At 39.1% G+C, this 69,179-nt stretch overlaps 8 protein-coding genes across 10 annotated transcripts; 4 read left to right on the top strand and 4 right to left on the bottom strand.

Moving 5' to 3' along the window:
* The first annotated feature begins 2,718 nt into the window (after window positions 1–2,718).
* On the top strand, window positions 2,719–17,649 carry stra6 (signaling receptor and transporter of retinol STRA6). The gene is made up of 18 exons (XM_026365936.1): window positions 2,719–2,837; window positions 5,453–5,834; window positions 7,037–7,103; window positions 7,910–7,992; window positions 8,770–8,903; window positions 9,295–9,461; window positions 10,366–10,491; window positions 11,124–11,194; window positions 12,005–12,084; window positions 12,182–12,243; window positions 12,543–12,705; window positions 12,939–13,014; window positions 13,404–13,537; window positions 13,681–13,798; window positions 14,050–14,151; window positions 14,278–14,441; window positions 15,138–15,275; window positions 16,654–17,649. Exons 2-18 carry the CDS (start codon window positions 5,764–5,766, stop codon window positions 16,890–16,892), a joined length of 1,995 nt encoding a protein of 664 aa, XP_026221721.1. The 5' UTR covers window positions 2,719–2,837; window positions 5,453–5,763; the 3' UTR covers window positions 16,893–17,649.
* A 339-nt stretch (window positions 17,650–17,988) lies between these two features.
* islr2 (immunoglobulin superfamily containing leucine-rich repeat 2) lies at window positions 17,989–22,285 on the bottom strand. The gene is made up of 2 exons (XM_026364679.1): window positions 22,074–22,285; window positions 17,989–21,376 (listed from the first exon to the last, which is right to left on the bottom strand). Exon 2 carries the CDS (start codon window positions 21,365–21,367, stop codon window positions 19,226–19,228), a length of 2,142 nt encoding a protein of 713 aa, XP_026220464.1. The 5' UTR covers window positions 21,368–21,376; window positions 22,074–22,285; the 3' UTR covers window positions 17,989–19,225.
* Window positions 22,286–27,654: 5,369 nt separating this feature from the next.
* On the bottom strand, window positions 27,655–37,797 carry sema7a (semaphorin 7A). Its single transcript, XM_026365915.1, has 14 exons — window positions 37,611–37,797; window positions 37,231–37,370; window positions 36,458–36,499; window positions 36,281–36,376; window positions 35,967–36,069; window positions 35,662–35,772; window positions 35,224–35,366; window positions 34,472–34,650; window positions 31,171–31,279; window positions 30,421–30,616; window positions 30,119–30,231; window positions 29,751–29,896; window positions 29,619–29,671; window positions 27,655–29,530 (listed from the first exon to the last, which is right to left on the bottom strand). Exons 1-14 carry the CDS (start codon window positions 37,729–37,731, stop codon window positions 29,115–29,117), a joined length of 1,968 nt encoding a protein of 655 aa, XP_026221700.1. The 5' UTR covers window positions 37,732–37,797; the 3' UTR covers window positions 27,655–29,114.
* Window positions 37,798–38,704: 907 nt separating this feature from the next.
* commd4 (COMM domain containing 4) lies at window positions 38,705–41,371 on the top strand. The gene is made up of 8 exons (XM_026365575.1): window positions 38,705–38,760; window positions 39,046–39,117; window positions 39,234–39,299; window positions 39,385–39,424; window positions 39,828–39,947; window positions 40,644–40,724; window positions 40,846–41,022; window positions 41,109–41,371. Exons 1-8 carry the CDS (start codon window positions 38,758–38,760, stop codon window positions 41,144–41,146), a joined length of 597 nt encoding a protein of 198 aa, XP_026221360.1. The 5' UTR covers window positions 38,705–38,757; the 3' UTR covers window positions 41,147–41,371.
* A 165-nt stretch (window positions 41,372–41,536) lies between these two features.
* Window positions 41,537–44,720, top strand: neil1 (nei-like DNA glycosylase 1). Of its 2 annotated transcripts, none has more exons than XR_003299128.1 (10): window positions 41,537–41,783; window positions 42,319–42,812; window positions 42,893–43,012; window positions 43,400–43,508; window positions 43,598–43,682; window positions 43,790–43,911; window positions 43,984–44,011; window positions 44,119–44,189; window positions 44,270–44,448; window positions 44,555–44,720. XR_003299128.1 is itself a non-coding variant. In XM_026365574.1 (10 exons), exons 2-10 carry the CDS (start codon window positions 42,358–42,360, stop codon window positions 44,599–44,601), a joined length of 1,200 nt encoding a protein of 399 aa, XP_026221359.1. In that variant the 5' UTR covers window positions 41,537–41,783; window positions 42,319–42,357; the 3' UTR covers window positions 44,602–44,720. The 2 variants fall into 2 exon arrangements, 1 of the variants encoding a protein (XP_026221359.1); XM_026365574.1 differs by having other exon boundaries at window positions 44,119–44,196; window positions 44,293–44,448.
* Window positions 44,721–45,425: 705 nt separating this feature from the next.
* man2c1 (mannosidase, alpha, class 2C, member 1) lies at window positions 45,426–52,305 on the bottom strand. 2 transcript variants are annotated; one of them, XM_026365572.1, is made up of 26 exons: window positions 52,121–52,305; window positions 51,545–51,670; window positions 51,335–51,458; window positions 51,185–51,255; window positions 50,933–51,110; window positions 50,654–50,843; window positions 50,287–50,393; window positions 50,093–50,203; window positions 49,868–49,960; window positions 49,667–49,783; window positions 49,488–49,583; window positions 49,254–49,399; window positions 48,846–48,969; window positions 48,398–48,519; window positions 48,230–48,315; window positions 47,979–48,125; window positions 47,765–47,844; window positions 47,585–47,679; window positions 47,394–47,498; window positions 47,107–47,263; window positions 46,800–46,943; window positions 46,542–46,651; window positions 46,362–46,441; window positions 46,107–46,249; window positions 45,919–46,022; window positions 45,426–45,827 (listed from the first exon to the last, which is right to left on the bottom strand). In XM_026365572.1, the coding sequence occupies exons 1-26, from the start codon at window positions 52,225–52,227 to the stop codon at window positions 45,716–45,718; spliced, it is 3,075 nt and encodes a 1,024-aa protein (XP_026221357.1). In that variant the 5' UTR covers window positions 52,228–52,305; the 3' UTR covers window positions 45,426–45,715. The 2 variants fall into 2 exon arrangements, with proteins under 2 accessions (XP_026221357.1, XP_026221358.1); XM_026365573.1 differs by having other exon boundaries at window positions 47,994–48,125.
* A 1,829-nt stretch (window positions 52,306–54,134) lies between these two features.
* On the bottom strand, window positions 54,135–64,898 carry ca12 (carbonic anhydrase XII). The gene is made up of 10 exons (XM_026365385.1): window positions 64,853–64,898; window positions 62,173–62,352; window positions 60,897–61,039; window positions 58,840–58,935; window positions 58,690–58,753; window positions 58,369–58,526; window positions 58,093–58,219; window positions 55,392–55,415; window positions 54,915–54,999; window positions 54,135–54,213 (listed from the first exon to the last, which is right to left on the bottom strand). Exons 1-10 carry the CDS (start codon window positions 64,896–64,898, stop codon window positions 54,135–54,137), a joined length of 1,002 nt encoding a protein of 333 aa, XP_026221170.1.
* Window positions 64,899–66,132: 1,234 nt separating this feature from the next.
* Window positions 66,133–68,871, top strand: si:dkeyp-73b11.8 (boophilin-G2). The gene is made up of 6 exons (XM_026365384.1): window positions 66,133–66,199; window positions 67,168–67,359; window positions 67,991–68,167; window positions 68,313–68,357; window positions 68,589–68,667; window positions 68,781–68,871. Exons 1-6 carry the CDS (start codon window positions 66,133–66,135, stop codon window positions 68,869–68,871), a joined length of 651 nt encoding a protein of 216 aa, XP_026221169.1.
* Window positions 68,872–69,179: the final 308 nt, after the last annotated feature.

Below are 69,179 nucleotides of genomic sequence, written 5' to 3'. Positions count from 1 at the left end.
GGCAAGTCAGAGTGAATGTACCTACACACAGCTATGAAGTCTGTAAAGCATCTCTTCACTAAAACATCAAGAGTAATCTGCCGTTTAAGAGAAACAGATCATGAAGATCAAATCAAATTCTTGAGTGTGTGTTTTGCCTCCAAGCGCTTATATAAAGATGATTATTACACAGCGACACAAACATGACCATGCCTCCTTGCCATAAATTCAAGGAGCTTGTTAAGGATTCGTGGCAGGAACGTGACAGATTGAGCATTGCACACCAGTGTGTCTGTGGCACAGTCATCACGGCCTCTTTAATAACCATCAGGAAGATTTGTACTTGTCACAGGATCCTTAGATGTAACATCCCATTCTTGGCACTCATAAACTGGGAAATAAATCTTTAACTCCTGCTCTACTGCAGTGACAATGATATATCAAAACAGAAATTACCTATGTGACTGAAATTGATTTTTTTACTGTCTGTTTAGTTTGACTCAACGTTTAAGAATTGCCTCCAGAGGGGATCAGTGCTAATGTTGGCAAGCTAGGCGAGGCTAGCCAGTGTCCACTTTACCAGACTAAGGTAATTTGCTTTGGATAATTAGTCTAAATTTAAATATCTGTATATGGTGCCCATAAACAACATACTGTATAGAAATTATTATATTACTTCTATGTAATTTTACTAAACCTGTGAAAAAACAAACAATGTTTTTGTTGTGTTACTCATATTTATTTAACTAGGGCTATGTACCCAAGCATAATTTATTAATTAAACATTATAATGTAAATCCAAGTACTTCTTGCTAAACCAAATGTGAAGCGTCTGAGCATAGACTCGCAGGCTAACCCAATTCAGCTTCATTACGCCTGTCAACAGAGATAAGCAGTTCTTTTATGTCGGCTCGAATGTACATGTTTTTCCACCTCGAACACACACACAAATCCAATTATGTTCTAATTGAGTGTTACAAGGCTCATTGATTATGATGGAGGCAATGCAGCAGACTGAGCGGGAAAATATATCCCCAGTAATTAGACCCCTGCACCCATGAGGCCTTCAGGAGGCATGATTTAATACTGAGGTAATAATTCTCAGTATTACTCAATTTGAATTGACTTTGCCAACAATGCAATGTTAATATTTATGGAACACAAAATAAAAAATGAAAGAATAAATTTAAAGGCAGATACAATTTAATTTTGTTTTATCTGAGGAATCTTACATCAATATTAGTCTGGCTTGGAAAAAGTGCAAAAATCACCAGACCATAAAAGCTGAATTCAAATAATTTGTTAGAGTCTAATTTACTTATATGACAGGCTCCTCTCTCTGTAAGGCCAACTCGTGAGCAGCTGGAATTACTGCATGCGAAAAACTGCATAGAGTCAGCTAGTTAATAACTATGATGCATGATTTTCCTCGTGCTATAATTACTTTGCTTTGCTCAAGAGTTCTTTGAGTCAATGTTCACTTTGAACAAAATAGACAGTTGGGGGGAAACAACAGTCAGAGGAGGATGTGCTCACTTGCTCTCATGGAACGGTCATAAGAAGGTCAGCTTTGCCTGGCCTGAACTCTTTACATGACTCTTTACATAAAGAGATTCAATTCCCACTTCAGTATCAGAAATCTCTTCAAAAAAACAAAAATCTTTATATCTTTATAAAGATTAGAGTGTGTGACAGTGACAGTGCCCACAGAGCGCACACTTCTAATATATCAATGCTGTAACCACAAGAAGCTGCTTTTAGTGTAACTTTTCCAGTTCTCAGTAGGTGAGATTTTAGGGCATTACATTTTCTGTTCTGAAAAAGAAGAAGTGTGGTATTCATTGAGCCACATCTTAACTTTCACCATCTACATAAAAAAAAGAAAAGAGTTCATGATGTTATTCACAGGGTCTGACTTCACGAAGGGGGGCATTGTACATGTCTGACCACAGTGCAGCTCCATAATATGTGTGTATTCATAGGGATTCACCTCCTTCATCAACTAAGAAGAACTGATATGCCAAAGAATCACCCTCAGTTCAGCTATCAGATAACACTGTGGTTCTTCTTCATACAGAAGGATGAGAAACAGAATGAAACATCAAAGCAGGGCATACTAACTGAAGCAGATCGCTTTAATGCTACGAGTGCATCCAGAACTGGTCTGAAGGATAATGGACGTCACAGCTATTTGAACGTCACAGTTATTTGAATGTCACAGTTATTTGAACGTCACCACCTCAGTTTCATTTCTTTCCAAGCTGATGGGACTCTCCTGCATTGAGTCAACACTTCTGGAAAATTGACAATATGTGTCAGAACAGATACAGAACAGTTCCCTATTGATGTAACTATGGCAGAAACAGTCCTATGTTTGACCTGAAATATCAACACAGCAAAAAAAATAAAAAATAAAAAACAATCCAGCAGGTTGTCACATTACATCAACACAAACGGGTGACTCTGGATAAAAGTAAATATTAAAATATCAAATTAACATGAAAAGGCACACCGAATCCATTGTAAGCATTGTTTTCTTGTCAGTTTTATTAATGAATATATTGCAAAAGGTCATCCTTCTGCAGTCTTGACCTCATGAGTAACCCCTATATGTTTCACAACAACGTCTCCTGAGTTTGCATGCAGCAGCACTTTTATGATGTCCCCACTACAACACAGGATCAAACAGTTCAAAGTCCCAGCTAGGCACTATATGAGCTGCCCAGAAAAAAAAAAAAAAAAAAAGAAAAGTTGCTCTTTAGATTGTTGTTTGTGCAATCAGTGAACTCCTCAGGCAGGTGTATCCTACAGCACGGTGGCACAGGGATGAAGTGATTTGAATATCAGACTAAGGCAAGGTAAGATCCTAATTTTAAATTGAATTTCAAATGATTTTATATTGAATGCTGTTTTAGAATGTTGGACTTGCCAATCATGGTCAGGTGATACACGCAATTCGGCTTATTTCTCATGTATTCATTTGTGAGGTTTGACGTTAATAGACCTTCCATGCCTACAGGGCGCAGCGACGCGCCTGCATGCGCTCGGTAAGTAGCCTGGCATCAAAGTTTATAAAACAGATTAGCCATTGCCATTAGAAAATACAATCACTATAAAACTCCTGTTGTAAAGTCGCCAGTCACATTTTACTACTGAATAAACGTTGAGAGGCGCATGGAGGTCGAAATGTACCCAAAATACAAACGTCATTCTCAGTGGATGAGTGCAGCACAGAGCGAACAGAGGCACAGGTGACTAAGTTACCTGTTGTGGCTCTCACGGGCTGAAAGTCTCTTTTGTCGTCAGAAGATCAAGCTCAACTTCAAAGCCACGAAATATGTCCGTGACGTTTGCTTGTAACCAAATCCAGAGAAGCAGGCTGCTGCAGCTGCACCTGAGCCTGAACGACTCGAGCATGCGCCTTTGTAGGGAGTAGGGCAACGATATATATACATATATGTACTGCTCCACTGTTATAGACAGTGCAAAATGCAACAGACGTGTCATTTAATCTACAGGATAAATGCCTAACTTACAAAAACAAACACACAGTGGATTCAGAGTCGTTGCATCAGTTGAATGTTTTGCAGTGTGGATACATCAGTGCTCCTGGGAGCCACACTGAGGGATGAAAAAGTCAATATGAAATTCTTAAAAATATCTTCATGAGCACTATTTTAGCACTTATGCAGATATCTGCCAAAATCCGGGTGAGCCTGAGGCCAGCATGACACTGCTGCTCAGATGAGTTAATTATGTGTGTTTTTACAAGGCTCCAGATTAACGTATTTCCTACTAAAGGCTTTTTGAGTCAACTTCCTAAACCTGATGAAGTGAACTGTCTGCCTCAATCAGACTGACTCTCTGTGATGTAATTAAAACTGTTCAAAGCATTCTTTGTTCACTGACCCTTTTATTTTCTGGGGTACTTTTTTTTTTTTTCAGGAGCACATTTGATTTGGTGGCTTACTGTGCTTGAGAAACCATGTTTTCTCAGGAGTGTTGGAGGGGAAGTGCTGTTGCTTTTTAAAGTTGTGTGACTGTAATCCCGGCATAATGAGTGTGTGCAGACGTGGAGGCACTGTTGCAAATCTGACTTAGTCTCAGCCAGCTGCAGTTCAATGCAGGAATACGGTAGATCACTGCAGACATGTTGCACAAGATCTATACAACACTTGAGGTATGAAGTGGTACACATAAACAAAAATGATCTGTTGTAGCTTCATTCAACATGTTGCTGAGATAAAATAATGGAAAGTAGTGTTGCCGTGACCCTTGACCTAAGTCTGCCTTTGCTGCACTCACATGCTTGTGCTTTTGTTAAGTTAAGGGATCTTTGCACTCATTAAGCATCTCTTTATACAGCTGCTGCTGTTATACATGGACTTGAATTGAATGAAAAACCTGCATCTCAATTTGACTATGTCACCCAGGAAATACATGACATCCCTATTTTGAATATTTTCATGAAGAATGAAACAGTTAAAACTGTGATGCCTGATGTGATGGACAGCTGCTATACTCTGAGAGGATTTAATATGTAACAGAGATTTGCCATTACAGAGGGGTCAGGCCAGCACTGAGGACAAGATCCAACATGGGCTAATGAGATGAGCTATATTGCACTGTCATGTGAAATATGAGGCTGAGAAACAAACGCATATATTGTAGTTATGCATTATGTAGTTATTGTTAGCACATGATAATCTGTAAATAAATAAAATATATTCATTTGGTTTTCAACAAAATATGTTTATTGACCCCCAACTTTTAAAATAGTAACTCTCCCTCTGCATTTTGTGTTTAATCTTAATCACTAGTTTACATTATGTCTTTTCTCACTATTTGGAAACTGCCTATGATCTCGTTTCTGATAAACATTTGTTTCCCTGAGACTTTTTAAAAACAACACAGTAAAGTTGACAGCACTGTAGCAGACTACAGATTAAGATATGTGCTTTAGAAAAAGATTTCAGTGTGAATATGCCCTTGAAATCTTTATCTTGATTTATCTGCTGAAGACAAAGTTCTGGGTTGAATGAACTCTGCTTTGATCTTAATCAAGCTGAAGGTGCAGAATTACTCTATGAAGTAAGGTGAGGTGTTTCCTGTAGTGACAGCTTCCATCCTGCTTTATTTGGTTCCATGTTGTGATGGTGATTTACCTGGACTTATTTTTGTGACCTTTCGTGAATGGAAGTGAACCATGACAGAAGGAAACAACATGGGAATTTACCTGTTATCAAAGTGGAACTCTATGCTGATAGAAAAGGCTCGTTGCTACGCACTCAGTGTGGGTAGATGAGTTTTATAACTCTAGATCTTTTCAGCCACCAGCCCACAGGCCCAATACCACAACTCCAAAAGTAGATATAATCCCAGTAAGCTGCAGGTGGCCTTCCAGATTGGCTGCCAGGATCTCCACATTTTTCTCTCTTTTCATGCACTGCCTCTATCTCGCTCTCTTCCCCAGGCTCCCAGTGTGGTGGTAACCCTCAGCTGAAATAGGGCCCTTGTAGGGTGGAGGCAGCAAGCCACAGCCAGGACCTGTCAAATTACTCTCAGCTCCACAGTGGGACCAGGGCACCTGAATACAAGCTGTGAGGGAGGGTAAGAGAGTGTGAGTGAGAGTAGACGAAACACAGGGAAAAGGACAACTCTGCAGCTGACTTGGGAGACACTTATTCCTCTTGAGTGAAGGAGATTACAGTTGTGTGTTGCTAGAGATTGTGCTTGAATACTTTGGATCTGTAAAAAAAAAAAAAAAAAAAAAAAAAAAGCACAATGGATAAGGATGCTTTCCAGGAATACGAGTACCCAGATCTGGATCCTGTGCCACCAAAGGTTGAACCAGAGTAAGTACATTATTATTGTATACCTAGGCCTCCACATACTGTAGTTTAGTTTTTCTATATGTTATTGTCTAAAGACACATTCTCACGAAGAAACTCTAATAGGCCCATGGTTTATGTTGTCGTCCAAGTTTTGTAAGCCTGAATAACTTTGCTGTGAGATACAGCTCTCATTGAGATATTAGGTGACACTTGGCATACTTCTCCAGCGCCACTGTTAGTGTGTGGTCTTGTTTCTCTTTCTGTTATTTCTCATATTATAGTAGAGGCTGTATCATTTTCATGTTGTGAATGTAGGTTGTTCTGGAAATTGATAGATTTATCCATAGAACCCTTTGGAAACAACATCAACAAAACACAAGTGAATTCAACCCTGAATAACAAACCTAAACTCATACTAACACTGGCTAAATATGGGGTTTGGTGATAAATGAGACTTGTTCCATTGTACGTCTGTCATATTGTTCATTTTTTTGTTTCGTTGTTCATCTGTTTTTGTTTTCACTGTGTGGAATCTGCCATATTTCCATTGGTACAGAGTAATTAAAAGAAGAAATGTTGATATTTAAGCTGGCCTAACATCAACAATATGACAAAAGTACAATGGAGCAAGCCTCATTTATTACTAAACCCTATGTTTAGCTATTGGTTGTCATGTAAATTAATAGACTGTGTTGAGTTGTAATATGAAAAGCTTTTGTGTGTCACTACTGTTAACTATTAAGTCCTATTTTTCTGCTTTTGTAAACATTTTACTGTCAGGTAAGAGACAAGTTACACATTTACACATTGTTTAAAATAGTAAGAGACTGTTGTGAAAAATATCAAAGCATTTAAACTACAAGCCTCCATCTCTGCGCTCATAGGCAGTACATGCAGTATTTTTAAAGTTATATTTAATAGGAGGCCTTTTCTGTATATCATAGTTGTAATTACTACCCCATGATCAGGCATTCCTGCTCCTTTAATGAACGTGAACATAGGCCGTTTGTTGTTTTCCTGTGTCACGCTGATACCAATCCGTTTTAATGCAAATCTCTGCTGCAGGATTTCAGTCTCAAACTTTCCAGCCCCAAATGGCCCTGACAGTGATGTGTGAAAGGTTTAGTGGGGTATACTGTAGGTCAGATCAGTGACTTAAAACCTTAAGTTTTAAGATTTAAACTGATTGTTTTACTCGTGTGTGCATTTTCTTCCTGTTTTAGAATTATCCCTCCATGTGACCCCACTGCTGATGACAGGCTCTACCATATATGCATCACTGCAATATCTGTAAGTCTTGTCATTCACTGTTGTCATTTATTTTTTTCAGACTTCGCTGTGAGATAAGTCATGTTTTATGATGTTCTAAATTGAGATATGAGAGTTCTCTTTTCCTTGATGAAATTATGCTAAATATATGTGTCAGCATCAGTGATTGTTAATTACCAGGGAAATTACTGCATGTTTACCAAAAAAAGGACATTAGATGGAACACTGGGCCATGTTCCAAATAGGTTTTTGAGTGAGATCCAGGTGTAGATCCAAGGCAAATGAAGGACTTATGTCACAAAACCATTTACATCTCAAGTAAGTGCAGTAAAAACTGCAGTAGTGCAGCCTTGTCAGTTACTCTCTAAGTTATTTCTCTAAGTTATATCACACAAATGAAGTAATCCAAACACAAAACTCCTATATAACTGAGGACAGAGGATAAAATCTTGTCACTCAAACAACATTATGTACTGCACATAAATATTGTGTTTGAATGTCTTCTGCCATGTTTACATAATGATCTTAAAGAAGCTGGTCTACACCGGTCCAGTTTAGAGTAAGCCATTCTTCCCAGCCTTGCGTTTCCTAAATGTGTCAGAGGTCGTGACAGGTCATTGAACTCTCACTGGTCAGTGATCCTGACTGATGACAGTATATTCAGTCCACATCCATGGGGAGCCCTAATGAGAAACTTGAGTTTAGTCTTTTGTGGCATGGACTCCCCTCATGTTTAGAATCAGTGTGATGTCTGAACCCTGGGGAATCCACAGCTGCTGAGGGCACGCTGTTCTGTGAAAGATAGTAACTGAGGTTTGCTCCTCTAGCTTGTTGTCATGCTGATCTTAGCAGCCCTAGCCAGACGCACAAAGGTGGGCGAGAGGCAGAAAGGACTCCCGGGATTACTCAGGTAAGGCTGTTTTGTCTTATAATTTCTTTAATGTAAAAAGGGTCATGTTGTTATTTTTGAATTCATTTGCATTGTTTTGCACCATTTTCCAAAGATTCTTATATTGATTTCCGACCTAAGAGGCAGTTATGGCTTGATGATTAATGTGCCAACGTTATGATTGAGACAGGAAAACCCTTCACAGTGAACATTTGAAATGAGTTTTGTAGCTCAAAAGATGAAACTAGGTCAAACTGATGTTGACAAGGTATGTATGTGGAAGTGAAGGATGTCACAGTTTCCCAAAAGCACTGGAATACAACATGAACAGAGGGTTTTTAAAAAACTTGCAACTTCATTTTGACACATTATCACCTCTAATTTCAGCTTGGGACTGGCTGATGTACCCTTGAGTAATTAACCCCTGAACCCGCTCTATTGCCCAGTGGCCAGCAGTTAAAGCTAATCATGGTGGGGGACTTCTTTCTGTGAATGCATGTTTTCACGCTGAATGAACCTTCCCTGGATTAATAGGGCTGTAGTGGATTTGCCTAAATGAAGCAAGTCTCAAGAGCTGATTTTTATATCACATTGTGATGAATGGAAACCAAAGGAAGTAGGAAATTGCCCTAAAATGTCTCTTCAGCTTTAAGGCACTTGTGATTAGTTTGTGGGCAAAAACCTTAAAAATATTTATATGACCTTCTGAAGTTAGATCATTTCTGCTCAATAACTGCTTCATCTCAATGTGGGACTCATAACATGTGGGCTCTAAATACCTGTTGCTTGATTTCACAGTCCGGTCAACTTCCTGGACCATACGCAACACAAGGGCCTGGCAGTGGCTGTGTTTGGAGTGCTCTTGTGCAAACTTTGGGGCCTGGTCTTAATGCCAAACCCCCTCCCCTTCACTACAGACTCCCAGAACAAACGTAAGGAGGTCACCTCTTCCTGAACTAACATCAGCCTGCAATATATATTCACTTTTCTCAAAGATTGTCAATCTTAGTCAGCCTATAAATCTTTAGATGTACAGTATTTTGGCTTTTTACTTATGCCACTCTTTTGAATAACTGGGCATAGGGTTCTTTTAGAAGATTAATCAGGATCCATGTGAAAGAATAATATTTTGTGTTACCTATCTCTTGTGTAGTAGGATAATTATTATTTTAATGTCTCTTTTTTAACTTACAAGCAGCTTTTCTTACTGAAATAAAATTTCCTAAACATAAGAATTGTCTGGAGTCAGTTTCTTAAAAAAAACAAGTGAAGCCAACTTTCTTTTTGGTGCAGTGGTTCTTCACACACTTCTTGTATTTGCAGAGAACTGGGTGATTCTGGGAATCTTCTACTACCCTGCACTGTACTACCCTCTCCTGGCATGTGGCACCTTACATAATAAAGTTGGCTATGTGCTCGGTAGCCTTTTGTCATGGACACACTTTGGAGTTCTGGTCTGGCAGAAGATAGACTGTCCTAAAACACCTCTGGTAAGGAACAATCACTTTTAAGTTCCAAGTCATGTATAAATAATAATTTTTAAGAGCAACAGATTTTTGAAGAACCCAGTGTTTTGCTCGTTTTAATTTGCATTTGTTCTGATGTTTATCATCTGTCTGAGTTTTAAGGATTATTTTAACAACTAAGCTGATTTGTTCTGGTCTCAAAACCCTTTGATTACCAAACAAAGCTAGTTTGTAGTATACAGTCTGTAGGTGATGTGATTGGAAAGATAAATATCAGGCATTTCAGCTGAATTCATGGACACATGGTTGGAGCTCCCAATTTGAACTCCCAATCCCCAGATTTAGTGTCACCTCCATCTTGTTTGGGTTTTCTGTGAGATGAATGGCTGTGCCTCAAAACAATTAGTTCCACTGTCTGTTGGTCTTAATCAAGACGCTTTGTCACAGTTAATCAGTTTAGTGTGTGTTTAGTTTTTTTTAAATAGCGATGATGGCTATCTGTTTATCCCTCCAGGAGCTGGCATATACCAAAAACTGCTGGGAGCATTTGAGTTGAACTGCAAGACTGAGCTTAGCCATGTACAGACAAAAGAATAAAAAAAATGAAAATTATATTTAGTAAAGTTTTTTTTACTAGTTTTTTTAAATTACACTTTAATTTCCAGTATTTGGTGTATGACTTAGCAGTGTTTCCTATGTGCTAAATGTGAGTAATTTTGGCTTCTGGTTTCTCTAATCTCTTTTTGTGCTGCTGTAGGACCCCATTTGGACAATATTCAGATTCCTGTTACAATGCACAAAGCCATTTTTGTTTGCTCTTTGTGTCAGTACAGTGCAGTATAAGGGGGTATTCTTAGTGAGCCACTGAAGTGCTCACAAACAAAATGCTACTGTAGGTGATTTAACGTCCTATTTTATTTTTTTGCAGATACAGAAACACTTCTCCCTTTTCTCCAGCCTGCCCCAGATAGCTTGCTTGGCATTCCTCAGTTTCCAGTATCCACTTCTTTTATTCAAAGGCCTAAAGGGCACTGAAAAGAACAATGCTACAGAGGTAAGTTTTTGATCTGGGTGCAGTTCCTGCCTATTTGCTTCAGGATGGTTGTACAGCTCTTACTAATTGTTTGGCCTAGTTACATAACAAACTCTATAACAGCTTCTGTGTTGATTAGTAGTCTGCATTCTTGTAAGCTTGAACTATTAAAAGCGAAAAATCTCCCCAAGACTCGCATTTCTTCTCAATCTGTTAACGCAAGGAGCCTTTATAAGCCGCATACTAATCAAAGGGCTTATTTGTGCTCATAGGCTGAGGGACAATGTGAAGTTCCACGCAGCATGGCAGTGGCCTAATAATTTTAAGTAGATTTGACATAATTGGTTTATGTTATGTTCTTGATCAGATTATGAAAAGGTTACCTTGTTTTTTACTCAGAGGACACAATGCTGGGTTTATTTCATGCTAATCTCAGCGTGGATATGACAAGGCTGGAGTGAAGCAATTGTCTGGAGTTTCACTGACAAGTTCAAATTTAAACAGTGCCTATTACTACACACTTAATAATCATATGAAGAATATATATATATATATATATTATTTATAATATATATATATAATAATAATTCATTCAGCTCTCTATACTAGCCTGTCTACTATCTATTTACTTGACACATTTACTGTTCTTTTAGGATCTGAGCAGCAGCTACTACAAAGACTATGTGAAGAAAATACTCAAGAAGAAGAAACCCAACAAAATCAGGTGAGAACTGCAGCCTGCACATTGTTACAAAGCTGTTTGTTTTTCTCACATTTCTCCAGCTTTGATTTTCTTTTTGTAGTATTGCCATTGTGCCTTGTTCATGGGGGAAGCCTTTTTGTAAAAACTTTGATTTATGTAACCTGGTTTTTATTTTAAGGAATCATTTTGGGCTTTTTAAAATGTTGCTATATACAACAGATGTCAAAACTGACAGAAAGACACAACAGAGCTCTGTGCTCACGTTGCGGTTCACAGTGAGCGTCTTAATCCCTAAGCTACACGTTGGCCTGGATGTCTTATTTATAAGCTTTGAGTCCAAACTTACAGAAAGAGTCTGATTGTAAAATCACACCAGTGACTCCAGTAGCTCCCCCCCAGTCATGAGGGATAAAAATATCCACCTATTTTTATGTTAATCTCATAAGTTACAAGAATACTATTACAAGCAAAAGTTTAACGATCAATTATGAATAAAGGGAAAACAATGAGAGGAAACATGTTGCTGCTCTTCGTGTATTTTTGCAGACAACTTAATTCCACTATATCTGCTGGTGAAACAGTTCCCCATATAATCTATGCAGTCCAACATGTCAAGCAGAGGTCAACACATTAGATGAATGCTGGTGCACTAATGCATTCCCTTTTTCTCTTGTGGTGCATGTTTGACTCCTACCTACATACCAACACCTTTTCTTTGTTTGATGCTTTCAGTGGTGACGGCACAAATAGCTCTTACACTTACATTTGTCCTGATCTTGTAAATTGAATTGATGTGTTTAAATGTGTGACTCTGTTTACCATTCATCTCAGCCCATCAAGCACAGAGACACCCAGGCTCCATCAAAGAATAATTGATGCCATAAAGCTATACATTTATACACCAGAGGACGGTAAATATCTGATATTGGCCTCCTTTTATGTCTGGCCATGCTCTCATGTTTTATCTGCAGTTGAACTTTTATAACATCGCTTTTCTTTTTCAAACAGCTTTCCGTTTTCCACTGAAGCTGGCTATATCTGGTGTAGTGTCGTTCATAGCCATGTATCAGGTAACTCCTGGATATTACAGCATGTAAACTATTGCATAACGTGATACATATGAACAATGTGATAATCAAAAACTGAATGGAATATGTCTACCTTTGCTTCATATAAAACCTCCATACAACTGTGTGATTTAAAACAGTAAATAAAAATGGATTACATATTAAATCTTAATGAATACCTTTAATTACCAGTTTATAATCACAACTAATTATAAGTTCTAATTAGCAGAAAACACTACGTTGCTATGGAAACAGGGTTGAGTTCTCTAGTAATGAATACATTTCCTGTCATTTTTTTTTAGATGGGTCTCCTACTGATCTTGATGGTGGTACCGACTCTCCAGACTGCCCGTATGGGAGTCGATGAAGATATTGTCAAACTTTTAGCTAGCATTAAGATCATGCTGTCTCCTGACAAACAAGAAGTAATCAGAATTGTGATGTATTACATCTGGTGTGTGGAAGGTGAGTGAAATTATAAATTCATAGAGCAGCCATTTAGTGATATGAAAGATTAGATTATACAGTAGGTGAGTTTAATTCAGTTGAATCACATTAGACTCTTATTGCAAACCTCATTAATATTAACATGGCTTCCTCTTATGCTTTTTGCACATACACGTTTTCATAAAATGGCAAATAAAATTTAAATCTAAAGAACATAATTTGAGGTTATATTATAATTTCATTTTTTTCAGTGTGCTACATCTCAGCAATGACCCTCTCAGGCTTGATCAACCTGGCTATGCTCATGCGGTCCATGGTTCTGCATCGGTAGGCTTCTTATATTTTCTCTTATATTGTTATTCTCTTCACAAAGTTTCCAAGAATTGTGAATGTGCATGGCATTCTGCCTGCTTTATTATAGTGTAATCGTTCACATGGGAGTTATTATAACATAATAGAGTCCTAATCATCCAGACAGACAGAACTGCAGCATTCACTCTGGGTTAACTGCTGCTTGAATTGAAAATGGCTATTAAGATAAGACATGAAATACTGTGCCATTACCATAAATTATGTTGTAAGTTCAGTATTGAATTGCATTTGATGCCTTGGTAAATTACCACTTTAATTGTCTACATAATTTAAACATTCAGTGACGAATTGGTTTATGTGTTGTATTGTCTCGTGTTGTCTTGATTGTGTTTTTCTTTCTGTAGGTCAAACCTGAAGGGACTGTACAGAGGAGATATCTATAATGTTTACAATTGCCAGAGAAATATTAGAGCTTCCCGACCTGCACTGGTCTGCTGGATGGGATACACCAGCTTCACAGCTGCTCACATCTGTATTGGTATAGTTTATTTTAGTAGAAGATACTTTTTTTTTTTTTTACCAATTTTTCACTGTGATCGGGAAGAAAGTTGAATGTGTAGTCTAGCTTTACTGGATGCTGGACAGGGTGTAATCCTTGCAGCTCTGATCTGTCCCCCACAGGTATGATGATCCAGACCCTGGTGTTCTTCCTCTTCCTTCTCATCACTGTCTTCCTCATTATCATGCCTGTCCTGCACGGACAGAATCTGATCCTCTTTCAGGTTCTGTGGCACATGTGGTGAGCGTCCTCACACCGCTCACTCATTACATTGCTGTAACGCGCATCAGATTCTTCTGACACAGATTTTAATAGTGAAGAACTGAGAATACTTTCTTAGGTTTTCCTTTCAGTTAAAAACGTGACATGTTCCATGTATGTTGTCTGGAAATGGCTTTGGCTCACATCATTTACAGTGGAGTGTTTTTTCTGCCCTCTGTCTGTTTCCTGTATCACCACAGATGTTTGATTGTTGATTTTTTTCCCTTCAGGCCCTTCTGGCTCATGATTGTCTTGGCTGTGTTGATTCAACATATCACCGCCAGGTTTTGCTTCATCAAAAAAACAGCAGGCACACGAGATCTAGACAACAGGTGAGTCACTATACTGTAGTTGCTGCCATGTATTGTCTGTATTGTGCTCAAGTGTTCATGCTTACTTTGTGTTGTATAGTCTGATAATTGTCCTGTATGTTTGATGCGTTCTGTACTATCTAACAGGGGTAATCTCTTCTTGCTGACGTACCTGCTGTTTCCAGTCAATGTTCTGATCGGGGTACTACTTGCATTCTGGCGAATGATCATCACTGCTCTGTTTAACATTGTTCACATGGGACGTATGGATATCAGTCTCCTTAACCGCAATGTGGAGGCATTTGATCCGGGTAAGTCAGATAGTCTGCCTACTGTATAGATGGTGTCTGGTACACTGACCATGCCAAAGCATCAACTCATCTCAGTGTCATATGTATTAAAATATTGTCTCTATATAATAGACAGTTTCTGTGCTGGTGTGTCTGCTAGAAAAGAAATGTTCTGACTCCATTATATGTGTGTTGAAATAAAAAAACAACAACACACATTTACATTGCCAAAGAGCCAATTATATTTTACATTTTAGTATAGCTTTTTTTGTTTGTGGTCTCTGCGCCCAGCGTTAACATATTCATTGGTATTAACATACTGCTTTTACTGTAGATGACTCTGTGGGTTTTTTTTCCACTCTCTCCAGAGGCTTAAAAAGAAGCAATTTTCCATGAGCAAATGCACTTTTACTGATCCCACTTAAAGGCCAGAAAATGCGTATCCTGCCCACTTTACCCTGCCAGCAGCTCACAGCAACTCATATGATATCTGTATTCTGTGTAGTGCAAGGGACACTAATTGCACACCGATCTGGAAAGCGGGCTGCAGATTTAAGACATCTGTTGTCAAGAAAAGCAGGTGGTTTAAAAAAAGAAAGACGTGTGATTGTACAGCCATTATGTGTGATTGCCTCAAAGCCAACATGGGGTGCAGTCCTATGTGTTTATTGCTTTTGCCCAGTCAGAGTGATCCCCCCTCCCTGTGTCTGTCTGCAGCCTACCGCTGCTATGCTCATTATCTGAAGATTGAGGTGAACCAGTCTCACCCTGTTATGAAGGCCTTCTGTGGGATGCTGCTGCAGTCTGTGGGCCAGGAAAGCAATGCTGGACAGAGGTCACGGGATGCTGAAGAGGGTCTGTAGGACAAAGCATACAAAAAACTCTACATTATAGACTACACATGAATTAATTTACCAGTTCACACAAGTGCACAGTGACTTGGTACTGTGGATGCTGTTATTGTGATACAATTTTAAGTATAAGGCTGCTGTTTTTCTGTGTTCTTCCAAAATCAACAGCACATGATTACTTCCCCTCAGACTGTCCTTTCCTGTGTAAGACACTAACCCCAAGTACTTTGTTCTACTAATGTAAAGTGATCATGTGTAGGTAGGTTCTTTTTGGACACTCCAAAATAGGAAGCAGTGCATTTGCAAGGAATTTCAATATTTTCAATCACATATTAATTAACATGTCACAGTGCCCAATGTGACTGACTGACATCCTTTCAGTGGTTTCTGTACAACAATGGAGCACAGGGGACCGGGCTATGACAATAAGAAAAATATGGACTATTTCCAGCCTTGTCCTTTGAAGATATATACAATAGACACATATCTGCACTAAAGACAGTATGGCATCTTTAATTTCTCAAGAGAGGTTTGGAATCCAGTAGCAGGTCATTGTAACATATAATCACATCATAACACTGTCTTACATGCACAGAAAAAATAAAAGATTAGTGGTTCTGATTTAATATGTCAACAGCAAATTGAATTTCACTGTGGAATAATTTACAGCCCTGCTGCTGGTCTCAATCAAATCTGTCATAAATTAATCAGCTGTCCTTATGGCATGCTCACACTCTCCTGAGCCGCCAGTCTCTGTTAGCAACAGACTATGTGGTCACACAGGTTAACATTATGCATACTATTTAAGAAATATGAATAAAACCAGTGTAACATTATATACAGCCAAAATATGAACAGTCCCTTTAGAGCTGATTGTTAATCTACATTGATATTGACTCCAACGTCAGTTATAAGAAGAAATGAACAGGAAACTGCACTACTGGTTGTTGTTTCATGCTTTATCTGGCATCTAGTCGCAGCCCAGTCCAATTACAAATGCGCAGGGCAGATGTTGCTTGCTCGCGTCTAGAGAACAATGCATTATCAGTAATAATCTACTGTTTTACAAAGATTAGTTTTGACTAGCTGATTACACAGATGAGCTACACTAATTACCTGTTTTATATTCATGTAGCCCAAGGGGTTTAAGATTTCAGTGTGTTAATGGCAAGTCCAATATGCTCCCACCATGCTTAGAGGATTAGAATATGATTACTTTCTATTATTATTCTTTCTGTAGTATCTAGTTGGTCCTAGGTGGCCTTGAGAAGAGTATTTTCCCATCTTGGCTAAGATTAAAAGAGGACTATTCTTTTCTTTATTTCTTCTTCGTGTATAAATGACATACCTTCAGTGCTATCATGATGTCTGAATGTCCTCAGGGATCCAGCTGGTCCAGCAGGAGAAAAAACAGCATAAAGTGTCCAGTGCCAAGAGGGCCTATGGGCACTGGCAGCTCCTCTACACCCTGGTCAACAACCCGTCCCTCATGGGCACCAGGAAGCACTTCCAGCGTCAGACTGCTGAGAGCTTTGTGAACGGAAGCCTCAACCGCAGAACCAAGGAGGGGAGCAAAAAGGAGGCAGCAAGCAAGGAGGCAGAGGCGGCTGCCAGCAACTGAAAATGAATGTGACCCTGATTGAGCATTGACTGCAAAGTCTCTCCTGGTCATGGGCAAATTTTACGCTCGTATTATTTGTCCACACCTACTGTAGTACTGTGTCTGCATTTGGTGAAATATGTTCACTCATAGGTCTGCGCCTCGTGTAGAGATATTCAGCAGTTCTTTTCTGTTTGTCTTATGATTGTGCGTTTGTGATCTTTGTGTTCCTCTGTTTTTATATGTGTGAAAGCTACAGTCTAGTCTGCTGGGAACGCTTGTGTGGCACCGATCTCCCATCAAAACATGGATGTGCTTATTTTGGGATACCACTGGTTTGCCTTGAGATTCAAGCTGTAGGTTAATCGCATATGTTTTGAACTATGTTATTACTAGATAGTGCAGATAATGCAAAATTTGAGCCCAAACAAAACACATGGTTTTGAAATTCACTGCAGCATCCTTTGAACAAGGGTATTTATATGTAGAGGTATTTATGAACTGACAAAATGAACTGTCCGGGTAAAAAAGAAACATGTTTTTTCTCAGTGGCATTCCTGTAATTATCAATAACCAATAGAATAGGAACTAACAGACAATTTAAACATTATTTTATGTAAGTCCAAAACCACTTGCTGCTACAAGCATCTTCTTATGAATGTCTCAAATCTTCTGTGGTTTCTAATATTCCAACATTTGTCTTTGCATTGACATTTAAAATATCAACTTTTAAGTGAAAATATAAACATCAGAGTTTATCTTCCGATCACTGTGAAAATAAAACAGAAGCAAACATTTTTCCCCCTTTTTTTTATCATTTACATTATTTTGTACGAGGCCTGTGTTATTTTAGAATATAGCCCATTGGCCAAATAGGCGATGTTGTCCTGTTGTTTTCAGTAAGACAAAAGATGCGCATGATCCATACTAGAGTCTATCTAAATCGATCTAATACCTACTTAAACCTGTTTGCATTTTTTATTCCTTTCTTTTTATTATTTCTGAATAATTTAAAAAATATATGTATTTCTTTTTACCTGTATCCACGTATTCTAGGGTCGGTGACAAAACCGGGAGAATAGTCTGTATAGTTTCATATGTTTTATTAATTCCACTTACATAAAATTATATCAAAAAATCTTGAAAGGTCATTGGGTATCTTGTTTCGTTTTACAACATAGTTCACAAAAACTCACTATGCATCAAATTACAAGACAGGTGAAGCCGTCAGACGCTCACATGCGCCCTTGTTTGTCGAGGCTCCATTTAAATTTACCGTCGTAAAAAAAAAAAAAAAAAAACTTTCATTTCACATGGCTTTACATCACAGGTTGACAGTAACACCTAAAGTCCTATAGACTACACTAATAAAAACCACACAAGGAAACACGTGTGACATGCCATGGACAATTTCATTGTAAAAAGCGAGATTAAACAGCAAGCACCCGTTGAATAAGAGGTTAAAGTCGCACATTTTTAAAGCCTTACATAACGTGAAATAACATTTTGTTGGTAAACAACCGAAGATCCACAACACAGCTGAAAGTGAATTTCCCCTCCTGGACTCACAGGACAGCGGGCAGGGCGCTGCTGTGTGCGCTCCCCGGCGCGACGACGCCGAAACCGGATTCAGTAGCTACGCGTCTAATTCATTTCATCAAATACCAACATCCAAATCTGCGACTACGGTTTCGTGGACGAGTCAAATGTTTACACCTGAGAAAATAATAATTGGTCTGTGTGAGATCTCTATCAGACAAGGCTCATCCACAGCCTTGCACATACGCATACGGCTACAGAAAAGCAATTGTTCCCTGATGCCAGTTTACTTCAAATGGCTTTAGAAAATATGGCACTTTTATTTGCTTTGTTGTTTTTTGTGCTCTCAGTTGTTAAATGTTTAACTTTTTATTTTTTTATTTTTTGCCTTTAATTCTGTTTCACTTTACGCGTCTCACCGCTTTCACACTTTGCGCCCGTGCCCATCTGCCTCTGTCCGGCAGAAAGGGAACATGTTGTCGCTTTTCCCGTCAGTGTTGAGGTCTGATGAGCTGCAGAAGTCCGTGTTTGCATTGTAAACGCATGTTGCTTGTTTTACCCTTACAGCAGACTACAAATGTCACACGAATCAATTCACAATCTCAGTGACTGGCGGAGTACTTTCTGAGGTAAAAAAAAAAAAAAAAAAGAAAACGAAGAATAAAAAGGAAAGCCACCTTTGTCTTTTTTTTTTTTTTTTTTTTACCAGGCGACCCCGTTTTTTCACGTGTAGTAATGGTGAGCGAGTTACCTGCTTGGATGTAGGCTACTTAAAAGTAAAATATTTTACAGTATATTCGCAGACATCAGCGGGGTCAGCGGCTTGGCTGCTTGTAGTTGCCGTTGATCTCCTCCGAGATGTTCACTGCCTCTGCGCCCAGTGGTAACTTGTCACTGTACTCCGAGCCCACTTCATACTCCTCCTGGTTGGTTTTGGATGAGGATCCTGGGATGGACTCTGTCACCACGCTCCCCTCAGCCTCTCCCTCCGCGTCTCCTTCCTCTCCCTCTGCCTCTCCCTCCCCCTCCTCTCCCTCGCCTAACTCGCTGGGGTTGAAGGTTTTCTCAGAACCCACAAAAGACGCCCTGGGATCAAAATCTCCAGCCATTTGTTTCTCCATCTGATCCGGATTCTGAGCCTTCATGATCAGCTTGTAGGTCTTTCCTTGGTACTTATATAACAAATGGCAGCAGGTGGCCCCCAGTAGGGGAACTGTGGCCAGGCCCAGTAGGAAAATGCTGACAACCACGATGATAAGCAGGGAGGGGATCTTTTTCCTAGTTGTGAAGACTACCTGGACTTGGCAGTCCTGCCCTCCATAGGTGAGACAAAGTGTGTAATTAGTGCCAGGCTTCAAACCATGGAAGCGATAGGAATTAATCCCCTCCTGAATGTTGGACCACTGAACCACTGAGTGTCCATTTCCCGTATTTACACAGAGGTAGAGCATGTCCAGTGAGGTTTTGCTGGACGACGACTGGTACAGACCCACAGGCTCTTTATTCACAGTTTCCTGGTTTTCAGTGTGACTGACATGAAGGTTAGATTTGCTGCTGGGAAGCTGCAGTGGATTCAGCTGCACTTTGGCCTCCGTCTCCGACACCTCTAGCGCAATAACGCCAAAATCAAAAGTATACTGCTTCAGGTCATCCAAGCTGATGTTGAAAGCGTGATTGGAGATGTACTCACTGCTGTCTCTCACGCCGCACTTGCTCGCAAAGGTGGGATCCTTTGAAACGTCCCCACTCTGCTCCGTGGCATCATTTTTGTCCGATGAAATTCCAGGACTTTTCTTTGTTTTGTCTTCCGGCTTGGACCAGTTGATCACATTGTTTTTGGAGGTTTTGGGTTCTGCAGGCTTTTTAACAGGACGTGTGTCCAGTGCAGAATCAGGCACAGAGTTGCTGGTGGGTTTTTTGGTGCCTGACAGAGCCACCCTAATACTGCTCTCCGCCCTGCCTAATTCATTCACAGCCGAACAGCTGTAATTTCCATCTTCCTTTTTACTCAAATGAGGGATGATGAGAGAGCCATTTCTGAAAACGAGGAATCGATTGTTGGTTGTTTTATCATTAATTGGCACATCATTTATCTCTCCAGTAGAAGGCAAGGGAAACAGATAATTCTGATTTCCTGCAATCACCTCCCAGCTGATTTGTGGTTTAGGGCTCCCAGTTGTCTCACAGTTTAAGATCACCATGATACCATCAACGAGCTCTGTGTTCTCAGGCTGGATGGTTATAGTGACAGTAGGGGCCTCACAAATCAGTTTAGGAATATTTGTAACCAGTGTGCCTTTCAGGTGCTCAGGAGCCTCACATACGATTGAATTTGGCTCAGGGACTGAAATCTTAGTGGTTGTGATCCAATCTCTCAGCCACTCCAGGTTGCAGGAGCAGATGAAGGGGTTGTTAAAAATCTGGAGGTGAGACATAGAGGTGAGCGCAGTGAAGGTATCCTGCACAATGGTGGTGAACTTGTTGTTGTTAATGCGCAAGGACCTCAGGTCCTTCAGGGTGGAAAAGGCATCCTTTGGAAGGTTCACCATTTCATTATTGTTAATTTTCAGGAGCTGCAGGGCGGTGAGGTTGTGCAGATCCTCCCATGGAAAGTTCACAATTTTGTTGTAGCTGATGTCCAGGTTGCGAAGCTGAATCAGGGGGGCCAAGGTGTCCGTCTCTATAGTAACTATCTCATTGTGAGCCAGCCAGAGAGAGGTGACCTGAGTGATGTTGACGAAGCTTTTACTTTTCAGATATTTGATCTTATTGGCAGAAAGGCTCACGGTGGTCACATTGGAGGGAAGACCCACAGGTACCACCAGCAGGTCTTTGTAAGCACAGTCCGCAAACTGGTGGGCAAATTTATCCTGGCAACTGCAGAGCTCTGGGCAGCACTGTACAATGCCCATCACAGTAGTCAATAAGGCAACGAGCAGCGGGAGCCTTCTCGCCATTTTCTGCACCTGCAAGCATCAATTGTCAAACATTAGCCAAATCAAATGGTTTTATCAGATGTCTGCAAAGCATTCACTGTGTCCATTATACATTCACTGTGTCCATTATCCGTTCACTGTGTTCACTGCCCATTATATCAGCGGAAATGTACTGAGGAAGCTCCTGTTTTACAGTACTTTATGCTTTTAAAGGGACGTCAATTAGCGTTAGTCTCTCACAAACACATCCCAAACTAATAAAGACAAAGAAGCTGTACAGCTCGTTACAAGTGCCGCAGTTTGAATCAAGTTTCCTTTTTATTCAAATGTCGTTTTGTCCAAATCACCTCACAATCCAGTGCCGATTGATTCATCAGTGTTGGACAGACTCAGACTTCACAGAAACATTGATGCACATTTGCCGCAGGTCGTGGTCTGTTTGCAGCATTTTCAGGGTCAGCTGGTCTGAGCGCGTTTTCGCTGCGGACACAGTGGCGCTGTTTGTGGTGCTGAAACCTCGTCTGTGTCAGTAAAAACTCCTCTTTTTAAGCATGAGTTAAACATCGATGCACACACTATTTTAGTTTACTTGTGATTCACCAGAGTTCCCACTGACATACAGAACAACCCCCCCCCCCACCTTAACCTTTATCTGGATCCTGTCCCGGATCTGGATTTTTACATCTGTCAGGCATTTCATGTCTTATCAACTACTAAATCGTCTTACCTGTACACTGTTAACTTCAATTGCTGTGTCTTATTAATCACCGTCGGAGTTTCTATTCCTCAGAAACAAGTTTAATGATCGAAAAAACTCGAGTCCTCATGTGTTGCGGATCCTTTCACATGACTTTTGCAGACCTGGACGGCGGTGATGAAGGGCGGTGGTGGGACCATTTTTCCCGGTGAGTCCTTGTTGCAGTCCGACGCTTTTTTCCTCTCCAGCGAGTGTGGAATTGCGCGTCCCCGCCGCCCCGCAGCGAGAAAAGAAAACCGTGAACGCGCAGCCTCTCCCATCTCTCTCCTCACCATTAAAGATACAGAAGCTCCGGGTCCCCCACCCTCAACGAAAATTCATAATTTATGATTTAGGATGTTTAATTTATTACCCCGACCCAATGATAATCTTTGACCTTATTCGGTTTTTTGGCCTATTGCCTTTTATTAAAGGAGTCAGCAAAGAGTTTCCAAAGGCACTGATGGATTTTAACTTTATTTGATTCTATAGACACAGTTTAATGCTGTCTGATTTTAGACTGATCATGAATAACAATAAAAAATAAAACCGACCTTAAAGAGGCTGAATTTGAGTCCAGTGAAAGAAAAGAAATGACATTTTGAGTCGTATTTGATTGAATTTTGTTGCCAGAGCGTTATGTCGCCCAGGAAAGAAACTCTATACTTCATTGATTATAGTGGTAAAACATATAGTTTCCTATAATTTTAACTTTACTGACTTAAAATAATCATTACTGGACATGTGTTTCAGTCCCTGACACTACGCACAGATTAGTGGTTCAGGAGACGTGTTTTCTATTGAAATGCTGCCATCGTCTGGTGTGAAACAGTATAAACTCAGCATGTCTTCCAACCACACATCAGTTTCTCATAAAAATAAATAGTTGAACTGCTAAATGAAAACAACAAACAACAGTTTAATGACACAGTGACTTTTTTTGAACACTCCTTTAACTTGCTTTTCATATCGTCCATGTTTTACTTGTTAAACAGCAAAACCAGCATTGTTAAATAAACACCTACAGAGTTCAAATCTAACACTTTGAAAGGTCTTATACTGCTGTTAATTACTAATAAATTTTGTGACAGAGCTGGAGAAAGTCTTTCAGTAGCTGAAATTTAACACAAAGTCGCCAAAACATTAGAGCCAAAAGTTAAAACCATCAGTATATGTTTCGAACACTAAATAGTTACTGCCATATTAAAAGGGTAAATGATGATCTTTCTAGAATTGTTCTGTATTTTAAAAACACTAGAGAGTCAATATATGACAACATATTTTTCTTTTCACAAAGACACTAAATTTGGCAATGCACTGCATCTTGGAAGACTTACTACGTCCAGTTGTACAAAGTAAACACAAATGTTGAAATCACAACAATATTTAGGGTGTTCTAAGAGTTTCATGTAATTTCTCTTTCACTGCGTGACGCATGGATTATGGTGCACACATGTCCAAATAAAGAACTAGAACTGTGCTCCAATCACAGCAGAGTAACTAAACTAACACTTGTGTGGTTAACATAAACACTCAAATCAACTCTGAAATGTTTAACTAAAGAACTTAAGATAAAAAAAAAAGAAAAGAATAGCACCCTTCAACAAAGACTCAGTGTGGTTATTTTATTTTTACTACCCAGAAAAAGCAGGAGCACACTTGGTGATAACATGTTGATGTCCAGTTTCCTGACCTCTAATAGACCGAGCTGTTTTCAACATGTTTGTCTCTCTCTAACCAGAAGCTTTTTTTAGTCATCGCCAGATTTTGTACAATATTTTAACAGATTTTGAGTTTTTTATACTAAACTAAATATACTAAAATATACTAAAAACTAAATATCTTTTAAGCTAATTTTGGAATATAAGACAGAGAGGTTTACTGCTACTTAATTTACATGAACACAGAATTTACTAATAATATCAGTGAAATCAAGGATGGATGACAAGAATTGTTCTGAAACATTACAGGTTAGAAGACACAAATTTGATTTGACTGGATAATATCCATACAGCAATTAAAATAAGCTTTCTTTCATTAGTTAAGGTAAGGTCCAAACTTTTTTCACAGTGTTGTTGAAGTAAATGAGGTCACAGTATTGTAATAGCTCTAATACAAAGCAAATGTAGTTACTATATGTCTAGATTTCCTAAATCCAGATTGTGCTTTGTGTATAATTGAGTTTAGCACACTATTGGCAATGTTGGCAAAGAGCAAGGCCAGAAGTTTAAAATCATTATTAATGGAGGGGATGCATCATTTACCTCACTGTGCGATTCCTAAGTGACATGATTCTCTTCCTAATATGCTTCCAGTGTAAATGTCTGGAGACCAATTTCACAGTCATTCTCATTTTCTGTTTATCTGTATCTACTGTGACAGTTCAGCACTCTGAGTTAGACAACTCATGTTTTTAGTGCAACAGGGACAGGAACATCAGCTTTCCTCAAACATGCTTTGGTTGACTGGTCAACATATAGCTTATATAAGCCTGTTCAAGTAGATTTGTCTCTTAGTTCACTCCACAGAGTGGAGTCTCTCTTTCTGGCTAAATTGAAGAGTATGAGAATATCAAATCAAGTTTTTTTTTTTAATATGACAAATAAATCACAATTTTGCCTCAAGCATCATATGACCTTTAGTCCTTAGGAAACAAAAAAAAAAAATAGAAAAAAATTGAAAGGAAAAGCCCAGAAGTAAGAGTAACAACAGATGTTGTACAGAGCAGAACAAAACAGGAAAATTGCATTATAGACATTAAGGTAAACAACATGCATGTCAGACTGACAACATTATAGTTGTGAAATTGTGACATAGAATATCAATGTGTTTTGTATTGTCATTGTAAATATAGGACAAGGGAGTGTTTTAGTAACCTGCCTATCAGACAGTGTGTGTCATAGGTTAAATAAATTGCTCTTTGTCAACAGAAAACATAAGAGTTGTAAATATAAATGCAGTCCTGTTGTCTAAGTGTGAAGGTTGTGGTTGCAGCTTTGAGTCATGTCTTCAAAGGAGAATTTTGTATTTGTATTTGTCTGTATTTTGCACATTTTGGATTCCCTCCAGCAAATTTTCCGGTTATAGAAGCACAACAGGAATTCTTGGAGTCATGAAGTTATATTTGTACTTCTCAAAACACAATAGAGACCAGAAGCTCACGGTCACCATGTCTTATCGTCTGGAACGTGGGGTTAAACCATTCAGACTCAAAGATACTGGAAATATCTTAAAATAGAACTTCAGAAAATTCTCTCAGTGATTTTATTGTGCACAATATAGATCCGAGGAATTGCCATGAAACACACCTTGACTCTTAGTTTATCCTACAGCTCCAGCAGAGAGGGCCTGGATCTAATTAAACAGAATGACTCATAACAAGTAAGAAAACATATGTAGACATTACAAACTCATTATGGTAAACCAAAACATGCTTTATTTCCCAACCTGAACTATGAATAACCTCAGCATGAAGCCATCTTTAAAAGTCAGGTGGGTGTCAACATTCTTTAAAGTGGCTTGCGGCGGAGCCATTCTTTATTCAGGGAAAAACATGTGATCAAACCTCAAAACAAAAACAACTGTAGTTGGTGGAGCCTGCATTTGGGTGGAGAGGATATTTGATTTTGTACAGTTCAGCATGTTAAGTCATTGTTTTTCCAAAGTGGGGATGACTCTATACAACCCAACGTAGCAACACTAGAGTGTAGCCATAAACATGGGCGTAAACATTTCTCTCAGGCCTTTTTTTGCTATTCCATCAGAAAATGGTTCAGAGGTGCTGTAAAACCTGCTTTCTCTGCTCTACTAGAGGGAGTTTTTTGAATCTTGAATCTTGAATCTTGAGATGCAACATCAGTCTTCCAAAAGATGTTCCCACGTCCGGTGTTTTGATGATAGTGGTGGAGAGCACTGTCTAACACAGCAGTCCAAAATCATCCAGATGTTCAACTGGGATGACATCTGGCAAAAGCCATAGTAAATGATGTACACTATTTTCAAACCATTCAGTGACTCCTTGTTCTCTGTGGGTGGGGGCATTGTCATTGTGGAAGAGACCCACAGGAAAAGAAAGACCAACCTTGTATTGACTCTTGAGATTGTGGTGAAGGATGACATATCTTACAATATCACTGTATTTAGGCTATGTAATCTCTCTATGTAACTGTTGGAAAGACTGGCTAGTTGAAATGTCATAGTAACTGAAGTTCCTGCTAAACATTTCTCCTCTTTTTTTCCACAATTTCTCAGACGTCTGTACAATATGCTGTGTAAACAATATATGAGAATCCACATGGAGCTTTCCAATCAGTTAATCTGGAAGAAAATCATGGGAACAGTTCACAACTTTCAGTGGATCCAGTGGTTTTGGTGTAATAATAAATTATAATAATACATTTATTTATAGAGCACTTTTCTAAACATATAACAAAAACACATGTAGCCCAACAAGATCAACTTGAGCAAGCACTAGGCAAACAGTGGAGAGGAAAAACTCCCCCTAGAGGAAGAAACCTCCAGCAGAACCAGGCTCAAGTTAAACAGCCATCTGCCTTGACCGGTTGGGGTGCAGGAAACAGTAATAAACAAAACAATAATACAAAACATTGTTTTGTTTGTATTGCTAATTGCCAAAGAGTCTTGTTTGTCAATTCTTCTTCTTGCGTAAACGAGATGTATGCACTAAGTCCACTAGAGTATTGAGACTTCAGATCCAGGCACAAGACAGCTTAAGCTTAAGATCCTTATGGACTGCACGTGGTTTAGTGGTTACTGTGTCTGATGATAGCATGTCCTGCTCAGGGGAAATAAAATACCATATAAAGTACGAGTGTGAACATTAATAGTATAGTTATTTTAATAGTTAGTGTAATATTTACATACATTCTTCTAACAGCAATACAAAAAATATATAAGATTTTTTAAATAAGGACACATATTGTTGGGTACATAAAACCCTGTACCAAAATAATAATCACAATGTCTAGTATTCTAAGCATGGAGCTTAAAAATGAGTGTATGCTTAAAGTACATGAATGCCTGAATCTCCTCTAATTTTCTACTCCTAAATTCAGACAAGAAAGAGGTTATTTAGTTTGGTCCCCGAAAACCTTGGAGACATGATGTCTGATCATCTTACTCTAGATGACATAGTTATCTTTGACCAGGATATGTCCTTTACTTCATACATAAAATAAATCTCTAGAACTACCTTCTTCCATCTGGGTAATATTGGTAAAAATTAGGACCATCCTGTCTCAAAGTGATGCTCAAAAACTAGTCCATGCATGTATTACTTCCAGACTAGACAATTGTAATTCACTATTATTAGGATGTCACAATAACTCCTTAAATAGCCTCCAGGTATCCAATGCAAAATGCTAAGTTTCCCGAATAGAGTTTAAAACACTTCTACTCACTTATAAAGTAAAAGTTAATAATCAAGCTCCATCTTATCTTGAAGACCTCATAGTTCCACATTTTCCTAGCAGAACTCTCCGTTCTCAGAGTGCAGGTCTGGGAGGCAGAGCCTTTAGCTATCGAGCTCTTCTCCTGTGGAACCAGCTCCCAGATCAGGTTTGGGAGACAGACACAGAAAGACTCTCTACATTTTTCATATAAAGTTTATAGTTAGAGATGGCTCAGGTGACTCTGAACCATATCTTAGTTATGCTGCTTTAGATTAGTCTGTTGTTGGACCTCTACCGACATACTGAGCTCCTCTCCCCTTCTCTTCTCTCCTCTCCTCTCCTCTCCTCTCCTCTCCTCTCCTCTCCTCTCCTCTCCTCTCGTCCATCCATTTAAATGCTACCATTGCGTGCCACTAATAGTTGTGCTTCCTGCTCTCTGTCTCCCTCTCTCTGTTCTCCTCTGCAGGTATCCTCGGCCACTGAGCTGAGTTGTGGTGCAGTTGTCTTGGTCTGGTTCCTAAATGTTGTTATAATATTAATAAACCATGAGCAGATTTTTAATAGACATTACAAAGCCAATTCTCCAACAGTATGTTTGAGCTTGAAACTGTTACTTGTAGCAACAGTGATTACTTGACAAAAAGTACAATTTTCATTGCGTGCAATTCAAATGGCTCCCTACCACTGTCACAAATATGCGGTCAAACAAAACAGGGAAGTTCAGTGAGGGTCCCTTGGTGCCTCCACCCTTCCCTTAACAGATACACTTTCTGTCAACAGTTCACTGGATTTAGACACAGAGGAAATTCAAAGGACATTTACTCCTAATTTTTTTTAACCCAATTGGACCAATGAGCTGCAAGCTGGTCTCAGCCAGCATCCTTTTTACACCTTCTAATTTTCCCTTTTCTTAAGTAGTCCTGCAATTAATCATTAAAGTTTTTCAGTCCAAACTAATTTAGACGTTAGAGAAGCAAGGTTGTGAAAAAACAAGTTTGCAAGGCTTGCTCATACTGAGATTAAATCTGGGTGGGAGAGGAGACTTGGGACTTGTGATAGTGGGAAGGATCATCAACACTGTGGTGTTATTAAGCAAGGCCCTTAGCAACCAATAGCTCCAGTGGAGTTGCTCAGTGAGCAGTAATACTGTGCAGTCTCCAGGTGTTAAATGTGCATAACTTGCGATCAGAGGTTACTCACACTGAAATCTTTGGATAAATATAGGCTGAAAGTTATCTCATTATCAGCTGATCTTAACAAACACCATTAGGCATCATTAAGGCGTCTCGAATAATTAAATCAGTCAATCAGTGCTGACCAGTTGGGGTGCTTTCCCACTCCATCACAACAACCTCTTCCTGTTCTGGCCTCTCTTAGCTGCAGCACATTCCTGTAGATTCGAAACAAACGTTCACACCAGGAGAGTTCTTTTTTAAACCGTTCAGTTGCAAAGTTTGTTGGTTTTTCATTGAGCTTCAGTACCACCTGCATCCTGACATAACAAGTGAAGGCAAAGTGCCTTCAGCGGTTGATGCTGCTTTTTACAAAGTAAGGTTTTAAGCAATGGAAAGACCCTTCAAAGTAAGATGTGGTATGAAGGTTAAATAGTTAAATGCACACACTATCTAAAAATCCCTAACATTATTATAGTCACTCCGTATGTGATCCATGCTATCTCCAGCACAATAGTGGAAGCATGATTTCTGTCAGTAGGGAAATAGTTTCTTCTATACACATGTGGTTGGTCTTGAAGATGATATGTTTTTACCACTTTGGTGTAGTCCTTCTCTTTGGAAACACATTTGTAGGTGCCATAGTTGTCTTCTGTCACATTAGGGATGAGATGTAGGCAGTTGGACTGCATTTGCATACAAGGGCTGATATGATCGCTGTGCTCCCATGTGTACACAGCATGATACGAGTCTATAGGACATGACAGGTAGAAAGAGATATGCAGGGGGACTGAATGAACTGTGCTCAAATCCACTGGAGATTCTGAAACTGTGTCCCTCTTCTTTCGCATTACTTGCTTTTGATCTAAAAGAAGAAGAATAAAATAACATTAAACATGTAAACAAACTTTTGAAAGCCTTTTGAAGAAGTGTAGTTTAAAACATGGGGTTACCTTCTGAGGAGCACACAGATATTTGTCCATTCTTTACATTCTGAATAGCCCCACTGTGAAAAAGGAAAACAGTTTCATATTGTAAAATGTAACGTGAACTAAAGGCTTGGTACAAATGGTGTTCACACTTACGGGACTGTCGGAGTGCATCCAGAATTAGTCCAGGCACAGTATGGATCCCGGGCCAGAACACAATCAGAGCAGGAGCTGTTGTACTCCTGACATCTTTGGAGGTCGACAAAGGAGATTTTCTCTGAAAAACCTACAACTAACTTTCTCTGCACAAAGAAAGACAAAAACTTTGGTTTTAATTTCAGCCAACACAAACAGATTTTGTAGCTACTTAAATGAAGTGCAGCAAGTTTCTAAGTTTAAAACCTTTAACATTTTTTTGTGTGGAACATATTGGAACAAAACGGGTCTATACACAGCCTGGTAATTCTGAGAAACATTAGTATCGAACTCGTGCTTGTCTTTATCTAAATTTGAAAGAGCTGTACCTTTTTAGAATCAAGTTTCATTGATTGTATGGTTGAAGTGCTGGAGAGTTGAGTTTCAGAGATGATGAATGGTTCAGATCCAGCTTCTAAGACTTTATGTATCTTCCCCGAATCTGTTGGAAAAGCACACAATCACTGACCTACAATGAATTATATTTAGCCCCTAGTAGAGACTATAAACAATGCTTGATTACAGGCCAAATCAACACAAAGGCACAAATAGCAATACAATAACAACACAAAGTAGTGGTGACCCTCTATATGATTCTAGCAGCTGGTATTTCTTCCCAAAAATAACATACCAGTGGCTAAAAGAAGAACATTATACAACTGCTGGTCCGCTGCTCTGACTTGGTCCACAGTTATCTTGGTGTAGTTGTGGCTGCTTGTATAAAATGGGGCTGTGTTGTGCACAGATTGAACCCAGTCGGTCATTTCTGGATAATCCTTCACCACATTGACGGTGGCAAGTGGCAGACTCCTGCTGTTCTTAACACACTGAAAGATACATAGGTACAAAGTTGTTTTTTCAGTCTGTATTCTGTAGGGAATAAGAACATAAACTAAATGTTTACAGGACAAGTTAAGCAAATCTCTTACAGAAAGGTATACATAACTGAAGGCAACTGAATTTGTATTAAAACAAATCAAGCAGCAAGCTGTAAGGCAGGGCTTGGTTTTCTTACATAACAGTACAACAAGTCCTCAACTAAAAGCAAAACTAGCCAATGGTATAAATTGTTTACAGCATAGGCAGGAACATCTGCAAATCAATGTTTGTGTGTCCCTGAGACTTAGTTCTAAGGCCACTGTAGGGAAGGAAACTCTGAGCCACATTTGATGAGAGACGAAATGCAGACACATATTTTCCATGTTTCCACCCATTTATGTAATGGGTTCATGCATGGTTTTAACCTACAGTGATACTCAGACACAACACATATGACAACACATGTCTGAATCTGTAAAGTGAAGTTTGAAGCCATGGAAACAAAAATAAAAACATTTAAGTGGAAGTATTTTGTTGCTGTAAATAAGATAACATAACTTACAGTTCCTGGTCTTGGTTTGGGAATGTCTCTGTCGTATCCCTTGAAAGTTGAGTTCTCAAATATGTCTTCAATCACTTCTATGGTGTAGATGCAAACTGCTGTGGAGTTCCTAGAGGTGAAACAAGACAAGTAAGCTTAGTGTGAATGTCCCCTGGTGAAAATGGTTCCAGCTACACGTAGTTTAGGTTTTTAATTGCCTTATAAATAAAATAATGGCCAATAAGGTTTGGCCATCTGATAAAATTTAGTTGATGCATAAGGAAAGGTTTTATTAGTTGGAGGTCCTATTCTGTCATCATTATCAAATGAACCTGACTAATGGGAAATATGAGAATCTGCAGAATAAAGTGCTGGCAATGCAGCATCCAGGGTCAAGCAACATTAACGATGAGTGATGTGATTATTTCTTCCTTCCTTTCATACTTAACTACCTGGCCTTACAGTGACGGAGCAAACAGGTTGTGGGTCCCAGAAGGGATGTAGGAAGCAGATGGCACAAGTTATACTTTGTCAGAGATAAAAAGAATAACGAACTGTGGAAGCCAAAGTTTTTCGACCATCTGTATTATTTACTAGAGCAAAAACAGATCATATTACATCAAGAGGCAGCAAAAGGGGATTAATAAGGTACCTGCACCTTCCCTAGTTATAAAAATGTTTGAAAACTGCAGGTACTACACATTCGTGATTTGCCTCTTCATATCTCTGCAGATGACAGTGTTACTAAGTACATCATCTAGTGTTACTAAGTAGATCACCTAAGCAGAGACAGCCATCATAGCACAGTGAAAGTGGTTCTTAGCAATGGTTTATTATTTATGACAAGAAGGAAGCATTTCTAGAGTTCAAAACCAAGTTGAGAAGTTATGAGAGCATGAAGTGCATGTCTCAACCACTAAAGTGAAGAGAAAAAGAAAGTAAGAACCCCTGAAGAAAACCTGCTTCAACAGTGGCCAGAAAATTCACAGGTCCTTGGCGTGTCCCACCCTACATGAAGAATAGAGGCAGAGTTCAAAAGATTTCAGGAGACTTTGAAGCTGGGAAAACATCTTTTGGAGTTGGCTGAAGGAACAAGAAGAAGTGGTGTCCCACAGAGGTGATGTGGAGATCTGCCAAATAGGCAGCTGTGGGTTTGTCACTTTTGACTTGAAAAGGCATTAAACATCAAAACCTTATTTGTTCTATCAGAATGGGACCACGGAAAGAAATAAAAGGACGCTTATAATATTAGTGCATTCTAATTGAGAGCAACCTAAAAAAAGATTTAAGAACATAAGCTATAATGACAGCTGTAGTAATCCACAAGTGTTACGATAGACCTGTAGGACAGACTCCTCAGTGCAGAGAGGAAAAAAAGCTGATCTGTCAAGGATGACAATGTCTGGATAAGTGTGCTACGCATACAAACAGAACAAGAACTAGTCGGACTCCAGGTGTGAAAACAGCTCATCGTGCTTTCCGAGACAAAGGGCGAATCCTTAAACACAGACAGAGTTGAAATTATTAAAGATGATTTTCACAGGACGAGATTTGGATCTGTCAAGACAAAAGCCATAAGAGCAGATCAAAGTGCAAGTACACATGGATTTTCTCAGAGAAAATGATCCTTTCATTTTTTATCTACTGCTGTCAGTGGCTGTACATCAATAAAGACAATATAAAAAGATCCAAAGTACACAGGCCAAATATGTTAAATTGGCGTGGCAGCTCAGTATGACACCAGATGGATGTTAGCGTGTTGATAAGCTGTAAGTTGATAGTAACTGGACAAATCCCTGTTTGGTCTGAAATTTGTAAAGATGGCTGAACAGTCATGTCATTGTATCTATATGAAACAAACCTGAAAGTGAAACAATAATTCTGGTAATTTGAGTTGATGATCTGATATCGCGGTTTAAGATGGCTCACTCCGTGATGCGAAGGACATGTTGAAGATAAAGGGCAGTAATATACTGTATGTGCAGGGCCTGATTTAGTTAGGTACCTATCAGAGCCAAAAGAACATCACTGATTAGCTGCCGAACAAGTTGACATGTAGGGGCAATAAAAATTAAGTTACGTTTGAACTAAAGGGAAGAAGAACTCAGTCTTGTAGCATATACTGATGCAAATGGGGCAGCAGATCAAAATGACAGACAAAGCACAACAGGCTATTGATTTAGAGTAAATAAAATGGGTCTATTGTTTGATGGAAAGAGCCAATGGCAGCATTATTTACTGGTGAGGCAGAAGACAATGCACCACCCAAGACAGTCTGTTTCTTTTACAATTATTTACTGGGATGGATAAGGATTATAAATAGGCACATGGAAAGTATATGAAGATAAGTAAGTTGCAATTATTCTATCAAAGACCCCAGTTTGTTGACATCAAGTATGATTTAATCTGGTCTGTACAGATGGCAAAATACCCACTGAATGATATCCCACAGAAACAGGATTTCAGCTGTTTTGACTAAGCCTGTAACTAAGTTCAAGGTTATAAAGATTATGAGTTATATGTTTGTGAAATGCAACATGTGACATTTGAAATAGGCCATGTTTTATGTGCTGTACTGGGTATGATCTTTACAGAGCAAGTTAATCTATAAGGCAAAGGTTAGTTGGTGTTTGCTCTTATGACGATATCGTTATTAAATGTACCTGTGACTGGAAAAAAAGCAAGAGTAATAAAGTGCACGGAGCCAGTCTCCTGATTCAAGCAACACAGACGATGAGTGATGCGATTATATAAATACAGTAACTACCCAGCATTTCCTGCCAGTGACAGTGCCAACAAAGATCAGCTCCCTTAACTGTAGATCAAACGTGGTTAGGACAGGATCATCGGGTCACGTGTTTGGATAATCGGTTCAAACTGTTAAAAGTGGCCTGAATTCAACAAGGCATGTCTCGTGTTCTACTTTAGGGACACCACCTATTTCTACAAAAATCAGTTTAGGTGTCAGGGGAAGTTCCAATTAAAGCCTGAGACAGAAAATTAATAACACAAAGGCAGGTTCGAAGCAGGGGGCATTAAGTTTCATAGAGTCTCCGGCTGGACAGAAAAAATCAAATGAAATGATCTTAATGTGGGAATTGTGATAAATGTCAGGCTCTTCTGTCTTTATCTTTAGTTAATTGGTTTTATAATAAACCTTTACACTAAAATGGACAATCATGAGAGTCTCCTAATGTGACCATAAAAATATTTAGTTTGAGTTTTCTCATCGTCAACAAAACTGATTCTGATGTTTTAAGTTTGATCGTGGTGTTTTGTTGCTGCTTAATTGCTGATAATAAATGAAGGAATAGTGTCTAACCAGCTGCTTGTGAAGAGAGCATAGACTCTAGTGTCGTGCCAGTCGTCAGCATGCATCACATATATGTCCTGGAGACGATTGAAATACAGGGACTCCTCCGGAAATCCACAGACAAGGCGGGCCTTGAGAAAAGACGTCCACATGTTTTGGAAGAATCTTTTTGATCCACCTTCATCTACCTGCAAAATAAATCCAACTCATTACTCCAGGAAGAATGAAGGAAGACTGAAATTAATAAACTGAGGCTAATTTTGGACTAAGGATTTGAAAAACCAATAACTGTAGGGGGAAATTGCTGTTTATTTAGTAAAGAAAGAGGAAGCTTGATTTGTTAATGTATGTGGTGGGAATAACCCTGATGCACTAATCAAACCCTTTATGTGTACATTTGTCAAAGCCTGGCATTGTCCTCTCAAACCCTTAGCATATCACTCGGTCCAGTAAATTTCCATCATGTTGTATTTAGATGCAAGCAAATAACTAATGTCATATGAGTTAATATTATCCACAATGACCTCAATAAGCCCTCAATATGAGCATATGAACAATTCATTACTAATGAAACATTAACTGCTGACAGGCATTTCAGGTAGAGCAGATAATCTAACCTGACATGACAGTACAGCCATTTTAATGTACAGTGTAGTTATTTGAAAGGTTACTACTCACGTTACTAAAACAAGATTTCGATTGCTCTTAGCTAGATAAAGAAGATTTTTACTAACATAAGCTGAGTCAAGTGTCCAGCATACCTTACAAACTCTGGCAACCCTGGATATCCATGGGTCAGCTTCTGGGCTGTGGTCCGAGTTCTTTTCACGGAAGAATACGTAAATTTTCTCATTGTCAGGGTCTTGTTTTCGCTTCACCCAGGATGCAGAGATGAATGTGGGCTCTGTAACAATAGGAGGATATGTTTATCAAAGTCTGCCACAGCACAGTGGTATGTCAGCTATGGCACACAGGGTACAGCATGTGAAACAGAGATGAATCATGGAAAAGCGACACAAACACGTCTCTCTGTGAGGAAAAAAATATAATTCTGTTCATGTTCATCGCTTTCAGTAATATTAATTCTTGCTGTTCATGTGATCTTTTTGAATTTTATTTGTTTTGCTGTCAGAGCATAATACCAATAGATTTCAAGCTAATTATCATGCATTATAAATGGACCTCCATCATTTAACCACCTGTGACCCAGCTGTCATACATCCAGACATTGGTTCTTCTGCCTGCTTTTCTTCTGAATTGTAATGAACTTCCATCATTATCCAACGGTGCTGCTGCATACAGATCTTCCCCTAAAAATAGCAAAGACACATTATGTAAAGATGAGCAGAATTATTTTAATTTATTCAGTACATATCAAATCACCAGCTTGCCAAGTTTGGTATCACACATGATTTCACATGGTTATATAAGTCTGCAGTTCTGATTCATATTGTTAAAACTTTGATACACAGTTATGCAAGAAGCTGAACTGTACAACACATACCTACTGTAATCGATAGAGAGTTCTGGGTGTACATGAATGGAGAAATGCCCATCCCTTCGTAGCTTTCCATAGTCTCACGAGATTGATTGTTCACTGATGGAAACTGCAGAACCACAGAAAGACAACACTCAACACCAGCCACCTGACACAGCATCTAAATAATTAATTAAGTCTGCTTAATTAAAGTTTAAGTAGAACCACAGACACTTCAATAAAGAGCTCCAACTTTTACTCAGCTCAGCTCTGCTGCCGGCCACAAAAATAGCAGTGTGACAGACAGATTACATTAAATGTAAGACTCTCAAAACACTCACAAGTTTCCAGCATTGTGGTTTGTGTCCATTTGTTCCACAGACAAACAGGCTGTCCTGAAACATCTCAATGACGGTGATGACGTTTTCACAGGGACCCTACAACACAGAGCCATAATTTAGCAAACTTGCTGTTCCGTCATTTGTGATAACGTTAATTATCCTTTTCTTGTTACGTACCTCTTGGCACTGCTCTTGTCCTGTTGTTTTTAGAGGAAATTCCTACAGAAAAAAAAAAAGATTTAGTAGATAAATTCAACACATTTGTTGTGCTTTTTTTGGAGGAGAGAAACAGGAAAATCTCAATTTAAACTCTCTTTATCGCCTTTATAACGAGCAAGAATGCTGTGTTTCAAACTTGCCAAAACAAAAGTTGCTGTTGGCATGATGAACATTTACAAAATGTTTAAACCAGCTGGAGGATGGATAAAAAGAAAACATCCACATTTCTGTATTGGGCAACACCTTTTTCAGTCAAGATAAGCCTAGGATTGTAGCTTCTTCAGCTGCTCATGAAGCCAGCTAACACCCATTGGTGAACTGAGGATCTAGCCTGATGTATGTCTTATGTTTCTCAGAACATAGATCAATAATTATTAGTCTATAACTTATTCATTCTTCAGAGAGAAGAAACTGAACAAGCGGTGCAGGTGTTTTCTGATCTGCTGGATCTGGAGTGTCCTATTATATTATCCTGTGTGTCACAGTGGCCTGTCTCTGACGTGTCCTCTATTATTCACTTAATCAGCAGCTTGAAGCTATACAATAGCTGGTTTGAGGTGTCTGTCTGTGGGCTCTGCCACAGCCATCTGTTTACAGCAGCATCTCTTGCTCAGAGCTCGTCAGTAAGCCATGAGACAGACATGATAAAGATCATGTAGACTAAATAATGTGTGAGAAAATAAACTATAAGAATCGGAAACACTGGTTAAATGCTGTAGAGAAACACCCACCTCTGTGAAATTATAGTTATCCACATCAAGTTTTAACACAAAATCAGTCCCACCAACATACAGCTCCCCAGAGTCCTCATCATAGAAGAACACGGTGTGATTTTGATTGAGTCTGTGTTTAAATTCACCACTGACTATATCTGAGGAAAAAAACGACACATTGGATTTTAGATTTTACAGGCTGTTAGTGAAGGTCACACTGAATAACAGTAAAGACTGTATTGTGCTTCAGAGACTTAGCGGGATGAACAGGATTAAAAGACAGGATTTACCCTGTTACTATTCTGAGACAGACATTTCTTTTTAACACGGTTACATCTATAAGGTCGCAGAATAATTTCAAGCCAATAATAACAGTGAAAATGGACAGGTGAACGTACCTTTGGTCAACAGTCTGGGGCTATTTCCAGATCCAAGAGTCGGTGCGTCATTCAAAACAACACTGAGGATCAGTTGGAAATGTCCAACAAGCCACACATAAATTAAAACAAATGGTCCCATTTTGTGTCTTAAAGCGTGAGTCTGTGTCGTTTGATCGACTCTGGACGCTGTCGGTCCAGTTGATCTTTTCGGTCCACCCCCGAGTGACGTCACGTAGCTACATCTATTTATACTGTCGTTCAGCGGTGTTTTACAAATAGGTGTTAAAAACAGACAAATGATACATAAACCGGTGAGTTGGGATAAAACAAGATCAAGAGTGAAGTGAAGGTTAAAGCATCGTAAAAGTCGTTGAATCTGCCCTAAAGTAGCTCAGCGTGACGGGGGGGTGCACCTGATTTCTTTTTTCTTTATTTCTTTAAAATGGCAAATTTTGCTTTTGCCCAGATTGTCCGTGTCATAATGGTCATAAAAGCAAATAGTGAGTACATGCATGAAGTAAAACAAACTTTGCCTAAGGGAAATAATCTATCTATCTATCTATCTATCTATCTATCTATCTATCTATCTATCTATCTATCTATCTAATTTACATAAAGAGGAGACGAGGAAGTCTCAGACTGTTACTGACTCACTATGGATATGAAACAATATTTCCAAAGTGATACGTATTTCCTTTTACGGTGAACCAAAGCGTTCTTCCTCATTAACAGCAATATAAAAAGAATGACTGACCACTTAAAGTTGTATGTGCTATAGTCCATCATCTTTTGTATGAGGGTTTTTAGTGAACCTATTTCATGTTGTTATTACAAATTAAGCTGGATCCAGAATGTCTCTGCCAATAACAAAGGATCTTCTGGCATAGCTAACTTGTTAACAATTATGAATTTGGCATTTGCCCAGATTTGTCAATAAATTCCACAAACTTTACATCAGACCAAACATATGCTATTTTTGTTATTGTAACTAAGAGATAACTATGAATGAGGTGATAAAATAATAAAAAGTATTTTTATTTTTACTTTATTTACTCAACACTAGCCCCGCCCCGTCCCGCCCCGCTCCTCTATCGTCCAATCAGATGAGAGGAAGACAATCCTCTTCCTGTTCACTTTCCTGCAGACACTCAGCTGACTGCTAGCCATGGTAAACATGTTTAATAATTGTGTTATTTTACAGACGTTTGCTTTTTTAGAAGCTAGAGTCTTTAGAGGGCATTATGCCGCATCATGTATAAATGCCTGGACTAATCGGGTTTTATCATTTACTCAACATTTTTGCTGTTAAGTCCGTTTTTATGTATCGCTAGCATCTAAGCTAGTAGCCTAATGATAGCTTGCTAATGTGAATCTAGCACTATGGTTCTGGGGAGATGCTTCAGATTTTATACTTATATATATCAAATATATATGACTGCCTTGTCTGTTGTAGCGGTTCCGTTTCTGTGGAGATTTGGACTGCCCAGATTGGGTGCTTGCCGAAATTAGCACCTTAGCAAAGATTGTGAGTATTTATAAATGTTCCACACTGTGTCAATAAATTAACTTAATGCATTTTAGTGTGAGTGTGTATTCGTTTTTATAATAATACATGTGTGTTCTTCCTAATGAATGTGACAGTCAAGTGTCAAGATGAAACTCCTGTGTGCTCAAGTGTTAAAGGATTTGCTTGGGGAAGGCATTGATGTAAGTGTATAAATACATGTTAAATTTATTGCACATAGCCTGTTTTTACTCATACTACATCACAGCTGTCTTCTGTTTTTTTTAGTATGACAAGATTTCAAAGCTTACTGCAGATGCAAAGTTTGGTAAGTCTCCCTCCTATTAGCTGCAAGAAGTATTTAAATGTATTAAACACCAGTAAATACACCAGAGATGCAGAAGCAATTTTTTAGCAATGTTACACACAAAAAAGATCCTCTTGTGCGGTTCATAGTATATGTGTTTAATGTGTAAGCAGCATTTTACTGCACTATCTGTAAAAATGCAGTATGTTTTCAAAGCTGACCATGATCGGCACAGTAACTAGTACTTCATATGTGGATTAAATATATTTACTGTACTGTATAAACTTCTGTACTGTACTTTCAAGTATGTCATAAAATAGTTACTGGACTAATTATTTACTTTTTTATATTCCAATGCTGCTGATACTGCATGCAATACTGTTTTATGTTATATATAAGATGATAAAATCCATCCATCTTGCAGAGAAAGGAGACATCAAAGCTAGTGTGGCAGTGCTCAGCTTCATTTTATCCAGTGCAGCTAAGCATGATGTTGATAGTGAGTCTCTGTCCAGTGAGCTGCAGCAGCTTGGTCTTCCTAAAGGTTCGTCCACTGGGCTTTTCCATGTTTGGTATAAAAGTTTTAATTATGTTGTATAAATTGTAGTCTCTAGTGCACACACGTCTTTCCATGCTTCAGTTTCTGGTTATTATTAACTAATAACCACACCAGTTTCTTTAACTCTGTGTACTTCTAAGTTTAGCACACAGGGCTCTCAGTCAACCCCAGGTTCCTGAACACGGAATTGGATATGTGCAGGATCTTTATTTTGAAACTGCCATGAAACTGAGTATGACCTCTAGCATATGAAAATAAAATATACAAGAAGCACTATACATCCTTGGTCACAAACAATTGCCTCATCTCCAGAAACACACAGATGAGATCACATTGTGCTATTGTTAGAGCTTATTCCCTAGATAATTGACTATTGTGTAATTGATATGTGGTATGACCTGTACTCAGCTGGTACTTGAAAGCCAAGGACAGTGCAGACTGGTGCTGTGTGGCTTTTGTTCATTCATGTTGTAGAATAATTATAGTTCCCTACCATCCACTTTATTTGAAAGATGTTAACTATTTTTACTACTTTGTGGGTTTTTTTCTCTCTCTGATCAATCAATGTTGTTTATTGCAGTCTTTGTACTTCTGTTGATAGTGTGTAGACTTTTATGGGATTGTGTTTTCTGCACGCTTAAAATGAATCTTGACTATTAATGCCCACAATCATTTTTTTAGAACACACAACAGGGCTTTGCAAATCATATGAAGATAAGCACTCTGCACTGCAAGACAAGCTAAGAGAGACAAGCCTGAGATGTAAGTATTTCTTTGTATTTTGCCTTTTCCCGTGATAGATGCACAAATTCCAGATCATCAGTGCTGTCTTTTGTTTGACTGCTGACTGTGCCTTTTATTTTTGTTATATAATGAATTGCAGTGGGACGACTGGAGGCTGTATCCTGGCGCGTTGACTACACACTAAGCTCCAGCGAGCTGAAAGAGGTGAATGAACCAATGATTCAGCTTAAACTGCAGGCACAAGGTGCAGAGTCAGGCTCTGCTGAAACCACAGTAGTCTCAATTGCTGCTGACAAGTTCAGAGTCTTGCTTGCAGGTCAGTCCTACATTTTGTAAAATCAGTTATTTTTATTAGCCAGAATTACACTGTGCCAACTCTTTTTCTATGTGTGTCTTTTACAGAGCTGAAACAAGCCCAGACTATGATGAATGCACTATAATGAAGAATGGACAATGGAGAGATCTCATTGTCAAAGAGCAAGATATAAATTATGCTGATAGACTGCCGAAAGTGCCATGCAGGATGTTTTCTGTGTGAATTTTGACATTCTGAATGGTTATATGAGTTATTTTGTTGTTTTATCTATGCTGGAAATGTGTGATGTATTACTAAAGAAAAATTACCCTACTTAATTTTCATAAATTATTGTATAGTACCTAACACATCTTGATTTGATTGATATTGATCATTTGTCTCAAACTTTTTTTTTTTTTTAATAAATGAAAATATAAGACATTTGTTTGTTTTGTTGTTTAAGCCACGCCTACAAATCCCATTATACACCGGAAATAACTGTTCATCATGTCGTGTTTCTTATGTGCATTTGCTAGAAAAATAACGATGACTTTGTTATTAGGCAACGAATTATTTGATAACATGACAAAACTATGCACATAAATTAGACACACGTGAAAATCCGTAGAATACAAATCGCAACTGAGTTCTCGCGATATTTCGAACGACGGTAATGTTACGCAACTTGTTTAGTAAGAAGCGTGTGGTGAAATCTCCGGGTTGGTGCTGTACCTGCTTGTAACATCGCTGCAGAGATTAGAGAGATCTGAGCAAAGCTGCAGGTGTGTAATATGTCATCTGGGCTTTGCCTGATAAACAGTCTGGTTTGTCACTGGCGAAGCTTATTTCCTGGTTTGAGTTTGAATCATTCATGTCTTAAGCTGATAAGAAGCGCAACCTGTGTGTCGACACTGATCCCTGTGTGCTGTTTGCGTTTTTATGGCTTAAGAAATGTAGAAACAAAGTTTTGTTGAGCAACATGTGTGTTTGTTTGCATCACTGAGTGAAGTCTAATAATTGGGTATCAAGGTGTGTTGACAATGAATGTGAGTAATGTTTTAGGATGTGCAGACTTTGTTATACAGGGGTTTTGCAGTGGTGCTTGACGTTTTCAAGGCCTAAGCCAGGATTTTATTAAATATTGTTAGTAGTTAATGTATTTATTTAACTGGGTTTAAAAGGCCCAGCTGAAATGTTTCAAAGTTGTCATGCAGTATCATTCTGGGGAATAAATGCTTACTGCACGTTTTCTATAGAGGCTTTGACATTGGATATGATTCAGCTCTTTGTTTTTCTTTAAATGTTTTCTTTCCTCAGCCACTTTGTTCCACAGTCAGCTCAATTTGTTCCAACAAAATGCCCGAGGGCCCAGAGCTCCACCTGTCTAGCCTTTATGTGAACAAAGTGTGTGATGGCGTGGTGTTCACTGGACCAGTCAGAAAATCGGAGGTCAGCAAGTGTCCTGATGTGCACTTCACCTGTGAGGCCTATCGCATCACAGCAGCTTCCAGAGGGAAGGAAGTGAAGCTCACACTGACGCCCATCAAGAGCGATGGTTCAAAACAGAGAGCGAAGCCAGGACAAGCAGACCAACCCATGGACATCGTCTTTCGCTTTGGGATGTCAGGCTATTTTCGCCTCACCACAGTGGACGAGCTTCCCAAACACGCTCATTTGCGTTTTTATACCAAAGAAAAGTCCTGCAGAGTCCTGAGTTTTGTGGACACACGCAGGTTTGGCAGCTGGCATCCCAATGGGACCTGGCAGCCTGACAGAGGGCCCTGTGTCATGTTTGAATACGAAAGTTTCAGGTTTGTAATGTTGAGTGTCACTTGTCTCATCTGCTCAATCAAAATATCACTATCCCACTGACATGTTGATACCTTTGCAGGGAGAACCTTGTGTCACACCTGTCTGATCGCGTGTTTGATCGGCCCATCTGTGAAGTCCTCCTCAATCAGAAGTACTTCAACGGTATCGGGAACTATCTGAGGGCTGAAATCCTGTACAGGTCATAAACAAGCAGCATTATCCTATCTACTCTGCAGTATGCAGCTTTAATTGAACACAGGAAAGGTTGGATAGAGAATCTCTAAGTGATGTTGCTGCATTTATTAATTTACAGCAGATTTTCTGTGGGTTTGCTCTAGTCTGTTGAGTGAAGGTCAGATGAGTGAGCTGTTTGAAATCTCTGTAAAGGAATGTTCCTGTGAGATTATAGTTTGAAGAAGGTTTTGTTTTATTGGAAATGACGCCCAAAACAAGACACTGTGTTAACTTTCAAGGTCTGTTTCTCTCAGATAAAATATAAATGGCTTCTTTCAGTTTCTCACTTCCCATTGGGAGGAATAACAACACTTCGAGGTCAAAACAACCTAAAGTAGTTTCTTTGTTTTAGGTTGAACATCCCACCCTTTGTGCCTGCTAGGACTGTACTGGAAGGACTCGAAGCGCAAGATCCATGTGAAAACGAGAAGCCTGTAACAAAAAATGTCACAGGCAAAAAGGTGAAAAAGCCCAAACAGACACATACATTTATCAGATACTCTAACCACTTTGCGTCTTATAACACTGCTTTCCTTTCTGTTTTGAAAAGACTGTAGTCAAAGCTAAAAACAGAGTGGAAATGAGTGACCTGCTCAGGATGTGTCATAAGGTTCCACTGGAGGTGGTGAACCTAGGTGAGTTTACTGAGTTGGTCCACTCAACTCAAAGATTCAGAGTTTTAATTTTCAATAAAAGACTTGTGAAAAATCCCTTTGAGTTTTGACACATACTTGTGATGTAGGTGGAAAGGGCTACGACCCCGAGAAGGCAGACTACTCTGGCTTTGAAGCATGGCTGCAGTGTTACTCTGTGGAAGGAATGAAATCTGTCCAGGACCACAATGGCAGAACTATTTGGTTCAAAGTGAGTTAAAGCCTTTTATGTTTCTCTGATGATTTTACATATCACTGTTACTAAAAATGGTTTTAATTCCAGGGAGATCCAGGCCCCATGGTCCCCAAAGGTGTGTGAATCTTGAAATACATGACATTGATCATTTCATCTGAAGCATATCCAAGAATAGTCCATGCATCTGACTGAGCTGGTGTCTTTTTATGTTTATCGGACTAGATTCAAAGTCCCCCAAGGCAAAAAAGAGAGTAAAGAAAGAAGGTGACCCTGAACACACTGACAAGAAAAAGGTAAAAAGTCAACTCTGTTTTGTTTGGCCAGTAATGAACTCTACCATCACTGCTTTTAACACCAGTTTTGTTTCATTAAGGTTGCCAAGAATCACTCTGAAAGCAAATCAAAGACAAAAGGTAATTAAACAGGAAACACCAAAGAAAGAAAAGGATACACGTTTAAGGGAAGCCGGATCCAAGACAAGAAAAACTGAAAGGACCCTGGAAGTAAGCACACCACGTAGACGGAAGAGCAGTAATACAGATCCAACGACTGGTAAGCTCACAGTATTCTCTTAAAACGAAACTCCTGGAACATTTTTTTATTCTCTCCTGGAGGGGAGGTTACGTCCGTTTTAGTCTAATACTCCCTCCTGTTGCAGGTTCACTGAGGAAAAGCCGGAGAGTTGCCAAACGGAACAGCAAATAAAAATGGTCGGAGGAAAAATACTGACACAGTATGGGACAGTTTTTATAGTATCAAATATTTTTTTTATAAAACATGTTTTCTACCAAACGTCTGCAGCAATAAAGAGTTGATTGATTTGATGAAAAGTCTCTGACAACAGTGTGTATTAATTTAGTTCCTCAATAGACTGTGAGTAAAACAGATTCCACCCTATCGACGTAGGTGCCTATTGGACTGACGTCTGAATTATTGATCTGTTTACATTTGGACAAGTATATTGAATCAATTTAAGTATTTAGTTCCCTCAAGGGTCTACACCTTAACCATTTACAAATATTAGTGTAAATACAAATCAGTGACATCAAACTTCTAACCTTTGTAGTGATACTGAATTGGCTGGATTTCCACCATGTTAAATCTGGGTGGAAAACATGACAAACATAAAGATTTTAATACCACAGCAGCAGTTACGAAAATATTTTCCAGACAAGGTACTTCAACTTCCAAAAGATACAGAACGTCGAAAACCCAGCTGCAAACCTTCATATGTGTGGATGTTTGGGTGTGGAAAAATTCTCTTAGGGTAATCTGATAAAATGAAAACAAACAAAAAAAAAAGGCTAAAAAGAACTCTTATATCACTGCCAAAGAACCTGATGAACTAAAAGAACTGTACAGAACAGTATTTAAGCAAGTAAAAGGAACGCCAAAGAAGGGCAGGTCAAAGTCCAAAAACCTTGCTGCATTCTATGTACCTTGGATAAGTTTATTGCGTTCTGGTAGTCTGTTCTGTTCGGACCCAGGAGTCAGGGGTATATCATCCATAGAAAGGAAGAGACCTATGATGAATGTTTAACAGAAATCCTTTAGGTCAATACCTATAGGATTTCTATAGGTGTTTATTAAAATACTGACAATGGATGTTAAATAATTTTGTCTTTGGGGCTTTTTGGACTAACTCTGATATTTTTTATTATTAATACCAACTTTATGTTCTTATAACATTCAAATACGCATCATCAAAATGTATTCACATGATTATTACGTCTCACAAGGCACCGGGTTGAATAATTCCTATTGGAATTTTTCCAGTACCTGTACACTAAGACAGTATTCCCAGTGTGATTGCAATGTGTCACAGGATTAGGAGAAGTGACACAATTTGAAAGGGGCTGAAATTCAAAGTAACTCCCTCTGATGTGAAGTGCGCAGGCTGTGTGGAGTCATGCCTCTCCAAGAGGTCACAACTGAAAGGGAGGAAGAAGATTTTGTTTCAAAAAACAATACAGCATGAATAGTTCCAGACTGTGTGAAACAGCACAAAACAAAAATACTCACTGCCACGCCTCCTTCACTGGAAGGCTAGTAAAGAGGGTTGCGACCACACTGCTCCCATGTGACTCATAAAGTCTGACTACAAGTGCCCCTTTCCTGTCCTCAGCCTGTTACGATAAACAGAGTAAATAGTCATTAAGTATTTTGGAGGATTACGTCACGCTAGGTCAAGTATTCATTTAATGAGATACCTGTTTTACTGTCTCAAGGATGACTGCTTCAGTGCTGACGGAGAAGGCACTCCAGGGCAGAGTGTCAGGAGTGCATTGGATTAACCTCAGAGGAAAATTGAGGTTATATGCGCATCGGATGACTGAGGCATCTTGGAAGGATCCTATACCAAAACAAAAAAGAACTATATTATGACATTACATATGCTTTTTGAGCAGTTGCACTAAACACTACTGTGCTTCACTTTCAAAATACATCACAAAGAAGCAGCTAACCTGTGTGTGGCATGATCGCATAAGTGAAACTATGGGTCCCCATGTCAGCATTGGCATCTGGGGCCTTAGGTGCTCTCAGTCTAGAACAAAGAGGTAGTATTAGGTGCAAGTATTGTTTAAATTTGGTGTAACTCAAGTGTTCTGTTTGTAGAGTCGTGTATGAACAGTGTGAAACCTCACAGAGACAGCGTCATCGTGTTTCTATGGACTGAATAGCCATATTTGCAATCATTCAACAGTGCAACTCCAAAGTTGTGCTCTGACAGGTCGCTCCATTTATGACCCCAAACCTGAGAAATAAACCAGGGTAGAAAACAGCAAAGAAAATCCAAAGCACTTGAACAGCATTACTTTTATTGTAACAGCTTCGTTCTGAGATGCTAAAATGGCTCTAGAAGTTCTGAAAGCTAAAGATACATTAAGATAACATCTGCCTACCTCAAATCTGGCCCAGTCCCATGAAGTGTTCCTGTGTGTGGGTCTCTGCAGATGGCCAAACTGAATCTCATATGTAGCATTAGCACTGCGCACTCGCACAGGGAATTCCACCTTAAGAAACTTGTGCGACTCCGCCCACTTTACCTGAAAATGAAACATGCCACATGGTGTTACCTTTGTTTTAATCAGCGATTATGTTTTTTGTTGTTTGGGAAGCTGCAGTATTTGTATTGAGCTGATGATTTGATTCTCTGGATGTGAGTAGACAGAGCATGTAGCACAATATATATATATATATATAGTATACCTCTGTGTTGAACTTGATGTAAGGACACATGGCGTCCATGACAATCTCCTGTGTGACGGTGCTCTTATCACTGATTCTGAGGCTGAAGCTGACACTGCCACGGAGTCCACCCGTGGACACCACATGAACGGGCTGCACCACCTCGTGCAGTGGATTCCTACAGGGTGATTTCTGCTGTTAGTTTTTTCTATATTTATATCTGTAATAACTGCAAATACTGTATTATCATCTGTTTAAGCTGGTAAAGTAATGAGAAAAAATGTAATTGTAACAGTAGTTACTGAAACCTTGTCTGAAGATGGTAGTCCATTACATCCCAAGCATCCCAGTACAGGGGAACATCATCAAACATGACAAACTGGTTCCCATGACAGCCGTCAGAGATGGCTTCTCTGAAACCAACAAATGGTCAGACAGGTGGTAATTCATTAATGCTAAAGTTGTGATAGACGATAAACAAGTTTTTCAAAGGTATTACCTGTTTGCACTGATCAGACACAGAGAGGCCAAAGTGCCATCTTTGTTTACGACAGTCCGTAAAATCCCATTCTCCATGAGGACTGTGCCATCGGCCTGTAATGTTAGACAGCAGATCACTTTACCAAGGTCATTTCCAACAGTGTTAAATTATTTAATATTCTTACTATGTAATGCACACCTGAACAGTGACAGACACGGGAGTCGCAGGCTGTGTCTCTTTGACAGGAGATAAACCAACACTGGGAACTCTAACCAGAGCTGCAGTGCCACAGATACAACACAGCATAAGATTAAAAAAACTTTATTAATCTCAGAGGGAAATAGTTTTAATGTGATGCTGTACGTTAGAAGGCAACAGCATAAAATACCATTAAAAAAAGGATTAAATGTACCAAGAGTAGGTTTACCAGCTCCATCTTGAGTCTGGATGACTTCATGACGCTCCCATGGCAGAGAGTTGAACACACCAGCAGCATTTCCTTTCGGACACAGGGCTCCACATGCATCATTCAGCAGTGCAGCACCACCACTACGGATATCTGAAACACAGTGTGGTGCACTTTTCATTTCCACAAACTACATAATAATGAGACTCTTATTTTAATTGACAGCTACAGTGAAAAAAATAAAACAAATACTGTACCTTCATAATATTTGAGTGCATCATCCACAACCATCTCTATACAGCTGCCAGGAATTACGTCGTGAAACTGGTTAAGAAGAAGCAGCCTAGTAAAAATCAATAAAACTATTTTAGTCCAATAACAATGGAGATACTGTATTTATTAATCATTAATAGGTGTATTTGGACCTCCAGAGCTCCTGGAGTCTTTCCACAGGATACTGAAACATCCTGTCTCTGCACAGCGCCAAGCAGCTGGCTATTTCAATGTCGTGCAGGAGTGTCTCGCACTGGCGGTTCCCACGCTTAATCTGGAAATGTCAAAGCAAGCAAGACAAGTGCACTTTACTCACTGTTTTAATACACAACTAGATATTCTATATATTTTCATACAGTTTAATACTCCACACACACTGCCTGGACAATGGAAGGCTCTCATGTATTCCCTTGGTAAAGTCCAGGTGGAAACGTTTTTATTTTTGGCTCAGCAGTGTATATTTCCTGCATTAAGTGCTTTCATCTCACTTCTGCTACAGGTGTTAGAGATTATTATTGCATGTATGTATTTATTATTTCATACTGACATAAAGTTATATTTTATGTTATAATAAGGGTTGGGAGCATCTTTTTATTCTACCTGTGCCTGTGTGGTGTAGGTGCCATTGTGAAGCTCCAGAAAGAGCTCCCCAGTCCACGTACAAAGGAGAGCTGAGTCAGCCTGAAGCTGAGAGAAAAGCTTGTCAGGACTGGACATCTGGACTCTGAGAAACACACCAAATGGACAAGGATGTAGGCAATGACATCTCTGGTTACACCTTTGTTAATCGTTCTGACTAAACCATGACTGTGTGTATTACTAATGTAAACCACACAGGATCCACATAAGCAAACATCACTCATATCCTGCTGGGTTTGTTTGGTGGGGTCTTCTTCCTTTTTCCGTTTTAATGATGCAAATCCAGAGACAATAAAAAGCTACAGTTCTGTTTCTGGCTCAGTGCATGTACGGACAGATGCTGGGTTCAAATGTGAGACAGTAACTTACTTGGGAAGTCCATCTGAGTCCTTGATGCGGTGCAGTCTGTCTAGCATTAGCTGCGTGGGTCCGCCGCCACCATCACCAAAACCAAACAGCACTGCACTGTGATTGGCTCTGCCTTTGTCTTTGTTATTCTTCACAGTTTTTACTAGCTGTGAGAAAAAAGAACATTGGTTTTGTGAGACACAGACTGCTCATTCACCAAGTCCTGTGTAAAACCGCAGTATAAACCAAACTCACGTCTTCAATTTTGCCCTTCATTTCATAGGAATTTCCTGGTGGGAAATGAGTTAAAACCTTTGAGCCGTCCAGGCCCTCCCAGAAAAACGTGTTGTGCTTTGGGGAAAATAAATAATAAATCAGAATTCAAGGTTAACACGTGTTCACTTTCTTTAAGTCAGACTGTGCGATCTACCTACAGGGAAGGTGTTGACCAGGTTCCAGCTCAGCTTCTGTGTCAAAAAGTTGGAGATCCCACATCCCTGCATAATTTGAGGGAGTTGGGCAGAGTAGCCAAACGTATCTGGAAGCCAGAACTAAAAAGCCAGAGAAGAAAGTAGCTAAAATATACCACACAATTCTTATGTATGTTATCTGAGGTCAGGTTTTATGAATCTTACTTCTTTGCAATGGATTCCAAACTCTTGGTTAAAGAAGCGCTGACCCTCCAGGAACTGCCGGACCATGGACTCACCTGAAGGCAGATTGCCATCCTGATGAAAGAAATGTGTCATTTGTTTACCTTTAAGTATAACATCATGAACATGAAAATGGCTCAATAAGAACAGGCTCAACAATGCAGAAAAATCTGAACACATGATCTGTCATTAAAAAAATATGTTTACCATTTCCACCCATGTTCCTCCAACTGGAATGAATTGGCCTTTTTCGACAAATTGCTGAATCTGGGAGAAAAGTCCTGGGTACCAGCTTTTTACCCACTGAAACTGTTGAGCCTGGACAAAGAGCAGCAAACTAAAGACTGTTCAAATTAATAGAACAGTTTTGGCTCATATATTATTAATACATGTGAATTTACCTGAGAGCACGTAAACACAAACTCTGGGTTTTTCTCCATTAAACGGATCGCCGTCACCCAACTTCGGCCACATTTGCGAATGGTCTCTTCATAGGGCCACAGCCATGCTGTGGATAAAAAGTCATTAACATTAACTTTGATAGAACTGTGAATCAAGTGAAATAAGAACAATGAAGTCTGAAAATGTTCAAGATTGCACGAACAGAGGCAATAATAATAATAATAATAATAATAATAATAATAATAATAATAATATCTAACTGTTATAACTATTACAAGAACAAGTAACAAAACTACAAATGTCCATTTTGGTACATAAGTTACAGACACATCTTGCCACCAAAACAATTCTGAGGTTAATTGAGACCTGAGTCTATGTGGCAGTGGCCCATTGCATGGACGGTGTGCTGGCTCTCTCCGTTCCGCTGGTTAAAGAAGTTACGAGCCAAACTGCGTGCTTTGGAGTAAGAGTTGGGATCGAAGGGGTCACAGAGGTTCACCATCTCATTGACTGTGAATAGTGCCTGGTAGCCTCGTTGCTCTCCCTCTCCTAGTTCCTTTTGCAGAAATAGAAGGTAAGCATGGAAGTTGACGTTTTGCCTTTGTCCAATAATGTACCACAATGATCTGTGCTGTGTGGATGTACCTTTACTAGATCAACAAGCATCTCAAAATCAGTCAGCAGCTCTCTCACATCACTGTTAAGTACCACCAGCTCAGCCCTTTGTACTGAAAACGTCCTGTTGGGATCTGGAGCAGCAATCATGGACCCTTGACCAGCGCCAAAAAGCCCATTACAAGCCGTCTCAACATAAAGGGTGACACTGAAGAATGAGAACATGTGAAATAATTTGCATTTAGTAATCCAAGTTGTGTACAAAAACAGTAATTAACCGACCTGTGTGGCTCTTCATCTTTCAGACAGTCAGAAAGTATGTAACTCGTCTTTTCACCCTCTTTAGTCAGGCCCTGCAAGTCCACACAGTAGGTTACAGTACACATGGGTTAGGCATAAAGCTTTGACATCTTGATCTATCCTGACCATTACCTGGACTGGCTGACCATCTCTCCAAACCATTGCTTCTCCATCACTTTCCCACCGGAGATGAACCTCTTTCCCTCTCCAGGACTCAGGGATCGTCAGGGTCACCTTAAACCAGCAAGTCCACCACCTTCAAAGAGCAGCAAGCTTTAGTTAGGGCCAAGGTGTGACGGAATAAAAGATCTGAAGGTGATAAAATATTACAATATTACATACGTTGGTCCAAAGGTATCACCAACTTTATAGGGTGCAAAGTTCTGCTTGGTAGCTTCTGTAAAACGGATTCGTTTCTCAGACAAGAAGGAGGCGAGGGAGTCCAGGGGCCAAGAGTCTCCATAGAGTCTGCAGGGAATAATAAATAATAAATCCATTGCACCTATTTCCCTGTTTACTACAATCAGAAACTTTAGACCCGGTGCAAAACTCACTTTCTATTATGTCATCACATCTGATCAAAATGTCATGCACAAAAACTATAGAGCATGTGAGCTGATATAGTATTATGGTATTATTTCTTTTAGTGAGAAAGTGAGAAAATCACTACATGATTTATTTCAGAGTCAAGAAATTACAGAACAGCTTGTATGGTCAGTGTGACCTAGTCAGCATTAACTTGCAGACTGGTGTCCAACTACAGACACAGGGACGTGAGATGCATGACGTGCAATTACCCTTGATTTTCTATTATATGCATGAATTAATTGAATAATAACCGTCTACTAGCACATAAAGTCACAGATCCATGTTTGATTTGTTAGGCTGGTCACTGAGTCCGTGCAGCTGCATCCTTACCGTCCTCTCAGATTACAGTCTGTGAAGTAAATGTCAGAGATAAACTTTTCTGCCCTCTCGAGGAGAGTGCGCCTGTTCTTTAGCACAGGCTGGTGAAACATCATCATCGAAGAACACCCACACAAACACCAGCGGATTTACGAACAGACAAAGTGTGGAAGATAAAGTGAAAGCTTATTGTTAAGACCCGGAAGTAAAACGTTGTGTTTTGTTTACATTAAGGCCGCTAGATGGCAGCAGCGTTCAATGTTTCCACATTTCCGGAAGTCGCGGAGCAGGTGAATCGTGCAGGTAGATGTGAGATGAGTGGATTTGCAGAGGTGCAAATTATCATGTATTACTATGGATTAACCATCTGAAAGCATATTAAAGTTAAAATATAACACCGCCTTTACCACCTGCTATTTTTGTTACAGACAAAATTTCTATGTGACACAGATCTCCTGTCTTTTGGCTCTTATTTTTCTGTCAATTATATCTTGACTACACTTGCGCAGTCATGTTATCAACAGCATCAAGTTCAATGGTGATGGTGAACTTGAACGTGTGGAAGTGCTTGTACCTTCTGCACTTTCGTCAACTCTATGAATTTCTTAGTGCATCTAATTGGTGATTATTATTTTTTTTATTTTAATTAAAGGTATTCACCAGTAACCTGATTTACTGTCAAACAAAAGCCAAGTAATTAAGAATTACAAAATCCAATTACAAATGCAGTCAAAATGATATGATATGTAATGACACATGCATATTTTTATTTCTAATGAAGATAAAAGTTGCTGACATTTACTATAAACATAATACAACCAAAAAAAAAACACTATGTCACAAATGAAAAGTACATAAGTTAACATATTTTTTATATGGGAACAGGATATCAACAGTGAAATCAGGCCACAAGCCACAATGAGCAGGAAAAAAGGCCTTTTGTTGTAGGACAAATAACACTTTGTTGCAAAAGATCAAGTGCACCACAGCTGAGAAATGTTCACTCGGTGCTGCTTTACTGTTCAACAGTTTCCTCATTTTATCACATACCCAGTTAAATCATTCTAAAGGTGAAAGGTGCTGAACTAGACTAGTTTTTATTAACATCACATATACAAAAAATTAATTGAAGAACATCTAAATTGAGCCAAAGGAAGTGTATGTATACACTGTAATAAAGGTAGAAAAGATGATAAACTGGCTGAGGATGTGGTGATGTAATACCTCTTCAGCAATCCTATGGTTCACTCATGAGTGCTGGGGAGTTAGTCTTGTGATCGGAGTGGCTAACATAGGTTAGGGGTCAGCCCACGTCCACCCTGAAAACACAAAAGCCTTTTTTTCTCAGCATTTTTCACAGGGAAGGCGCTGTGTGCTTCTGAGTTTGCATGAAGCTAAGCGCCCTTTTATTATAAAATCCATAGAGCAACTCTAAGTACAGGGTTGGTGGAAATGTGGCATAGCCCATCCCTCTCTCCCTCTCTACCATCAGGGATAGCTGTCGACTCCTATCCTCCTATTGTTTGCACTGTGGTTGGGCTTTCCACCACGTTTGGACAGCCCAAGGGAATGGGTGCTGTGGTCCGACTTGACCTATGATCTTCACCGGCTCTGCTATGGCCTTCTGGCATCTATGTGAAGGTCTTCTCTAGACTCTCATGTCACATAAATAAAGGGGAATTAGAGAGGACAGCTGTTTCTCTTGCTCTGAGGAAGTAGTCCTACAGGATAAAACAATGTTTTACACATCCAACATAGTGGCCTATTACGTTCTTCCTGCCACAACATAGCATGTGAAGTCCAAACTGTGGGTTGAGAAAAAAAAATGTTTCCCTAAACCCCAGAGCGGCATGCAAACTTCATGAAATCAACTTAAACATTGCATGCTTCCAAAAATGTCCAAACCAACCCATAGGACAAAAGCACAAATAAAGAATCGTCGTGCAAGTCGTGCAAAAGGACAGTGGTCTCATGGTCTTGTTGAAATTCTTTTGAATTCCTTTGAAACAAGGTCCTGGACAATAATCTATACTCTCGAGCCATATTCGTCTCTCTCTCCAATATTGTATCCAACACCTTTGCCTTTGTCCTGTTCCACAGCAGATCTATGAAATAAGAGACCCACAGAGTTTTGTTATATTTGAAAATTCACACAAGTTGCGATCTCGAATGAAGCTTTCTCCTTTCACTTGTAGGTTTCTCTGGTGGCCATCAAGTGTGTCTCGCTGAGGTTTGTTTTGCCATCCAGATAATGTTTATCATTTAGTTACATAATATACAGTACGAGCAAGATGTTGAAGTGATGTAGGCAATTTAAAGTGCTAGTGCTTTCTTATTTTCCCTGGCAACTCTTAATTTGTCCACATTTTTCACTACAACTGCTCATTTCTTTTGCACAAGAGGCCAGTCATGTATAAACAGAGAGAACTGCTGCTGATGATGATGCTATTTTACTGTAAAGAAATGTAATTACTTTAGAAGCAGGGAGGAAGAAATGACAAAATTATCTTCTCCAGAAAAGATCAATTTTACACTGTGTAATGCAGGAGTGCAACCAACCCATCTTGAGTAATACAAACAAACAAACAAATATTAACTAACCAAATAAATAGGAGTGACACAAGTAAGCATAGGTTCCTAAAACACAAGTAAGCATAGGTTCCTAAAACACAAGTAAGCATAGGTTCCTAAAACACAACTAATGAGGACACAACCCCTATAAACTTCATCATTCCTTTATTGTGTAAAGACTATGACCAACAAGCATAATTTGGGTCTTATTTTGTTGTTTTTACCCTCTGCTTACCTTTTCTTTCTTAACAGACAGCATACTAATGAGACAATGAGAATAAGTCCCAGTGCCGAGCCCACCAGTATGGGAGCCAGTAAACCTGCAGAGCACGGAGCAACAGAAGCAGAAAGCATTATATGATAAATAGGATCTTGCATGTTTTTCTCCATGTTATCATTTGGTATGCAATCTTGTGTAAATACAATATGTGTGTGTGGTTAAAAGGAAATTAATGATGTGCTATACTACATTTATTCCTGAAATGGTTTAGTTTGGTTATTGACTACCTATAAAGCAATGATTTTGATGTTATAGCAGTTATCGTCTTTCCTTATTAACCAGTTAACTGAACACAGAAAAAGTGTCTCTTTAATTCCTACATTACTTATGTGTTAAAATCCACAAGAGCAAACAAGACATTTGTGGCCGATAAAAGGTGAATGCCTAAATGTGAGATAAAGACAACAAAAGACAAAAGAAAGTCCAACATACCAGTATTCATCCAAGATAGCTCAGCTGAGAAACAAAGAAAAAGAGAGAAATGAAGATGAAAATAAAATCCACTGAGGAGCAGACGCCTCAGATTTGGTACCTCGGAGGAAAATGAGTGTTAAGGGGCTTTGTGAGAGAAAATGAAAACAGTTTAATTATACTTTTGTCTGTTATTTGAGAAACAAGCATTTTCACGACCGAAACTCAGTCATGATCATTTTCAAGGTTCTTTCATCTTTTTAAGGTTCGTGTTCGGCAGCCTGCTCACAGCATTATTTAACACAGTATCAGTAAACATCTCATCTGCAGGCGTATTGCCCCTGGTCGTGTTTTTCATTACATGCACACTTTTAGCTAGTTTAAAACTCTGTCTTACCTCCGTTATTTTAACTTGAAGAGTGATAAATCTGCCTAAACTGTTAATTGTAAGTTAAACATCATGCCATATATACGTAAATGTATGGACCTTTTTATTACAGACATATTATAAACATTACTCTTCAAATTCCAGGAGTTTAACATTTTCCTTAAAACATGAGTTCCACCAAGATCCTTGGAGGACATGAGTAAGACACAACACACTAAATAAAAAATAAACTCAGATGTATCTCAATAGCAGCAGTAACCGTCTATCCTAACATCAGCCTGAGTCTCTTTCCACATTGTTTTCCCGTGGTTTCTCTTGTGTGTGCAGGACATCGATCAAGCTTGTGCGACCCTGCAAATATCTAAGCTGGCAAAGAAAATACATTTTTAAGTAATAGTACCAGTTCAAAGTGAAAATACAATAGCAAAGACATTTGTCATAAATGTTTTGTGTATAATGCTTTTATTGAAAACATCTCCCTATGTTCAGAAATTGTTTCTTTACTTACTGTTAATGGCAACTTGAAAAGAAGTACACAGTACAGGTTATTTTCGCTTAGCTGCACCTCTATTATGTGCACGGCAGTAATTACTAAGAATTTATTTGAAAGTAAGTGAGTAAGTAAGTAAGGCAAAGTACAGAAAGATTGTGCAAACAGACCTATAGCCTTTTGTTATTAAGTAACCCTCCCTCACTTCTGTAGGTTTTCTGAAATCTCCATAATCAGATTTACTTAATGTTTCAGAATCTACTTACAGTATTGAGCACAGTCATGCATATCGATAAGTTTGCAAAAAAAGCAACTGCAGTAAATTAACTGACACTACACTGTTATTCTATAAGTTATAACTATGTAACATAGCAGAAATAATAACTTAATAATAAATATGTATTACAGGGCATGGTTTAAAAACTATTCTTTCAATGTGGGACACAACTGAAATTATTAAAAAGTGACATTATGTGAGTCTCAACTATGTCGAGAATCTCTCTAGTCTTCCCACTCCATTGGCAAAAGCCAAGGATGTGGATCACCCTGATTGTGTGGTTTCCTGGAAACAGTAGCAGGAGAGAGACTGGCGGAGTTTGTCACTGGCAAGCTTTTCTTGATTGCTGTCGAAGTCTTCCTCTGGTTCATCAAGGCTTTTGTCAGAGAGTGATTCAACTCAAAAGCCTCATCTGTCGGCCGTCCACGGAGGATATGTCTGATAGTCGGGAGTGCTAAATCTGACTTACAGGTCAGGTAACTCTTGAGGTTGAGCTCAGGAAAAACTGTATCTCTGAGAGCATGAACGAGCTGGTTCTCAGTGTGGGAATGTTTGAGCCGACGGAAAACTCTCTGCTCAAGTGAGACGTAGCACAGTGAATCTTCAGCCAGCACTGTCGTTCCCACAGGGCGGTTGGTCTGGCCCTTCTTCCATAATGATGGATTTAACGTTTGATGTTTGGACTTGGCTACACGCTCACTCTGCTCGTCCTTGAGGTCGTTCCCTTTGCCAGCATAGAGCTTCTCTGAGCCACTTGGTAGAAGCTGATGGAGTCCTTCATCAGCCAGGTCTGCTAGGTCGCCAACGAGAAGCTGCTCAATGATTCGCTTCCTTGTGAGTGGAGATATGACTGTAAGAGTACCATGCAGTCCTCTGCCTGCATTGGACACAGAGCCAATCACAGCTTGTTAAACATCCCAGTCCGTGGGATACTCCTTGAAATGACATTGGGCCTTCACGCACAGCATGCAGCAGCACCGCCTGCAGTGTTAAACTAAAAGCACAAGCCATTTCCTGCTACTGTAAACACCACTCGTGAAAGCTAATGGCAGAGGATTCCACAGTGCCATGTCAAAACACGTGCTATTAGAAAAGCATAGTTCTGCAAGGAAAGCTTTGAAAATGAGGAAAACATGCACATTTATACCACACTACTGTATATGGACATAAATACCATACAGTGTGGTAAACCAGACAGCCACATAAAAGTAAGTCTTTAAAGAATAATTGAAGGCCTGCACATGTATTCTCAGTATGTCAGAGGAATGGTTAATTTGTTGTGTCTTAGAAGTGGCCCTGCTCTCCAACAAGCTTATCAGAGTCAGTCAACTCTAAAGATGAGAATGACATCAACCGACAAGCTGAACTACAAGCAGGTGATACTAAGGAGTTGGTAGTAAGTCTGTGTGACAGCCATGTGCTTTGCAGAAGAAAAGATGCCCCCACATCATCCAAACTTGACTTTCAGCCATTTTTAAAGCAGCACAGCAGCTATTTTATCTATATGTGTGTGTGTTGCGTTCATGCTCCAATAACAAAGCAAGCGTATCTGGAAAACCATACTTACTCTCCTTGAAAGATACCAAGACAACTCGGCTGTCAACAACCTGTGATTTTCTGTAGTTTCCATTCAGAGGCACAGGGACTGAGTCCTGGGCATGGGAGGAGTAAAGGGCTGTTGCCAGTGCCAGGAACTGGGAAGACATAACAACCAATCACCAACCAAACACACCAATCAAGTTTAAATACAAGGGCAAACTATGTTAAAATGACCGAAACATCAATCTAACATTACTTCATTTCAGACGTTGTTAAATGAAATGAACTTGAATTAATGCAGCACCTGTTTGCGAGATATTGTTACATGATTCCTGAACACCGTCCACAGCACACTGGGATAGCATGGAGGAGTCGTCAGTGACCCGTCATACCGGTAATACTCATCCAAACGTGCAGGCAGCAGCGATCTGATGTTGAAACCGGGCATCTGCACCTTCTGACCTGCAGGTTTAATAGGAACATGACTGTTTAGAGGACAATTTATAGTGGTCACATGAGTGAGGCATTAAAGAATTTAAAGATTGATGCTCATAGCTTACTATATTTAATATGGCAAAACAAGCAAAAAATAACCTGCTCAAGAGAAACATATATGTGGGCTTACCCCTATATTTGATTCCATTAATGAACTTTAGAAAATGTTCGAAGGCAGGATTGAACTCTCCAACCTGTATGAAAAACAGACTTAGATGGTTTGGATCCACATAAATTCACAGATCATTGTCCCCACTGACAGGAGTCTACAGTGTCTCACCTCAATCAGGACACCCAGCACAGCCAGGCCGTCAGATTTATCTACAGCCATGGACATGTTTGGGTATTTCTCCGTATTAAAGTGTACCACATGCATCTGAGAAAGAAAAAAAAAAGTTAAGTGTAAAGGAATAGTGCCCCTGACAAAGGACTAATAACTGGCTACTAATTGTTAAAAAAAACCTTCTGGACGGATTATGTAGATTGTTTATGTTGAAACCATAAGAACCACAACTGAAGAAAAGACTTACATCAGACTATGCGAATGTATTTCGCAACCATTTAATTACATGTTGTTATTATATAATGATATCAATCTCTTACCAATACTGATTTAAGTTACTGTGTTTAAGTAATTGGATTAAAAAATAGTGGTGTTGACAAAGTCTAGGACAAAAACACACAAGAAACCCCAACGATGTATGAAGCAGTGACGTGGATGATGTTTTACAGCACATAAATACTGTAAATACCAGACTATCAGCTGTTTTAGTGGCACTGTTTATTCAGTGCAATATGTTGGTCACCACAGCCTAATGTGATGAAACTGCATTTGCCGTCATTGCTCTGGCTTAGGAATCAAGCTTAAGACATATGCACTATTTCTGGGAAATGTTCAATTTCCCATCATGCCACCCCTCAAAAACAACATGTCATCAAGGATCTGTGGTTCTGGAGTCTGGAGGTACTTGAAAAGATGCATGCTCTCAACGTGTCCACTCAGAAACTCAGGTCAAGCCACAGCACCTCATATGTGGCTCTGTCGCAGCTGGGGCACGGTCGCATAAAAGCCCACAGGTTGTAACCATTTCAGCTCCTACCCACTATAATTCAAATGACAGCAGATTATATAAAAAGACTTCTATTTTTGTTTATATTGTAAAAAAGACTTTTTAAAGAGAGGTTTTAAGACTTAAGAATCGTCTGCCTTACTCAAAGTACCAAAGTAGCAACGTGGTGTGTGAAAACTGCTTACAAGACTTGACACATTAAATAGTACAGACAGCCACTCCTCTCCAGAGGTGGTTAAAAACCAAAGCATATAATAGTCTGGTTCTCTAATCCCCTTAAACCCTACAAAAATAAAACACACTGACATACTTTACATACTGTAGCTGTGTGACATTATGGTTTTGTCTTTCAGTATAAGAAAGTAACTGAGTGACTTTGGTAAAGGGATAATTTGTTTGACACAAGAGCAACTATGAGTTTAACTGTCATGTCACAAAATGTTTATTGTCAAAAATGTTCTTTAATTAGAATTTAATTAGTGTTTATGCAAGGATTCAATTGTACTGTACAACTCTACAGTCAATTGCACAATAAAGTAGAATATTTTCAATAAGCAGTATCTGGCATTGTCTGATGGGTAGATGCAAGTCTGCCACACTGACAGAAAACTGGAACACTAACATGCAGATGCAGAGGACTTTCAGCTTGATCAGTGTCTGTAAGCTTTGAAGAACGTCAGTGACTCTGGTTACTCTGCCAGTCAAATGTTAAACATTTAAGTCATGAAGTATTAAATCATTTGTCGGGAGCCAGAGATGCTTTGGCCTGATGCTGCAGCTGAATAAAATAAATATTTAGATCAGTAGAAAAGTGCAAACTTCAAACTAACCATTTAGTGACCTTTTGGTGACCAGTGGTGGAAGAAAAGTAAAAGTATTCATAGTACCCATGCAAAAGAGCAGTGTTACATATAGCAAACTGTAAATTATTGATATAGTTTTACTTGTGCATTACATTATTACTTATACAACATTTTAATGTTGTCAACGTGGAGATATTTAATAATAACTTTATATAATGTGCAGTGAACTAAATGACAATGCAAAGTGACCTTAACACTTAGACGCACAGTAGGCAACTTGAAGTTCACTGTGCTGCACAAGGACACTTCAACATACCACTGACCGTGCAGTTCTTGGATGACTGCTTTCCCAGCTGAGCTGCATCTACATTAAAACTAGTTTTTATCTACTATTAACTACAACTGGCTGATACATGGTAAATTATTTTGCTTTACTTTTATGTGTCTGCTGTTTGTTTCATTACCTCTGCTGCATACTGCTTACTATTCACCCTGTGCTCTGAGCCTGACGGTCTGCTGGAGGAACCCCAGTGGAAATGAAGTTGAGCAGCAGCGTAATGATGAGGCAGGCTCGAGATGTGCATCTTGTGGGGCAGGGAGATTTGTACTGTGGACCAAGAGAAATGAAATGAAATCCCAGCAAACATAATATAACAGAGTAGACGTTACTTGAGTTAACATCAGGGTATCATATGATCAAACAGAACTTTACATAAACAGAGGAAGTCACTGTGACCCGCTCTGTACTGTCATAGTGTTTTTGCAAGAGCTGTGTGGCTATGTACGTTTCAGATATTTTATGGTGGAGTGACGCAGGGTGCTTCCCACATTGTTGTCAGTGTAAGATGAATGTTTATAAGTGAAAGACCTCTGTCAGCTTATTTTAGACACACGTCAGGCTGATGATGCCACTCAGCCTGTGGCGTTAAGGCCCACCAGGCATGCACACATAAGCATTTGTCTGTTTGCACTGTCAGTGGTTAACACTTTACTTACACAGATATTAATTCAGTTGTACACTACACCACAAATGTTACATGCATGTTCAGCTATACAGCAGCTGTCATTGAAATTCCTCATATTTTGCAATTTCCACATTCTGCCAAAAGCAACACATAAAAGAAACTAAACCAGTTAAGCATTTTAGAGTGACATTTGACCTAACTTTCCTTCAACTGACACTATGACTATGTCTTACCTTCAAACAAAACAGAACGAATGGTGATCAAAATATTCTCTCTGTGACACGTAGGCATTTTTGTCTCTGTTGTGATTGCTATATTTAGCAATAGAATTTTAGAGTGTTTCATAAATACATATCAAGCATTAAACTGAAGCTCAGTTCTTTTGTTAACCTGCATCAGACCAAGTAGAGGCAGAACACATGACTAATCTCTGCTCATCTTTTCCCAGTCCAAACATGAAGGTCTTTCTTTGGGTAAAAGTAAGACTAAGATAATAAGAGAGTGATTATGGAAAATTGCTGTGGCCGATGTAGAAAGAAAATCCTCCTGTCATTTTCTTTAGGTTGACTCAGAAATTAAGTGTCTACAGAAAGAACAGCCTCCCTCCTGGTCAATGTACTCTAATGAACACTTGGTGGACTGGTGCATCACTTTGATTGGAAGAACTTGTAAATAAATATTTGCTCAGTCTGACAGTTGTGTTACCTGTTTATAGTACAAATTACATTTTAAGTATTGTTATGTTTTGTGGATAATGTGGATGATTTATACTCACCAGAATGTCCATTATTTCCAAGAGTAAGCTGCTCATTGGGTGATAGGTTGTAGTTTTGAACCTCAATTGGCCGTAAAGTTGGGTCAAACCTTAGCATCTCTGACGTGATGTCTATTGGAGACTGGAACGCTCCACCACAGTATGGATAATGTTTAGGCCAGTGGTGCTCTCCCTCTGGCCCTGCAACAGTATCAGTGTGAGTTATTACCAGCGGGATTCATTCCACATCTTTTCAAATGTTAAAACTTTTTAAAGGGCAAATGAGCAAACTGTGCCTCAGTGTGACACCAAATAGGGGATGACTTCAAAGGCTCCAAAGAAGGCAAGTCTACTAACATTTTATCTGTAATGGAAGTGAAGTATTATTATCTATCTAAAATGCGGCATGGGAGAGGCCAGTGGCTTCGCTCTTGGCCCTTTCTAAAGCAGCAGGAGTGAGAACCACGTTGTTGTTTGTGGCGAGAGCCAGTGAGAACACTGTCTCTTTCCAAATGAAAGGTTTCTATAAAGCACAGGACAACAAAAATGGCCACATTTGCAGATCAAGCCATGCATTTTACAGTGACCTCAGCTGCATGAGGGTGTTTCTCAACAGCGTGTTTGCAAAGGCAATAAGGCGCCCTGTCCCTTGAAGTAATGCTAAACAAAAAAAAAAAAATAGGAAAAATAAATACATTGAAAAGAAAATCAAGAAGCTTTTGATTTCTGATTTTTTTTTTCCTTAAATGTGTTGACCGAAGTGTTAGCATGCATACTATAATATCATAAAAACATCTATACATAAATTAAATATAGGCAAATAGTTTGTGATGAATGGAACCAAATCTGAATCTAACATAACTTTAATGGAGTAGAAAATGCTATGAAATGCTCTGAATGTACCAATGCTCTCATCACATCGGCATGGTTGCCACTAATTCATTATCTGTCCAGAAACCATCTTAAAATCCACCATTTGCCAGTTGACCGTGGTTAAATATGAATGATGCAGCATGAAGTCTTCCCCCAGCCCGACTGTCACTTCCCAGACAAATGTGGACTGACTGTATGGGACACGCCAAAAGGCACCAAGGGAAGCTGTGAAATCAGCCAATACTTGTTTGAAGCAAGACTCAAAAGTTCAGTCTACGCAAACCCTCTCTATAATAAGACAGAAAGTTACTCTTATGGCTATAATTACTCAGTGTCCACTTCATTTGCTGATTTAATTAGCCCCAGCCTGCCCTTTAATACTGGCCTTCAGTGGCCTTTGGTGGCCCCTTGGCAGTCCTTGTCCTGTAGAACATACACGACTGTGGGTAATGTCTTACACGTGGGGCCTTTTTCATGTAAAGGGAATGTACAAAGTACAAAATGTAGGCTTTCTATGAAGTAAAACATTTAGCATGACATCAGCGGTGACTGTAACAGTCATCATCAACATCATTTATTTTACACTCATGTTAAGGTTCACTGTTTTGTCTTTTGCCAGAGGGTGGAGTGTTGAGGTGGAGATAAATCGTATGACTCAGCTGTGCCCCTGTCAACAGAAAGTGCTACCAACCCTTCAGACCACTGACCACTATGTCAAAGACTCTCGAGGGTTTCGCTGAAAGTGAGGATGAAGTGCATGCTGCACCAAGGAGAAGTTTTTATTATTATTATTGTTACTATGACTCTATGAACAATTATAAATCAATTATAATTAATTAATGTTTTTTCCTTTAATACATTTAGTGTTCCCTTGATGTATAAATAGTTTTCTATGCATTTGCGAAATAATCCAACTGTTTATGTTTGCACGGAGCTGTAGAGCACAGGATAAGTCCAATATTTTGCCACATTAAGTTACTGCTTGTACCAACCTGGTTTTCAATTGTTTGCTAATTTTTCTTCTCTCTTTTTTTTTTTTTTGAGTTTCTAAATTAACACATGAATGGGAAATGAACAGCTGTGGGGCTATGTTGCACAAAAGAATGGACTAGAAATGCATTGTTACACAGAGGCTGTCTACAGTAAGCAATAGAGCAGACTTTACTTCTTGAAGAAACTGTTGGATTCATGGACAATCCTGCACCTTCCTTTACCGTAAATCACATGATTATCCACCTGTCCTGCTCTAATACACAGGATATTATAGAAAATTCATATTTCTATCAGCGTCACACATTTTGTAGTCATGTTTGTTCTATCTTTATGTGATACTACACTATCTCATCTATTTCCAAGTCTTTGCAACAGTATAATAAAAACTAATTGGACCAGACTTTCTCACAGGCCTAAGTTAAAAAGGTGTAATTTCATTTTTTTATTCATTTTTAATGTACAATGTGAACAGTGCACATAAAGTTACAGCATGCTTATGCAATGACTGCAGCAGTCAAAATTATTTGTCATAATAAGTTATGATGAAATATTATACTGATGTGCTGCACCTGCCTACACTCAGTCCCTGAATGCAACAGAGCTTTGGGAAGCAGTGACACATGTGAAGAGATCAAGCTCTGAGCACAGTTTTTGTAAGAGACAGTCACGGTTCACAAACCCCTGCGCATAGAGGCATGAGACAAAGGCAGCCATCCACTTATGAAGTGAGGAATTCTACAATAACACAAAGTGGCAAAAAGCTGTCACGTTTGTTTTTATTGTTGTTTTCGATTTGTAATATTAGTGAGGAAGTGAAAAATATTTTGAGACTTACCACTGTACGTCCACTTGGCACCTGAAACAGAAAAGAGGTTGCTCATTGTATATATTATAATAGTCAGACACACATTGAATGCTGCACAATAGTAGATTATACATTAAACAAAACAGTTTGAAATAATGCATCCAAACTATTGGATGGTCACATTGCACCCTCTTTCCCCACAAAGACCATGTGACAGCTGCCTTGAAGCATCTTTCCTGCTCCAGCACCTACAACTGCTATAGGGCCCAATTATCTTCCAAATCCTCCAATCCTCTTCTTTTTACTTCTGTTGTTTTTACTACACAAACCGCAAAAACACATCAACGAGCATGTACATCATGAAAGGTCTACTTTTATTTTCTTACCATGCAGTCCAGCTAAGAAATTCAGCTGTAGTAAAACAATAGCTGTCAGTCTCACAAAGTGCATCATGATCCCCTCAGCTCTCCCTCGAGTGCGGTAGGCTGACGTTGCCCCAGTGCAGAGCAGGAGTTTGGAGCACCGGAGCACCAGCTTTCCAACCGGCTTTTATACTCATGTTGTCAGCTTCATTGTGGCTCGAAGTGACGTCAGAGCAACAACAAAACCAGCCTCCACCGGAGAAAGTCGAAGCTCGGATCCGCTCCGGCAGACGAAGCGCGCACGAAGTGATGAGCGTCCTTTTTTCCTTTTAAACTGCTCTCTTATGATCACGGTCGTTGCATATTGAAGGTTAACGTTACACAGTGTAAATGCAAATCTGACTTGACTACTTCAATTAAAATAGCACAGTAAGAAGAGAGAGTAACTGGGCAGGGAAGGACGTGAATTTAATAATAAATGAAAAGGTCTCCAGTCAAGTTCTCTGCAAAAGGTTAGGTTACATTTGCTTCAGGTAATTTTGCTTATGGTATATAAATCTCAACAGGTTCCCTAACATTTCAAATGAAAAAATAACCTATTCAAAGTGCAACTGTTTTTCACCATGCTCACCTACCCCTAATTATTATTAATTTATTATGGAGATGTTTCAAACATGAAACTCTACAATAGTGATATTATGACATGCTGTTTAGTGCTGTATTTGGAAGTTGTTCCTTCTTGTTGCATATTTATCTAATAATCAGGAACCTCTGGCCTACAATAAAAAGAGAAAGATGTCTGCTCCACAGGGTAACTTTGTTTCGATTGAAGGTGTCAGCATTAGGGAACAGTCCAAAGGTCAATAATGACAACCCACTCCCATTGTAAATTACAACCGTCACTAACTCATTCACTCCAGAGGAGACGGCACCAAGACAAGCAGTAAGATGAAGCACCTGCTGTTTTTGGGGATTCTTTTTGCTGCATTCCACGTCAGCTCTTCAGCTACTCCAGGTACTTTAAACTATTTCTCTTTAAACTATTCCTACCGCAAAGAGTCATCTTGTGCACTGATGTTTTAAAAAATATATATTGTGCTTTATACATACTGTCCATTGGTGATTTGTGTTTTTTGTATTATAACTTTTAGTTTGACCGCCCTTTGAGGCCAACATGGCGGTTCCATTGGCACCTAATTTGTCTGTAAAATGTAGACTAACTAGTGACTAGAGAAACTAAATCAGACACATTATGTTCACCTACAAAATCATTCAGTCTAATGAGAACCCAATAGACTTCATAGAAATTATTTTCGCTTTGTCACACAAGTCTAGACTGTTTCTCTCATCAGGATATAATAGTATTCTATGGACTTCATCTTCATGCTATAACATGTGACTGAAGCCAACAATAATTGCCTTTACCTGTGACTAACAAAATGAAAAGATGGTATTTACTCTCCATTTACTCTTCTGGAAATGTTATTTACCCACTGCTAATGACTGTGCTAAGCTGACAGGACACTTCCTTCCTCTATAATTCTAAACTTTTAACCACTGAGGTCATTTCTGTCTGAGCCTGATTGTTATGAACATGATGAGCTAAAACTACGTCTTCCTGCAACTTTGTCTCACCTCACTACTGCGAAGATTCTCAGGGAGGCCGAAATTTTGATCATCTGCAAGGGAATATTAGCGCATTTTGAATAAAAGACCTATTTGAAGCCACTTCCCTTGTGTGGAATATATGGAAGGCGGGAGGACTGAAAAAGTGCCTAATGACTTTTATTATTGCTGTCATAAAAGAGGGAGTGGGTCTCTGGTGATGAGGTTGGTTAAATATTAGTTGAGAGATTGATGGTATTCGTTAATGATTAGCCAACGGTACTTGTGACCAAAATACAGTATATTAATTGCTAGAAAACAAAGCAATCCTTTTAGACTTTGTGTATCTAATTTAGTTGTTTTTTTAATATCCAACAGATTTCTGTCGTTTGACTCATGATGAAGGTAAAGGGCCAAGCTTCCTATATGCCCTCTATTACGATCCCATCAGTGATCTGTGCAATCCCTTCATATACAAAGGAGAAGGAGGAAATGAGAACCGTTTTCAAACTGAAAGGGATTGCATAAGAAACTGTTCTGCCAATGCAGATGCGACCTACCCCACAGAAGGTAAGATGACTTTGTGAATTTATAGTATCAGAGGATTTATGCAATAGTTCACTGTGTTTAACCGGTGTCACACAATTAGAAACATGCAAAATGATAAATGAACCCAGACTGAAGTAGTCTTCGCCCCAGCTATTTTCTGAGGACTTTGGAACACAAACTGACTATGAGATAGACTTTTATGGTCTTAAGGACTATGAAAGGAAACAGCGCTTTATCACCGAGCCTCCCTGATTGAAACTGAAAGAGAGAGGCCTTCTTGAGTGATCGGCCTCAGCTAGATTTTTGTACTAAGCGTGCACTAATTGTGACTGCATCAGTGTTACTGTTATTCTGTGTGTTAATAATGCAGAGTTATTATTTTTTTTACATCAAATTACTATTTTCCTTCAGAGATGGTAGGAAAGACAGGTCAGCATTGAGTATTAGCAATATGCCACCAAGTGGTGAAGGAGCAGAACTACCCTTTAAAGATAAAACTGAATGAATACGCTTTCAAAAAGCAGAACAGTTCAGACATATTTCAATCTCAGTTTTTTGTATTTGAATGTATAATATCATTGCATTATGATTCATACATTCTATTCATTCTACAACCAATGACAACATTACCAATGATGCTTTCTCTTTGCAGCATCCAAAGCCTGCCTGTTAAAAAAAAATCCAGGTGATTGTAGTGGTAGACTTCTGTCCTTCTACTACGACCCCATTCATGACAAATGCAAAGGGTTTTACTATACTGGATGCCATGGAAACGGAAATAGGTTTTCTGACTATTTCCGCTGCAACTCCACCTGTGCAGGAATCCATGGTGAGCACAAATCTCTCTGTTATGTGCTGCTCTACATATACAGGAAGCAGTGGATCATATTCATATATTAATGTGTGTCTTTAAACTACTGAGTAATGTATTTTGTTTTTTTTATTGCTTGAATGTTAATTGTTTCGGCTTTAAGTGGATGGTGATGAAGAGGAGGAAGTCGAGTCAGACACTCCTATTGGTAAGTAGACATTCAGTGTATTATTTAGCTAAACGCCACGACAAGCTAGGAAGTTTTACTGAATTTTAATTCTCTCTTATTTCTTACGTACTAATCCAAACTTTTCCAATCAGTATTTAGTTTGTTTTTTTTTTCATATTATACATCAGGTTTGCAAACTGTTGCCATTATCTGCATAAAAAGGTGTTATATGTGAATCCTCATGTGTTGTACTGTTGACATTTTTAACAGCAATCATCTGTGGAGTTGTGCTTGCTGTCATAATTACGGCTGTCCTCATAACTGTGATCGTCTTGACTGTTAAGTCAAAGTAAGTCGTTTTATCTCAGTCTACAGATTAACGTAAAGAATAATGACAAAGCATAAGCATTACGGAAAGTTAATTACTCTCCTTTGATTACATTTTTGATTGTGCTTCTTTAGGAAGAAGAGCACCAAGAAGAAGGCACAACAAAAGAGTAAAGAGCCCCAGACTGAGTCACCTCTTAATGAGAAGGGGATTGAAATGGCATAGGGATTCATGTAAACCTTAAATCGCACATCTAACAGCATGTGTTTCTACCAGCTGTTTGGGTTGTGACTCTACTAGTCCTGATGCCAAACATATCAACACTTAACTACATTAAAGTTTAATTTAGATTTTTTTACTGAAATATGTAACCAGTAAAACATTTTTGTTCAGTTTTGTATTTTGTTTCACCATCAGTGCAAAGTGATGTTTCTTTAGTTGTATTTTTATCCTGTGCTTTCCTTATATAATCTGAAATTAATCAGACTATTACACCATAGAGCTGGAAAAATGGTAATCAATTAGTTAATCTA

Source organism: Anabas testudineus, chromosome 6 (genome assembly GCF_900324465.2).
Source record: "Anabas testudineus chromosome 6, fAnaTes1.2, whole genome shotgun sequence".
Lineage (NCBI taxonomy): Eukaryota > Metazoa > Chordata > Actinopteri > Anabantiformes > Anabantidae > Anabas > Anabas testudineus.
Note: the sequence above shows the minus strand (reverse complement) of the source record. Positions and strands in the feature narration are given on the sequence as shown.

Coding starts and splice junctions, on each gene's coding strand:
- stra6 (XM_026365936.1), top strand. CDS start 5,764: ATGGATAAGGATGCTTTCCAGGAATACGAGTACCCAGATCTGGATCCT. Junction 7,993..8,769: donor GGACTCCCGGGATTACTCAG/GTAAGGCTGTTT, acceptor TTGATTTCACAG/TCCGGTCAACTTCCTGGACC. Junction 12,244..12,542: donor CGTTCATAGCCATGTATCAG/GTAACTCCTGGA, acceptor ATTTTTTTTTAG/ATGGGTCTCCTACTGATCTT.
- islr2 (XM_026364679.1), bottom strand. CDS start 21,367: ATGGCGAGAAGGCTCCCGCTGCTCGTTGCCTTATTGACTACTGTGATG.
- sema7a (XM_026365915.1), bottom strand. CDS start 37,731: ATGGGACCATTTGTTTTAATTTATGTGTGGCTTGTTGGACATTTCCAA. Junction 36,070..36,280: donor AACCACAATGCTGGAAACTT/GTGAGTGTTTTG, acceptor GTGGTTCTGCAG/TTTCCATCAGTGAACAATCA. Junction 35,773..35,966: donor CTCTCTATCGATTACAGTAG/GTATGTGTTGTA, acceptor TGCTATTTTTAG/GGGAAGATCTGTATGCAGCA.
- commd4 (XM_026365575.1), top strand. Junction 39,425..39,827: donor TACTGCAGATGCAAAGTTTG/GTAAGTCTCCCT, acceptor TCCATCTTGCAG/AGAAAGGAGACATCAAAGCT. Junction 41,023..41,108: donor GTTCAGAGTCTTGCTTGCAG/GTCAGTCCTACA, acceptor TGTCTTTTACAG/AGCTGAAACAAGCCCAGACT.
- neil1 (XM_026365574.1), top strand. CDS start 42,358: ATGCCCGAGGGCCCAGAGCTCCACCTGTCTAGCCTTTATGTGAACAAA. Junction 43,683..43,789: donor ACTGGAGGTGGTGAACCTAG/GTGAGTTTACTG, acceptor CTTGTGATGTAG/GTGGAAAGGGCTACGACCCC. Junction 44,197..44,292: donor TGACAAGAAAAAGGTAAAAA/GTCAACTCTGTT, acceptor TCACTCTGAAAG/CAAATCAAAGACAAAAGGTA.
- man2c1 (XM_026365572.1), bottom strand. CDS start 52,227: ATGATGATGTTTCACCAGCCTGTGCTAAAGAACAGGCGCACTCTCCTC. Junction 48,970..49,253: donor GACTCAGATGGACTTCCCAA/GTAAGTTACTGT, acceptor TGTGTTTCTCAG/AGTCCAGATGTCCAGTCCTG. Junction 48,520..48,845: donor CCTACACCACACAGGCACAG/GTAGAATAAAAA, acceptor TGACATTTCCAG/ATTAAGCGTGGGAACCGCCA.
- ca12 (XM_026365385.1), bottom strand. CDS start 64,898: ATGAGCAACCTCTTTTCTGTTTCAGGTGCCAAGTGGACGTACAGTG. Junction 61,040..62,172: donor TGGAAATAATGGACATTCTG/GTGAGTATAAAT, acceptor CTTGGTCCACAG/TACAAATCTCCCTGCCCCAC. Junction 58,220..58,368: donor TAACAATATCTCGCAAACAG/GTGCTGCATTAA, acceptor ATGTCTTCCCAG/TTCCTGGCACTGGCAACAGC.
- si:dkeyp-73b11.8 (XM_026365384.1), top strand. CDS start 66,133: ATGAAGCACCTGCTGTTTTTGGGGATTCTTTTTGCTGCATTCCACGTC. Junction 68,168..68,312: donor CACCTGTGCAGGAATCCATG/GTGAGCACAAAT, acceptor TTCGGCTTTAAG/TGGATGGTGATGAAGAGGAG. Junction 68,358..68,588: donor CGAGTCAGACACTCCTATTG/GTAAGTAGACAT, acceptor CATTTTTAACAG/CAATCATCTGTGGAGTTGTG.